We start from the raw sequence: 71,642 nt of genomic DNA, 5'->3' as shown, positions 1-71,642 counted from the left end.
CCTCTTTTCTACCCTTAACCCAATAACATTTTTCAGGTGGGAGATCTTCAAATGGTTCATTCGAGTTTTCACATTCCTCACCACCTAGACCGAGTTCTAAAGAGGCATTTCTTATGTCAAGGTCAACTTCCTCAACACATTCATCTATTAGTGCATCTACAAAGTTACAACTTTTAGAGCGCTCTTGAGGAAATTTCATAGACTCATAAACGTTAAATGTTACCTCTTCGTCCTGCACCCTTAGGACCAATTTACCTCCATAGATGTCTATTAGTGTCCTACCGGTTACAAGAAACGGTCTCCCGAGGAGAATGGGGACGGAGTCATCTTCTTCCATGTCGAGGACCACAAAATCGACCGGGAAGATCAGTTTGTCCACCTTCACCAATACATCTTCAACTATGCCTCTAGGCCATGCGATCGACCTGTCCGCCAGCTGCAGTGTCATGTTTGTCAGTTTAGGTTCTCCGAGTCCCAATTTCCTGAAAATTGATAAAGGCATAAGATTAATACTTGCTCCTAAATCGCATAATGCCCTATCTATGTGCATATTGCCTATCCTACACGGGATGGTAAAGCTCCATTGATCTTTAAGTTTGGGGGGTAATTTATGGGTGATTATGGCCGAGCATTGTTCTGTTAAAGCCACTATCTCATTTTCCCCAAACTTTTTCTTTTTCGACAACATGTCTTTAAGAAATTTTGCATAGTTCGGCATCTCCTCTAGTGCTTCCATTAATGGAATGTTTATTTCTAATCTACTAAGGATTTCCGAAAACCGAGCAAATTTCTTATCTAAGTTGGCCTTTTTCTGCTTCTGAGGGAATGGCAGTTTTGGTGTATAAGGCCTAACTACTTTTTCTACAGCTACTTCAGGAGCTGGAGTTTCAGATGCGGGACCGGGGTTGCTTACCACTTCCGGTTCCCTACTTACCTGAGGTGACGGATACGTTTGCGATGGAGGTGCCACGGGTGTGTCCACTTCCTTGCCGCTCCTTAGGGCGATGGCTTGAATCGCCTCTTCTTGTAAGAGGAACGCCTCGTGGCATTCCCTTTCTTCTTGTCTGATTGTGGCAAGCTGGTTACTCAGGGTCCTGCATGACTCCTCGTTGGCTGCCAATCGGACGGATATCTCTCTTAAGAGGGTCATTATTCCTCCTGAGTACTCTGTTTGCCTGCCATAAAAGTCAGAGTTAGAATGGGGGCATGGAAGGGTATCCACGGGTGCCATGTAGGGCGTCGGTGGATATCGTGTATGCTCCTGATCGTAGTAGTTGTAAGTTGAGGGTTCAGAATTATACCTTTGATGATTACCCAAATAACTCACATTCTCACCTCTAGGTACGTAATAGTTGATGTGGCATACCCTACCGGGGTGATTCTGGCCGCATCTCTCACAAAATGGTGTCCTTGGTTGGCCATTATGGCTGTATGAAGCCACAAGGAAATCCATTTTTGTGTTAAGATCGTTCATGGACGGATTTGACGCTCTGTTTTCCATAGTTGCTGGAAGAACGATTTTGTAAGTACAAATAATGTTAAGTAATCAATAAGTATAGTTACTATAAACAAGTATAAATGATATTAACAAAGGATATATTCACAAAGAATGCCTAAACTAACAAGTCAACCTTTGGTTCGATATTGCAGAGGAAATAAATCCCCGGCAACGGCGCCAAAAACTTGATGCGCCCTCACCTACGTTAGAGATGAGAACTCACTAAGGGATAAGTGTACCCCGTCGTTATCAAGTAATAAATTTCTGGTTTAAGTCCAGGTTATCGTCCACAGGATTTATTTCTGCAAGTACCGAGCTACTCGATCTCGGATGTTATCTAGGCTTAGGGGGTTTTGAGTTGGTTTGTTTTAATTAATCTACTCCTAGGTTGAATTATGCTAATCCTAGCTAAGTTATCTAATTCTAACTAAGTTATCTAATTCTAGCTAAGTTATTCTACGTCTAACTAAGTTACTCTACCCCTAATTGATCTTTCATTAATGAAACTATTCGAAGGAACATGGTATGAACGATAATAATAAAGATAGATTATCAAGTCTATTGAATAAAAACCTAATCTGAGTCACTTGTATTCAAGACGATTAACCCTACTTACCCTCCTGAGGTTCCTAGCGCGTGATTCCCTAAGGCCGAAACTAGGTCTAAGGCTCAGTAAATTGGCGCTTAATCAACTAAGAGGTCGTCAATCTCCTAGGCTCTGACTAGGTCAGATTCAGCTCGTAATATGTGCCTACTAGATTTTGGGGCTTTTGAATGAGTTAAACCAATTGAATAAAGCGTAAGACAGAGATTAGACAAATAATCATAGAACAAAACAAGAGCTAAATTATTATTAAAGGCGAAGATAATTGTCACAAGATACAATAAGTCAAGTTCGGCAACTGTATCAAAGAGTACAAACATGGAAAGATAAAAGGAGATACAAAAATCCCTTTCAGGGAACCTGTTTACTCTGCAGCCGGCGACTTGATCTTAAGGACGGACCTTGATAATTCCTCGAGAAAAAGCTTTGAAGGAGCTTCAATGGAGGTTGAGGAAGATGGAGAAGATGGAGAGGAATTACAAGGGGAAAGCTAAAATAATTTACAAAAACGAAAGATATCCAATTTACAATGGAAAAATCCTATTTATAGACGCGTCTCGGGCCTCGTTTTGACCTATTTTCGTGTCCTTGTTGGTGTAGGAAGACGTGGGGCCGAACGTGGCTTCGTGGGGGCGGAATTGGTCTTTTTGACCAATTCCCGCAGGGCTGCTCGCGCCGAGTAGCCCCCTGCTCGCCGAGCAGGCCACCAGGGGCCTGCTCGGCGAGCAGAAATGGCCCGTGGGGCCCTGTTCGCCGAGCGTTTTCGCCCGAAGCGTGCTCGATTCATGCCGAGTGACTTCTATGCCATTTTTCGTCCGAACTTACACCTGCACACGCATAAAAACTCCAGAAAACATTAGTCCAAAAGCCAAATTGATCCGTCAATCGCCTATTTTGAGCAAACGCTTCGTTTGGTGCGACTTTTGACGGACCAATTAGCTTCAAAAGATAACGGAATTCTACTATGCATGCTATTTCGGCCGTATTTGCCTAAATTGATCACAAAACGAGCCTAAATGACGAAAAGTAAATAGAACGTTTCCAATTCCTAACAAACTCACATAAAAGCATTTAAATGCGAGAATTGCTCTCTTATTAACCAAATAACTCTAAAACCCGTCCTAAAACCGTACCCAAAGATAGGGGTTTTTGACCCCTATCAATAGGGAAGTCACTTGAGTTTCTACTTAGTATGCTCAGCGCTTATATTAAGATCCCCACATCCAGTATGGCAGATGGCCTCTAGGTCTTCAGTGGTCTCAAAGAAAGTACGAGTAATATGCAACAATATTCAGCTATCTTGACTCGTGCTGTTCGGAGTGGTCAATTCTATGCTTCTGCCCCTCAGCCTGGTGATGCTGGCAAAATGAGGGAGAAAGATAAGCAGCCAATTCAAGGAACTTAAAATCTACCTCAGCAGAAGCCTCCTGGCTCAACTTCTGCTAATCCGGGCAACCAAACTCAGTAACAAAGAACAGCCAAGCCCAGCCAGCAGACCAAACCCAAAGCTAACCAAGTTCAAGTCAACATCAAGAAAAAGAACTAGCTATAGTCTTAGCTTGTAACTTTTGTTTCTATATATGGCATGTTTCTTGTTGGACTAAGTATATATATATGAAAGCATCCTTATTCATACTATCTCTTATATATATATATATATATATACATGTGATGCTTTATATGCTGTGTTTATCTATATGCTGACATAACTACTCATTGAACAAATTAAAACTTGTGAACATAAAAATTATACAAGTACTTGGTCACTGAGTAAAACTACTCAGTCCCAATTAATATACTCAGCTCACATTTACTCTGATACCTGAACTTAACTAAGTATTAAAACCGAGTAAATAAAAAATGTTCCAAGTATTGACCTACTTCTGAAGCTGACCTTAGACTCATTTCGATTAAGTCTTAGAAGGTTTAGAATTGAACTAAGTCAGTAGATTCAAGCCTTAGTTTCACTCAATTAGATCTTAGAAGGTTTAGAGTTGAACTAAGTCAGTAGATCCAACCCTTACGGGGGAGTATTTTCAGAAGAATAGAAAAGGTCAACTATCATGGGGGAGCTCAACACTGAGTTCCTTACTAAATACTTTTGCCAACATCAAAATGGGGGAGTTTGTTGAAACACCTTTCCACATGATTTTGATTTGACAAAATTATTTAAGATAATCCCATGATTAAACAATTAAATTTAAGTGCTTTGATTTAATTGTACTAATGTGTTTGTTCAATGTTGAGTAAGTTAAGTAATAAGAACAGGAATTGAACATCTATAAAAAGAAAGCCAAAAGTCAGCAGACGTAAGTCACACAGCAGAAGCTAAGTAAGAATGCAACTCAGCTTCAAGAAAAGAAATGTCTTCTTCAGAAAAGCTTGAAGGCGAAACCGCTACGTCAAGCTGAGTGGTCATCAGGTCAGCGTCAATGATCCGTCAACTTGGAAGACAAGGTCTGAGCAAAATTCAGAAGACTCAGAAGTCTGTCGAAAGGACCTTTTCGAGATACATGGACCATTTGATAAATTACTAAAAGACAAACCTAGGATAAGAAGACAAACATGGCGTTAGAATACAAACCTGGCTCCTGACGAAAACATAAGACATGATTGGCCTGCAGCACTGACTGCTGACCAAGAGATGACGAATGAAGACCATTTTCCCACAACGGTTATGTCGGGATTCAAATCATTGGCACCTCAAAATCACTATAAAAGGCCAATTCATCACTTGGATCAAACGCAAGAACATACAAGACAGACAAGCAAATCTTCATCAAGTCAATTCACTTGCAAAATCCAAAATAGAAGCTGTCTGAAAAGAAAAAGCAAGCTCTTACACCAACTTCCATCCTTGTGTAAAAGTCTAGAGTGATTTTATTCATCTAAAGTGTTCGTCACTAAGTGAGAACAAATCTTGTATCATTTGTAAAAGGTTAGAGAAGCTGAGTACTCGGTTATAATACTCAGTGGTAGAGAGAAACTGAGTACTCGGTTATAGTACTCAGTGGTAGATAGGATTGAGTAGAGGAATAGAAGACGGTACTCTTGCATACTCAGTTGCTATTGTAAAAGGTTTGTGCTCTACCTTTAAATAGCTCAGTAGAGGATTGAAAAAGCTCGGAAGGACTCTGGGGACTGGACGTAGGCGGAGAGGCTGAACCAGGATAAGTCTGCTGAGTAACTTCTAACCTTCTCTCTTGATATATATATGTATGTGTTTCTTGCTTAACATTGCTCAGTAAATTAATTTGTACACGCTGAAGCTGAGTAATCTGAGTGCTGAGTTGGAAACCGACTTAAGTGTTGCTTCCCAACTCACAACTGAAACAGCTCTAGTTAGTAAATTGGTTAAAGCTGTCTCAAAACATACTCAGCGGTACTGACCTAGAAATTGAGTAAAGGTATTAAAATTAAAATTAGTCAGTCTTTAAAGCGAAAAAGTTGAATTAGTTCCTAACCCCCTCTTGGAACTAATACTATCACATTATACGGGACCAAGAAGCCTCATCTGAAAAAGAAAAATTGGAAAAGAAATGAAAGCTAAAAAGTACTTACGTTTAAATCGAATTTCCATAAAGAAGAATAAGAGCAAGAAGCAACAAGAAAGCAAATAAGCAAAAGGTGAAAGAAACTCACAAAACGCTATCTTTCTTTTATACTGTTGGATGAGAAAAAGAAACGACGAGTATCATCATTACTAACAAGTAATGATTAGAGAGCATTAATTGCTCTTGGCATGCCCCCTCAAAGAACGTGAACTGCAACACGTGGCGAGCAGAGACAAACCGTCGTCAACTCAAAAGATGCCCAAAACACAGAAAAACACACCCTGGCACAACTACTATTAAAAGCAGACCAAACTACGGGCAAATCAATCGCTAGGAGCCTGCATAACCTCTTTATTAGTCTCTTATTTCTCAAAAAAATGAAAATTATACCAAGCCCCTCTTTTAATTTCATAGGAATCAACAAGTACAATGCTTCCCGAAGCCAATATTTTCCTGTCTTAAAGAATGATAAATTGGATCCGAAGAGGACATCTAATACCGGTCGAATATAAACTCGCTCACGTGGCACTTACGAAGGCCGAACCATCACACGAGAAAGAGAACATATGGGTCACCATAGTGAAGCTACTCAATATGACCCCATCTTAAAGTCTTAACTCGGGACATCTCTAAAGACCTTATCAGGGATTCACTTGTTATAATAATCACGCATGATCCTGCAAATCACGGATCTAGTGGGCTTGAGGGATATTAGGCTTCGTATACAGGCACACATTCACCTATTGATAGGTGACACGTAGCACATCCCTCTCCTAAACTTATAACTGTCTTCTATAGCTCAATCACAATATAAATAGAGTAAGACACTGCTCAAGGTACACTACTTCATTTAATTCATTAAGATTGCATTACAAATTTGATTTACTATTGTGTTCATCCTCAAGTCTCCCCTCAAAGTCTGACTTAGGCATCATAACGGGTTAGCCAGACTCCGACCTTTCTTTGACCTTATTTCTGTCCAATTGCAAGTTTACAAATGGACCTACAGGATTCAACCACACCACAATGTTTTCTTATGGTGTTGTAAACATGCATTCTCTTCATAGTTTAAAAAACAATACCATAACACACGAGTTCATATCATATGTGCTGAGTGACCCTGAGATGGAAAAAACTGATCTGAACATTTCCCAGTGTAAGACTTATTTCGTAATTAAAATATTATGGTTTACGAAAAATTATCCTTTAAACCTTAATTTATTCTAAAAGTACAATTTGGATGTGACTCTCTTAGAAGGATTCTCTCATGAGTTAAGTGATAATACAGTTTAGAAAGACACCGACTAGATAAGTGAATTCAAATTATGATGAAAGGAATGAAGTTGAAGGCAACAATTATCATTTATATATTTCAAGTCTCTATGTTTCACAGTCCGAACAATTATATTGAGATTTATAATTGTGAATATAGAATACTGAAGAGATCTAAGTAAAGTTACATGCAATGTGATGTGAAATCTGGGATAATGCCATATAAATTTTTTCGATACTTTTACAGTAGTTTGTATATCCTTAACATGTGTATATTACTTTATGATCAAGGCACTATATATCTCTAACAAGTGTATATCAATGATGCTCTCAATGGTAGGCTGGTCGAATGATCTATTTGCGAATATGAAAAAAGAATGGAAGCACAAATTTCTTACGTGCGAGTGGGAGATGTAGGAATTATCAGCTCGTAGGAATTCGAATTCAGATGGATTATGGAATTGAATTTTAGCTAATTATGTTATTATATTATTAGGAACCTTAGTTGAATTAATCCTATCTAATTAAATAATTATTTAATGAGAATACTATTCTAACAAGAAATTTAGAATACTAGTTGACCTAGATAATTAATATTGTCTGATACTTATGAAATAAGTATATGAAGGGTTCAGGTTAAACATAATATAACATAAGAATTAAGAGAACAAATTTTTTTATCTCCCCCTCTCTTTAGAAATCGACGCCCTCTCTCTATACAAGAAGACTTCGTTCTTAGATTGTGGATTAATCGTTCTTCCTCCCGAACAATTTTGGTACAGGAACAACGTGACCAGTAATACAAGTTCGTGGTTCAAGTTCTTGCGCTACCTACTCAACATTAATATGCTTTTTAAGAGGTAATCGATAATTCGTGTTTGAACCGGTATGATTAATTGAGTAGAAATCCTTCAATAACTCTGATGACTAGTGGAGAAATTCCGATCAGCTTCCGCCCCTGTGGGGGTGTCGTTGGGTTCGACGGGGGGAAGCTCCGATGCCAAAGTCAGTAAGGAAGAACAAGAGAGCAAACTGAATTGACAAAAGGTAAGTGAATGTGTACCTTGATAGCCAGAGATGTGGGCTATATATAGTCATGAAGTTGTAACTTCCAGTAACTAGAAAGTCTCCATTAATGCCTCATTAATGGCGGTTACAAGTTACCTTTGGGTTGGCGGTTAGCTAATTGATAGCTCATTAATGGTCTTTATTGCCGGATCGGCCCAGTCGTTCCCATGGCGAATTGAGAGCTTACGGAGATCCGCCTCACAGGTTCTTCCGCGGATCTCTCTTGGCGAGTCCTGGGTGACCCGCCCGTCAGATCTCTTTACTTCGATACGCCGCGGAATTTTCGTATCAGGCGACCACCACGTGGCGTTCTTTAGGCGAATATCCCTTTTGGTCCTTGGGATAATATCACAATGTTATCAGAAGCCCCCCCAAAGTTCTTTTAAAGTCCTTTAGGGCTTTTGAGCTTCTTTGCGCGCCGTCATGATTACCTGCATTAATGATCTCTCTGTTCGATGCCAATCGATGGATGACACGTGTCACAGGCGCGCCGCTCAAGGAAAGAGAAAACGTTTTCTTCATTTCCCATTTTCTCTTTCTTCCTCATTTCACCATTTTCTTTTGCGTTTTCATTTACAAAGCTTTTCTCAGAGTTTCAGAATCCTCGAAGCTTCATTTTCATGTAAGTTCATCCTCTTCATTCTACTTTCTCTGAATGTTTAGGAGCTCTTCTTCATCTTCCGAATCAACTTCTGAATTTTTGACTTCTTCCTCTGAGCCTGTATTTAGTTAGACTACTTCGTCATCGGAAAATTCCTTTTCAATCCGGTCACCGGTACTGCTCCGGCCGTAGGTTTTAGGCGTTTTTCTGGGAGGATGGCCCCTTCTTCTTCCCAACCTAGGAAAAAGAATCCTCGAGCGGAGTCCATTGCGTCTCGTATGAATGCCACGGATCTAGCGGATCTGGCGAGTCGCTTCCCATGGATCAATAACTATGAGACTCAGTTAGCGGCGGCTCATCAACGGCCCTCTTGTCCGCCAAGTGGTTTCCTAACCGTATACTGTAGTCATGTAGAGAGAGGGTTCCGGCTTCCTCTTCCAAAGATGATGGCGGACATCCTTTCTTACTTCGATATCACTGCCAGCCAATTACATCCCAATGGCTGGTTAGATATTGCTTTAGATTGCTATCTAGCCTCGAACTTAGGAGTAGTATTCACTCCCCGTATCTTCAGAGCTTTTCATAAACCGTCAAAGCGAAAGTCTGAGTCTTTCCTTACTTTTGCAAAATTTGGAGTGTATTCGCCGTTTAGTGGCAAAATGTCCAATGTCCATAGTTGGGATGAAAATTTCTTCTACGTAAAGCTAAACGAGGGCGAATCACTAGGTTTTCCAACATTCTGGAATCCCAAACCTTTGCATATGGCGGGCGATATGCGTATATTGACGAATAGCGATGAGGTAGTGGTGGAGCTTATGAAGAGTGTCAAGGCGGATGCCTGGACATATGCGGATGTTTTAGCCTTCATGATGAGCGATATTCCCCTGATTCGCAAGGATGGGGACAAGTTCATTTACTCGAAGATTACACAATTTGACCAAGGTAACTTTGTTTTCTTCTTGAACCTTGATTACTTTATTGTTTTCTTTGGCAGGGGTTTATCTAAGGCCAATCACGCTCTTGCAGAGAAGCGTAGGAAGTTGTTGGAGGATGAGGCTCGCAAGAAAGCTCAGGTGGCGAATCCCCAAAAGGATACTGGGAAACGTCTGGCGGGGACAGTGGCCGATCCGCCTCTAAAAAGGAGGAAACCTACAGCTTCTGGTGGTCCAAAGTTTATGGCGAATGCCATGAGATCTGCCATGCCCGTGGTGGAGATGGAATAAGTAGGTTGTCTTTATCTCTTATCTGTTAGCTATGTTTGGAATCTAAGTTTTGATCCTTACATTTTCGTGCAGACGGCGAAGCCTGACCTAGGCAGATACTGGTCCGCCAAGTATGGTGTCCAGAGATCTTTGGAGAATGAATCTGTTATCAATGACCTAGATGAGGCTCTGGGTCAGCTGGGCAAGGTACAGAGGAATCAGAACCAGATTCCAGGATCAATCCATGCTCAAAGGGGAAAGACGGAGCTTCTTACGGTAGGTCCCCTTGCTAGAATGGATTTCTTTGTTTTTAGAAAAAGTTGTACCTTTGTTCTTTCATTTTGACAAAACTGTTTGTCTTTGACAGATGTATACTCGCATACGTGCTATGGAAGCTGAGCTCCTTCAAGGCGTGGCGGATAAGGCTACCATAGAAAGGTTGGAGAAAGAAATTGCTGACGCTAGGGCGAATATCACATCCGCCACGTCCGCCATGGCCTTTAAGGATGCCGAGATAAAGAAGCTAAAGGAGAAGATTGAGGCTGATGCCAAGGAGCATGAGAATGCTTTAGAAGAAGCAGAGTACATGGCTGGTGAACAAGCTTTCTTTTACGGCGAACTGATCATGGCGTATGTCGCGTTGGCGCATCCTGAGATCGATTTTACAGATCCGCAGTTCGCCGTTCCAGACCCAGAAGATGTTCTCAAATTTAACAAAATCCTGGACATCAAGGACTACCTCCGTGACTATGTTCGGAAATGGATGAAGGGACCCGTCGAGGAAAGCAAACCTTCCACCAACGTCAAGCTAGTGGACCTCGAGGAAGTGCCTCCGAAGTCAGGTGAGGAGCCGATAACCGATGACACCCCTCTTCCTGGGGGAACACCTTCCGTGGAAAAGGAGGTCTCCTTGGTGGGCGTATCTGGGGCTGCCGAGAAGGAAGCTTCTCAAGCAGGTGCTTTTGGCGAGAAGAATGTTGAGGAGAATGCTCCTGTTGTTACTTGATGTTTATTGTTTGTAAAACTTGAATACAATTTTTTAATCCTTATGTTTGCTATTTATTTTACCTTTACGTTTGCGTAAGGAGATATATATAGGCTTTTAGGATTTATTTTGGAGTAGGTGGCCAGCCATACTCCATTGTGCGAACCTTTGTGAAGGTTTGAAGTTGTTTTATTCCTTTAGAGGAAGTAAAGCTGCCTTTAGGGATCAACTTGCTACCTATCTTTGAGGTGAAGTGATTCGCCTGTAGGACTTGTGAACCCTTCGTTTGGGAAGGGAGTAAGAGAGTGTAAAGACCTTGCGTCCAATGAACGTTTTAACTCTATCTCGAATGGGGATCATCTACAGATGGATCCGCCCTCTTTTTGAGACTGGAATATTTATATTGCCGCAAGAAAATACTTAAAAAGAATATGAACAATAGAACAATTGCTTTTTATTGATAGAAGATATGCTTTATTACAGCAAGCGGGTCTTATATGTGAGCCTCGTTAAAACCTTTAACAAGAAAAACCCTTTATTTGATTAAGGATTCCACGTTCACCGCACCAATTGATGACTAGTGGAGAAATTCCGATCAGCTTCCGTCCCTGTGGGGGCGTCGTTGGGTTCGACGGGGGGAAGCTCCGATGCCAAAGTCAGTAAGGAAGAACAAGAGAGCAAACTGAATTGATAAAGGATAAGTGAATGTGTACCTTGATAGCCAGAGATGTGGGCTATATATAGTCATAAAGTAGTAACTTCCAGTAACTAGAAAGTCTCCATTAATGCATCATTAATGGCGGTTACAAGTTACCTTTGGGTTGGCGGTTAGCTAATTGATAGCTCATTAATGGTCTTTATTGCCGGATCGGCCCAGCCGTTCCCATGGCGAATTGAGAGCTTACGGAGATCCGCCTCACAGGTTCTTCCGCGGATCTCTCTTGGCGAGTCTTGGGTGACCCGTCCGTCAGATCTCTTTACTTCGATACGCCACGGAATTCCCGTATCAGGCGACCACCACGTGGCGTTCTTTAGGCGAATATCCCTTTGGTCATTGGGATAATATCACAATGTTATCAAACTCTTTTAATAATACGTAAAACATTTTAGGCAGTTTTTTTCGACTAATTTATATGCGGCAGACTTAAATATTGACATTTTGAAAAATTGTTTGGTTAATATTTAAAATGTGCGATGTAACAATTAAATAATCAGTCCGTTAAGTAAAATTGATTTTGTTTAAAATATAAAATTATAGCATTTCTTAATTAGTTAGGAGTGAATCTGCAATTTACAAAAATAAAGGTAGAAATTTGCAAAAACTATACCTACGGTTTACTCTTAACACAGTGGTTAAAATTCGCAGCATTGATGACATCTCGGCCCTCAATAACTAGTTGCGTTTCGATTTCTTGGTTGGAATTTGACGATCTAGGCCGCGGAGGGGCTGGAAAGGAATACCAAGAAACGAATCTGTTTTCTACTTCAGCTTCATTTAGAGTTAAGTCACCTACCTGCAGAATTCCACACTTGCTTCCCTTTCTGCTGCTACTACTACTCCCTCCATCTCTTCTTTTTCGGCTGTTGGCTTGATTGCTTCTCCTTCACTTCAAATTTATCATCAAAGCCAAAATATGTTGATGCAGCAGTTGCCGCGCTTGACTAACTCTCTAAGAGACCCGTTCGATGTTGATCAAGCTTATCTTCAGCGAAAGATCATCCTCCAGAACTACCTCCAATCTCGCAAGTAATCATGATTATTAGCATATAGTTCTATTGTTGTCATGCGTTTCATTCCCTAGAAAACGAAAGGAAATTAGTGAATCAGTGATTGACGTAATTTGAGTTAATCAACTTGGAAAAGAAACCACTGCGAGACTTTGGTTTCTGTGCTTTAAGCACTCGATGTTTTGCTTATTTGTTCAAATTTTATCTTGTGACTGATGCAGTTTAAGTTCACTTAATGAACCGGAGCTTGCGAAGAAGATAATTGATCGATGGGAAGAAGGTAGTGTAGTATGTAAATATTTATATCACTCGTTTTGTAATTGTTATATTTAACATTGAAGTCAATTGGAACTTGTAAACCAGCTTCGTCAGAAGTGCGGCAAGTCTACAAGCAATTTATTGGGGCGATTGTGGACTTAATAGATAGAGAAGTGCCGTCGGAGGAGTTCCGTGAAGTAGCTTTGACGGTATACCGTTTATTTGGGATACCAGGGCCAGGAGGCGAGGATAATGCTGATCCCAATATTGTCCAGAAGAAGTATGGGTTTGAATTTCCTGCTTTGTCCTTTTGTTTTAATGAATATGATTTCTGTGTTAGCCAGTGAAAAGTTGTCTATGAAAATGTTTTCAGTATGTGGAAACTATTTTTGATGAGATGTGAAGTATGTATAGCATTAATCAAAGCATGCAGATTCTAATACAGGGTTTGGGTTAAAGATAGAATGGAAGCGGGAGCTTAACTCACATACATTGTTTTTTGTGGTTATTTTAAGTTTGTATCATGTCAAATCAGTTTGTAATAACCTTCACTTTCCATACAGACCAACCAAAGTGTTTTTGGAACAAAGCATACACGATCATGCTATTTCTTAAACATGCCTCTTATTGTTGCGTTCTTAATGCATACACTGGGTGCCACTTGTTTTAGATTTTCTTTAATACAAAGATTTAGTTATAAGATTTTAACAAATATTCAGGATGTATGTTTTGAGTGCGGAATGTTAAAAAATGCAGGTCAGAACTGCAGAAACTTGTAGGTCATGCAGTTTCAGATGCTAACCTCCATAGAGTGGAAACTTTAGCACGTAGACTTTTTGATTTGCAACCTAGTGATCATGGGGCTACACTTGTTTCAGAAAGTCATGTAAATGGGAGTGTTGATGATCTAGAGTTTGGCAGTGACCTTGTTTTCCAAGCTCCAACCAGGTTTTTAGTGGATGTTAGTTTGGAGGATGATGTGCTGCTAGATGAGCAGAGTGCCCTACCTTCTTCATTTCATGATGGATGGTTTGGTCAGAGTGATTATAACCGTAACCATTTTGTTGCTGATACTGTAAAATTTAATTTAAGTTGGTTAAGAGATGCATGTAACCAGATAGTCAGAGAAAGTACTTCCCAGCTTTCTCAAGATGATCTGGCAATGGCTATATGTCGTGTACTTGATTCCGATAAGCCTGGTGAGGAGGTACTGGCTATTATTTGATTTTTCTTGAACTTTTCATTTCAATGTTGAGTATGTGCATTGCTTTTCTTACTGCTTTTGCTTCTTTTTGTTTTTTTAGATAGCTAGCGACTTATTGGATCTTGTTGGGGATAGTGCATTTGAAACTGTTCAAGACCTTTTGTCGGTAAGGATATTAGCTATCATTACGATTTCTTCTAATCATTTGACATTAGCTATCAAGTTTGCTCTGCAGGTGATTTTAGTTGAGTACCGTATCCTTGTTTCACTGATACATGATTTGTGATGTAATTTTGACATTCTTGTGTAGAAAGGGTTGTAACTGAAGTGCTGTGACTACTAGATTGCATATATATATATATATCTTAAAACTCTTGCAGATCACAGACATGCAGATGCATTTGGATTCACATTAATTGTTGAATTTCTTACCTTTTAGTGTTTTTTCCCAGCATCGGAAAGAACTTGTTGATGCTATCCATCGTGGGTTATCAGTGCTGAAATCAGAGAAGACAGCTTCAAATAGTCAATCACGTATGCCCAGTTATGGCACCCAGGTATCATCAACGTAGTTCTAATTCTGTTTTCATGCTTTTTTTTTGTAATTAAATTTAGTTCCCAGGATGATAAATTATCTCACATCAAATTACATTCTGGCTTCTGATTTAGGTTACTGTTCAAACTGAATCTGAAAAACAAATTGATAAAATTCGGCGGAAGGAGGAAAAACGTCATAGACGCGGAACAGAACATGGGGTTGAGAATGATTCATCAGCTGCAAGTTTTTCCTCTTTACTTCATGCAAGTGAGAAAAAAAATGTAATAAATGACCTGATTGGGTCTGGCGCAGGACCACCAGTGACTGCCCTTCCTCAAGGTACTCTCAGGAAACACTACAAAGGTTATGAGGAAGTCATTATCCCTCCAACACCAACTGCACAAATGAAGCCTGGAGAAAAGCTGGTAAACTTCTCCGAATAATTACAATCAATCTTATTTTCATTTATATGGATACTTTTCCCCCTAGATGTTGTTATCTTATGTCATGTATCAGCGTAGGAAGAAGTTTAAAGACTAAAATAGATATTTGAAGTATTTCAGTTATTGCTATTTAAATTGTTTTCTGTGTGTTTTGTTTCCTAGCTGAGGTCACCAGTACCTTTATTCCCTTTATTAGCTCACGCCTTTGTACTTTTTTGGTATATCAATGAAGAATTAAGAAAATTACCTTCCTCTTTCCTTCTGCTCTTCTCAACTTTCTCTCTTTTCTTTCTCTCTTCCTATCTTTCTAATTCTAAAATTCCTTATTGTCAGCTAATACCTGACATCGGCCACCCCATGAATGGTTAATCTATCTGCAAAAAGAACACGAACCAGAAAAGCTAAAAACACCATGGAAGCTCTAGAAGCACAACTTAGAGCCTTGGTTACCCAGTTCCATGATCGTTGACGCCACTGCCGAGCAGCTTGACAATATGCATGATGTGCAGAAGGAACAACAAAGGAGATTAGAAGAGATCTACCTAGAGCAATATAGGCTCAAGAAAGAACAAATGGATTCTCATCAATCCATGTAGGATAAGTTTCACAAAGCCTTAAACACCCTCCCCAAACTCATACAAGCCAACTCGAATACCGACACTCATCGCACCCCACCCCTAACCCATAGCTTTGGGGCTGTCCAAACACCCTTCCAGGCACCTCAAGATGCCCCTAACCACAACAAAGGCTTGTTAGGCAGGCCCTCATCAGTTCCTACCTCCTAGAACCACCTCCACCCAAGAGCACTACATTCAACAAAATGCTACCAAAATGTGATCTACCGACTTTTGATGGAACAGAAGTAGAAGGGTGGGTTGGTAAGTGCGATAAATAACTTGGGAACAGTTTGTAGATGAAGTAGGCGGACGATGAAGTCACAAATGTGGTGGAGCAACTCACACAACTGAGGCAACTCACAACAGTAGTGAGATTAAGGTTTCAAACAAGCAACATATCAACCAACATTTATGGAGCCATCAAACAAGCAAAATACCAAGAGAATCACCTAAAGGACCTCCTGGAGATGGTCAAACCCAAAGCCACCTTCAGATCTCTAATGCCACATACCAAACCCCGTTATTACCCCATCCTCAATTACCTCAATAGCAAGAAGCTGCTAGCAATTTCAGTAGAAGAAGAAATAGTGGAGCTGGATAGAGCAAATCATCATGTCCATTAATGCTCTCACTGGGGCACGACTTATACCACCATGAAGGTAAAAGGTACTCTCAAACGTAAACCTATCATGATATTAATTGACAGCGGTAGCACCCACGTTTTTATGGATGAGGGTTTAGCTAAGGAAGCTAAGTTACCATTAATAAAGGTTAAACTAACTGTGGCTGATGGGAGGCAGTTGTTTGTTACTTCTAAGTGCAATAATTGCAACTGGTCTATGCAACATACTAAGTTCTGTTTTGATTTGCGAGCATTGGAATTAGGAGATTATGATGTGATTTTGGGGTCAGACTGGATGCGTAGCCATACCCTATAACCTTTGATTTTGCCAACAATTTACTTCTAGTCCATAATGAAGGGAGGCAGACAGCTCTTAAGGGAATGAGGGATAAAATGACCCTTAAGATGATGTCACTTACTAAGTTAATAGGCTGGTGTCTAAGGGCTGGAAAGGCATCACCTCCATGTTATTAACCGATCAAAACTTTAATACAACCTTTTTTGATCCCGTGGGAGGGGGAGAACCCATATTATACCAGCATCTCTTTTGGTTCTTCGGTTTTAAATGGCCCTTTCAATACACATTACGCTGTATGCTGTTGTGATGGTTACGAAGTCTGAAGAAACTGAATGCACCCTTGTTGCCCCATGAACCTAGTGAGCCCATCTACGACCTTATAGATACTCTCATCAACAAATTAGATAGAAAGGTTAGTGGAGGAGATGTTGTCTTCAGGAGTCATCAGACCCGGTAGTAGTCCTTATGCGTCACTAGTGTTATTAGTAAAGAAAAAGGGCGGAACCTGGAGGTTTTGTGTGGATTTTAGGGAACTAAACAAGGGCATGGTTAAGTTTCCCATTGCGGTTATACGGGAGTTAATTGATGAACTGCAAGGGTCTACTAAGTTCTCAAAGATTGACTTAAGGCTGTGTACACTCAGATAAGGATGAAGGAAGAAGACGTACATAAAACTGCCTTCAGAACCCATTCAAACCACTACGAATTCATGATAATGCCTTTTGGGCTCACTAATGCCCTGCCTCTTTTCAATCTCTAATGAATTCTATATTTCAACCTTATCTTCAAAAGTTTGTGTTGGTATTCTTTGACGACATCTTAATCTATAGCCATACCCTTGAATCCCATGTGCAACACCTACATCTTTTATTTCAATTGTTAACTGAACACCAACTATTTGCAAAAGCCTTCGAGTGTGAGTTTGGTATCAATTCTTGTGGATCAAATCTGCCACAGAAGCATTCCAATTACTCAAAAAGCTCATGACAGAGGCACCTGACACCTGTATTGGCCTTGCCATACCAGATTTCACTCAACCCTCCATTCTGGAGTGTGATGCTAGTGGAACAGGAATTGGGGCAGTCCTAATGCTGAATCAATGCCCAATTTGTTTTCTATCTAAGGCTCTTCGCCCCAGAGATAAAAAATACAGCTTATGAAAGGGAGTTCCTAGCTATTTTACAGGGAGTTACCACTTGGCGACAATATCTAGAGGGCAACAAGTTCATCATAAAAACGGATCAAGAGAGCATTAAATACTTGTTGGATAAAGGTTGCACACATCACTTCAACATAAGGGCATATCTAAGCTTTTGGGTTTAGAGTACTCAATTCAATACAAGAAGGGGGTTGAGAACATGGTGGTCGGTGCCTTGTCTCGAAAATTTGAAGATAGGAGCAAAGCCGACGAGCACATTCTAGCAATCTCAATGGTTGTTCCTACATGGATAGAAGAGGTGCAGGCCTCCTATGCTCAAGATAAGCTAGTAGAGTAGCAACTACACATATCAAGAGGGCATCCTCAAGGATAAGCACATAATTTATGTGGGCAGTACAACTGACCTGAGTAGGAAGTTATTTCAAGAATATCCCAATTCACTCTTGGGAGGACATGCTTGATTTAGGGAAACCTTAGCTAGATTGCATCAGGGGTCCCATTGGCCACAGATGGCTACAGTGGCAATGGGTCGCAGAATGTTACACATGTCAACGTTGTAAGGCTGATTTAGCTCCTTATCCTGGTCTGTTACAGCTTGGAGAGACATTGCGATGGACTTTGTTGAAGGATTGCCTAGTTCTAAAGGTTATGATTCCATCTTGGTGGTGATTGACAGGTTCACCAAAACAGCACATTTCTTACCCTGTACTACAATGGTTGCAATGGCCTTCCTAGATCATATCTTCAAGCTGCATGGGATGCCTCGCACCATAATGAGTGATAGGACATGATTTTTACAGGGATATTCTGGAAGGAATTAATGAAGTTACTGGGCACTAAACTACTTTTACGGAGAGATTGAATCAGTGCCTTGAAGGGTATCTTAGAAGCATGTGTTTTCTTCCACCAAAACACTGGGCTAAGTGGTTGGGGTTGGCTGAATACTGGTATAACTCAAGCTTCCACAGTGCCCTTAAAATGAGCTCATTTCAAGCTCTATATGGAATCCTACCTACCCTTCTTATTCTACCTATTCCCTCTACTGATGTTGCAGCTGTGGATGCACTCCTCCAGGATAGAGAAGGCATGAATGTCTTCCTTAGAGACAATCTACTGCATGAAGCAGTTTGCTGACCAACATAGATCTGACAGAGAATTTAAGGTGGGGGATTGGGTCTACCTCAAACTCCAACCTTACAGGCAATCTAGTATGTCAGCTCGTTCTTCCCAGCCAAATTTTACGGGCCATTCTTAGTCTTAGCTAAGATTGGAAAGATAGCCTACAAACTGCAGTTACCTCCTAACTCGAGGGTGCACCCAGTCTTCCATGTTTCCCTCTTAAAGAAGAAATCGAATCCTAGCACTCCGGCCCTCACTACCCTGCCACCTCTTGAGGAAGCCTTCTTGACATCTTGCCGCTCAAGGTTTTAAATACAAGGAATGCTATCGTGGGAGACCAGTTTGTGCCACAACTCCTAATTCAGTGGGCTGGACTTTCAGCCCTTGATGCTACTTGGGAGGCTCAGGACATGCTCTTCAAGCAGTTTCCAGAATTCATGCATTCTTGGGACAAAATGTGCTCAAGGGGGAGGATTTGTCACGTATCAGCGTAGGAAGAAGTTTAAGGACTAAAATAGATATTTGAAATATTTTAGTTATTTCTGTTATTGCTATTTAAATTGTTTTCTGTGTTTTTGTTTGCTAGCTAAGTTTGTTTGTAAGCAGTTACAGGAATAGACAGCTGTGAGGTTGTACTAGCTGAGGTCAGCAGTACCTTTATTCCCTTTATTAGCTCAGGCCTTTGTACGTTTTTGGTATCAATGAAGAATTAAGAAATTACCTTCCTATCCTTCTAATTCTAAAATTCCAACTTTCTCTCTTTTCTTTCTCTCTTCCTATTCTTCTAATTCTAAAATTCCCTACTGTCAGCTAATACCTGACATCTTATAGACATGAGTATTGATGGGACAATTATAAAACAGTGTCATGAACTCGTCATAAAAAGAAAAAATACAATAGCCTATGTGAGTGGAATATATTATCTTGTGATGCAAGAGTTGTATGTTAAGAAATAAGATAGTTGCAGGTTCCTTGTAGTTAAAAGCTAAGGACACCCAATTAAGTTATTGTTATAAAATATATGAGAGAATCCCATGTTTAAAAATTTGTTTTATTGAGAACAATTAATCCTTTTGGTCAAAATGAATTTTCTGTTGCTTTATCCCGTCTTTATTACTTTGCCAATTGAATAATTCTTTGTTTCAAATGGTTTTTTTTATAAGATATTAATAAAATCTATTTGTAATTTGCCTTCCCCATTAAAAAAAAAATCCAGATAGAAAACTTTAAGGAGGGATGTATAACCTTTGTTCTTGCTCCAATTCTTAAGAATTGTCTAGTTATGTGTAAGAGTAGATCACATGAAGACATTTGGCCTTCGTTAAAATCATTTCATTAATATTTCCATATTTTTCGATGATCATGAAGGAGTGAAATCATAATCTAACTTATTGCTGCAGATAAATGATGTTATGGAAAAAATTACTAGCAAACTCAAATTAAACTGTTGAGTTGGTTGATTGCATTGGGTATTAAAAAAAAGGGCGGCCCGGTCGCACTACGCGTCCCCGCTGAGCGAGGGTCCGGGGAGGGGTCCCACCACAAAGGTGTACTGGGGGCAAGCGTTCCCCCTGGCAATTTATTTGGCAAGAGGCCGCTCCTAAGACTCGAACCCGTGACCTCTTGGTCACACGACAACCCGTGACCTCTTGGTTGATTGCATTGGGTATTAATTCTAAAAAAATGTCATTGTGATCATACCAGCACAACGGTACTTTATGCAAAAAACATATTCAAGTTATAGGCCCAGATTAGCTACAATGTTGAGTTTCTACTCATACATCATTTTCCATCTCGAAAAAATCCTTATGAAATTGCAATGCTGGTGAGGGAAAAAGTTCTAGTACCTATAACATTGTAAGAGTACTTGTACTTGACTGCTGTTTGATAAACTGAATCTTATGAGCTAAAGTAATAGTATTGATTTTATGTGCTGAAATTGGAAATGCTAATTGTTATATGATAAAGTTGTTTGATAAGTATTGAAATTAAAATATTAAATTTGAATATACATAGATACTTTAAAGTTATAAAACTAATTTTTATGAAAAATAATAATATTTATACAAATCATTTTTATATTTATTTAAAACATTATTATTGTTAATATTCGACTTAAAATTCTAAGGTAAATATTTTGACTTATCAAATAAGTAACCCCTTGGCACTTTCTGGCGGGAAATTTTTAGTAATAAAAATTACTCATGGGACAGCAATGCATGTAACAATGTAAGTAATGACCTTTTTAGTGGGGATAGGTTGGTTCAGTATACTGACTTGTTGTGTGATTTTTGTCTTTATCATTCATATGCAAATTGGAAATCTCAGTTTTCTCTGAGATTCTCCTTTTCAGGTTGGTTTTTGGAAGGCCACTGTTACTCATGCTATGTTTCTATTATTCACAATACATTTTGTAGATAGAGATAGCAGAGTTGGATGATTTTGCTCAAGTTGCTTTCCATGGGTACAAATCCCTAAATCGTATCCAGAGCCGGATATTTCAAACTGTTTATTACACTAATGAGAATATACTGGTAAGTCTCATATTCTGTGGTTACAAGGGACATTTCGTCTGTTGCTATTAATTGCATTCAATTATGTATGCCTTTTTCACAAAATCATAGTCTCACCTTTATGAATTATGAGAAGGCCATAATTTACACATAAAATCTCATTGATGCTAATTATGAACTTGGTTGATGAAGATAATTCTTTTTTAGTCTCTATTATGTCTTTAACTCTTTTCTCATCTACTTGTAATCAATAGTTCCATTCATGCCAGTCTTCTTGTAAGTGTTAATTAATTGTACTTTTTTCTATCCAAGAAGAGTATTACAAAAATAGAGCATATGGGAATTTAAACTATATCAACTGAATATGGAAAAGAAAAAAAGAAAACTAGACTTGTGCTACAAAAATAGAGCATATGGGAATTTAAACCATATCAACTGAATATGGAAAAGAAAAAAAGAAATCTAGACTTGTGTCGAAACAAGAACCTGATGAAAAAGTTAGTACCAATTAGAGTTCAAGGGCTTAATTTTACCCATGGCCCCTAAAATTTTGCACTTATACTGATTAGTTGCAAACACTTTAGTGTTTGCTAGTAATTAACAAACCCAAGTCATATGAGAGAGAAATATTTAAACTATATTAACTGAATATGGAACAAAGAAAAAAAGAAAATGAGAGTTGTGTCGAAACAAGAATCTGATGAAAAAGTTGAGTACCAATTAGAGTTCAAGGGCTTAATTTTACCCATGGTCCCTAAAATTTTGCACTTATACTAATTACTTGCAAACACTTCAATGTTTGCTAGTAATTAACAAACCCAAGTCATATGAGAGAGAAATATTTAAATTTCGAAGCTTCAAATATGCTTGCATGAATCTGATGTCTATTTTTCTGTGGACTTTTGGCTCTACTCTCATTGGAGGGACCATTTTCTTTGCCATTTGGATTCCTTCATGGGTTTACATTATAAATTAAAGTTTTGGTATGTTATTATTTCTGGTTTTTATGGGGCCCATGAGTAAAATGAAGCCTAGTTTACAGTGACTAATGGTTTAGTAATTGTGGGAGAAAGATGAAGTATCTGCAAATACAAATATTTGCATCTAAATTTAGATAGGTTGTATATCTAAATAATTTTTAGGACGGAGAGAATTAACCTTGCTGCTAATGACTTTATCTTGATTTGATGTGTATCTGAACTCACAAGTAAAAGGAATGATTTTGGATGTTGGTTTTATGTACTTGCAGGTCTGCGCACCAACAGGAGCTGGAAAAACAAATATAGCAATGATATCTATTCTTCACGAGGTACAGTGTAAATCAACTCAGATATTGTTACTCTGTTCTTATTTCTTATTTAATATGCCTTATCCTATATATAAGATCTTTGATGTGTTTGTTATACACACATACTTGACATAACAGGCAGATTGCATAGCAGTTAGGGTTAATGGATGGGGAACTTAGGCTGGGATAGATGCGTAAATTTCTGCAATTGGTTTGGATAATTATTTCTGTAGCGTTAACTCTCTGATTATAAGTTTTGGAGGCATGCTGGCATGCAACGATAGAGTTTTTCCCTCTGTGATCAGAAGGCGATAGGTTGAGTTGTGGCCAAGTCTCTCTTCAAATAGCAGTTCTTTGATGTATTATTATCTCCTCTTTATGGGGGATTGCCTCATGATTTGGGAACATCCTCTATGATAAGTTTTTGGTTTTTGTATCCCATGGATGGTATTTTTTATATCATTATGATGATATCTATCAACTTTTGTTAACAATATGGTACAATGCGATGTGTCAGTCTTCCTTGTAATTAACCCTCGGAGATTTGGAATTAGAGGTTGTAATGTTTTATGTTATCAGATGTTATTGTGGTCATGGTGTATTAACAATTTTTTGTGGTATTCTGCTTTCCACTCTCTAGATTGGACAGCACTTCAAGGATGGATACCTCCACAAAGATGAATTTAAGATAGTTTATGTTGCTCCTATGAAGGTAAATTTTGTCATCTACTACAATTTCACATTACCTTTATTTTTGGGGTTTGAGTTGCATATGTCCTTTATCTCTTGTGATATTCTTGCTAGGCGTTAGCAGCAGAGGTAACATCGACATTTAGCAAGCGATTATCTCCTCTGAATATGGTTGTGAAAGAACTTACTGGAGACATGCAACTCTCGAAGAATGAACTTGAAGAAACCCAGGTTACATTCTTACCCCATTCCTATCATTTATATCATGTATCAGCAGTAAGCTTTCCAAGGCTAACTGTTTCGTCTTTCAATTTCTGAATCAGATGATAGTGACAACTCCTGAGAAATGGGATGTTATCACTCGTAAAAGCAGTGACATGTCACTTTCAATGCTCGTGAAGCTCTTAATTATTGATGAGGTGCATCTCTTGAATGATGACAGAGGCCCTGTGATAGAGGCACTTGTTGCTAGGACTCTACGTCAGGTAAGGTCTTATTCAATTATTAGCATTATAGTGTAATTGTCAAACTGGGTTGGACCAACCAATGATTCTAGGACATTTATCCCTGACATGGTTTCCATGAACATAACCAGAATTCCTGTTATTATTTGATGCTACATGTTTCTCTACATATGCCTATACTCAATTTACATATAATTATACATGTATAATTTCATTAGGCTCAAGCCAAGTATTTTGATAGGGGGCTGAGTTTTTGCAATTTGACATTACCTGCATAAGTGAGCTGCTGCAAATCTAGGTAACTTCTTTTTGTACTTGATTCTTGTGGAACAGGTGGAGTCAACACAGACAATGATACGAATTGTGGGACTTTCAGCCACTTTACCCAACTATTTAGAGGTTCCTCTTCAATATGAATGACATTTTCCTTCTCTATTTTAACTTAACTTGCTCAAATTGCTCACACATGTAAACTTGAAATTTTCCAGGTTGCTCAATTTCTGAGAGTGAATCCAGAGGCAGGCCTCTACTTCTTTGATTCTAGTTTTCGTCCAGTACCTCTTGCACAACAGTACATTGGAATCAGTGAGCAAAATTTTGTGGCTCGCAATGACTTGTTGAATGATATTTGTTACAAGAAGGTGTCTTTTTCCTTGTGGATTTTTCTTATGCAATATTCAGATTAAATTGGAAATGGGTGTTGATGGTATCCTTTGTACTAGGTTGTTGATTCATTAAGGCAAGGCCATCAGGCAATGGTTTTTGTCCATTCACGGAAGGATACAGCAAAAACAGCTCAGAAACTAGTATGTTCATTTGTGTGCTTGTTAAAATTTAGTCCTAATATTTTTAGTTCTTGTAAATGCCATTGACATGTTGTGACGACTGAAAAATGAAAAACTAATTGCCATGGACAATTAAAGAAGCAGGAATGGACATGCCAGAAAAGAATATATTAAACTATTGACTTGAAAAGAAGACATTGATATTGTCAAGGAACCAATTGAACTAAAAGCTTGAGGTTGTCAGGATTCGAACCCTTGACCACTTGGTCTAAAAGATTCTGATGCCATGGAACCAATTGAACTAAAAACTTCAAATTTAGTCATTGAATGGTTTAACTAAATCAATAATTGTAGAAGTGGCTCATCTATAGAAGGGAGTGTGGACAGCCATTGCCCAATTGAGAATGGGACAAAGGTTGAGTTAATGTCATTATTTTGTACAAAATATATTTTACAAAATGTAACAGTGTGCAAAGAAGTAATAAAATAATTGAAACTATGGTATGAGTTGACATGTGCCTCAGTGTTGTTTCCACCAACTTCAATGCGAGAGGCAAGGGTTTGGACTACATTGGCAATTTGAAAGTTGTTTGCATTTCTTTTTGACAGCCTTGACCACTCAGAACTAGAGGCTCATCCGGATTAAATTTTCTGCTCATTAATGGTCTAGTTAGATTGGGACGTTTGGAACATGAGATCAGTTCTAGTCTATCCCAAAACACTAACTGCGTATTCTCTAGAACTAGTCGAGTTAATGCCGTTCTGCTACTTTTGAGTTACAAACACTGAATGCTTTCTTTATTTGTATAGATTTTCTTGCTCTTTTTATTGTGGAAGGGAGTTTCTTCTAAACAGGCAGTCTTCAATTCTTATTCGATTCTTCAACATCTTATTTGGAAGTGAATGTCTAGGATGACCAAAAGTAAACATCAAACAAGGAATTTTTTATATATCTTTTCCAAGGGAGTAGGAGCTAGAAATCCAACAGAGAGACTTCTGAAATTAATAATGGTCCATCTTGGAAGTTCAGCTGTGTTCTGGCATAAACTAATATAGAAAATGACAACTTGATTTCCTTGTGTTTTAACTTCAAATTAACCTCTTTATAATTCTAGTAAATGGTGTTACCTACAACATTTTGTTTATGCGCAGTAGAAATACAACTGTTCATTTACTTATGTGCACAAACAACCACACATGTATGCACACATCTGGGGAGTGCTTTGTGGGAGTTCATCATATGTTCTTTTTGGGATATTTTACATGTCATCTTATCAGGTTGAGCTTGCTCGGAAGAATGATGATTTGGAACAATTTTCAAATGATGCACACCCACAATTTTCTTTAATTAAGGTAACATAGACTTCCTCTAGGGTAGACCTGATTTTTCTTGACATTGGAATTAATGTTTGTGTTTCAATAATGTCCAAATTTATACATTTCAGAAAGAGGTTATTAAATCTAGAAACAAAGATGTTGTTGAACTTTTTGAATCTGCTGTTGGCATTCATCATGCTGGGATGTTACGTGCCGATAGAGTTTTGACTGAGAAGCTTTTCTCTGAGGGACTCTTGAAGGTAGGACTATCCATCTCACTTTGCAAGCTGGCTCATTTATTTTTCTAAATTTAGGTTATTACTATTCCAGGTACTTGTATGTACAGCAACTTTGGCATGGGGTGTAAATCTGCCAGCTCACACTGTTGTCATTAAGGTCAGTGCACGTTTTTAAATTCATGCATGGTGATTAATTTGATCATTGCAGCAATTGTTCCCATATGTAGCCAAAGTGGAAAGAAACTCAATGCTAGAAGAATTAGAAATGAACTTGTATTACCTTATCCTACAGCTTGTTTTGACATTTTTGAGTAGTCCGTTCTCCTCTTCATACTGCCTGCCTCCCCAATAAGAAAATTAGTCTGTCTTCTCCTGTAACAGTGCAATATAATGCATTTCATTCAGCTTTTTGAAGATTGGCAGTTACGACTTTCAGTTTGATCCAATACTGAATACTGTTTCAGGGTGGCATATGGTAGGCAGATAAGTGTCTTCACATCTCTTATTTGTTCTCTTCTTTAACTGTACTATTTTTAATTTCATACTCCAGGGTACCCAATTATATGATGCAAAGGCTGGTGGCTGGCGAGATATCGGCATGCTTGATGTTATGCAGGTTAGCTACAAGATTCTGTTAATTGAACCTAAAAGAACTTGGTTTATTGTATGATCTTTTGAACTGATCTCATTATATTACTATTCTAGATCTTTGGCAGGGCTGGGAGACCTCAATTTGACAAGAGTGGTGAAGGAATTATAATCACATCTCATGAAAAACTCGCGTACTATCTAAGATTGTTGACTAGTCAACTTCCCATTGAGAGTCAGGTAGTTCTTGTTTGAGTTTGAGTAATATAAACAACAGTATTAGATACAAATGATCCTATAAAGTTGTTAAAAATAGTATTTTCAAATGTATCTTAGAGTTGGATTACAAAGGGACAAGTTCTTCCACTGTCAATTCTAAAGATGTCAATCTGTATCTTGAAGTTTGGATCTTTTCTTGTATCTCAAGGAATCAAAATGGCTTAATACAAATTATGGGCTATGTTTTGCTTCCCTGCTTGTTGTCTTCTCATCATTCCCTGCTATAAAATTACATGTTTGGAATTGTCTGCATGTACTCTTGAAGTTATATCTGATATCCTTGCAGATGTTAGATCATAATAAATTTTTTCTCTTGATCTCTATCGAAATTTCAGTTATTGCCTTGACAGCGTGTTTGGTCCTACCAAAATAGTTGAAGTCAGTTGTACTTTATTTTAAATTTCTTATACTTCTGATCGTTCTGAAACCAGTGGTTTCTCAGAAATGTATTTCTCTCCAAGTCAATTAAAAATTAGATTGAAAAGTGATGTGCAGAATCAAATAAGAGAAAAATCTGAATTGTGGTAGGACCGAATGAGACTTCGATGTTAAGATTAACAGTTTGAGCTAGGGAAAAAATGCCTGTTTTCTAATGTTAGGCATTTGGCTTTAAATGTTATGTGTAGTGATGATAATTTCCTATGTAGTATTGCTGTTATAAGCAGTGTATAATTTGATTGTTCATTAATTCTTTGCATCACCATCTGACTTGTTGCTAATAGAATGCTATGTTCATCTTGCTTCCTAATATATATATTTTTTCCTTTGGCTTTGCAGTTTATTAGTTCCTTAAAGGACAATCTAAATGCGGAGGTGGCATTGGGTACAGTCACCAATGTTAAGGAAGCCTGTGCATGGCTTGGCTATACTTATCTTTTCATCAGGATGAGGCAGAATCCTTTAGCATATGGTATTGGATGGGATGAGGTAAACATTGTTGGTTTGCTGATTTTCTGCACCTTATGTATATATATATATATATATATCTTTGCATAAGTCAAAATATTATTAATTATAAAGGAAAAATCATTTATGCTCTTTGATTGTTTCACAAGCATGTCTGGTAGCATTTTAAACCCTTCTTGCTCCCTTAACTGAAAATATTCTCACTAAACTAAAATGCACTACCTAGGAACTAATCATATATGTTTTACCAGGTTTTTGTGTCATTGTTCTCTTCCTTTGAACATCAACAAAATTTGTCCATCTAACAAGCTGTCTCCACCTCAAAATATCATAGGAAGTTCCTGCAAATGGAGTACTAATACTTTTATGATTTATCCAGTGAACTTAGAATATTTTTTTTGTCCTAAAGGGTGGTCCTCTTTTTTTATAAATTATTTAAGATTGCATCCAATATCCTGGTTCTGCAGGATGTATCATAATATTCTTGAAACAAGTGAGATTTGTCATCTGCAGACAATTTATTTCTTTTGTTGCTAAAATATCTGAGATGTCATTTTTTTTTCATTTACAAGCTCTGGAATATACCATTACTTTTTCCTGAATGATACTAGAACATGATTTTGGGTAGTCCTGATTCTTCAAAGTGGATGCTTATGCTGAAACTCTTGTATATGGCAGGTCATGGCAGATCCTTCTTTAAGTTTGAAGCAAAGAGCTCTTATAGCAGATGCTGCTCGTTCACTTGATTCAGCTAAAATGATGCGGTTTGATGAGAAAAGTGGCAACTTTTATTGTACTGAGCTCGGCCGCATAGCAAGCCACTTTTATATCCAATACTCTAGTGTTGAAACTTACAATGAATTATTAAGACACCACATGAATGATAGTGAGGTCATTATTATGTTCTCGGAATTTAGGATGTGCTTGCATCAGTTTACTTGGTTTTTGTTTATTTAGCCTACATTATAAATTATTTGAGTTTGTCTTGAAAGAGCTAGCCTGCTACCAGAATATTGAGACCTGGTTTGCCAGTACTGAGTGATTTACTAATTATTTTCTAAAGTATGTATTCTATAGGTGCAATCCCTTGTGATATATTTTTCTGCCTCGCCAATTAATCTTTCTTTCTCAAGTGATGCTGCCTCTTTTCAATTATATTGACGAGGCACTGCTGATAATGTAGGTCATTGACATGGTTGCTCGTTCTTCTGAATTTGGAAACATTGTTGTTCGAGAGGAGGAGCAAAATGAGCTTGAGATGTTGTTGCGCATGTCATGTCCTCTAGAAGTTAGGGGTGGTCCTTCAAATAAGCATGGAAAAATTTCAATCCTCATTCAGGTTTTTACTTGCCCTCGATTTTTTTAATACACTTTCTACTATGAAAGGAACAGAGTAGTGATCATGATGCTTATTGTAAATATGCAGTTGTACATCTCACGTGGTTCAATTGATACTTTTTCATTAGTCTCGGATGCTGCCTACATAAGTGCCAGCTTGGCTCGTATAATGCGTGCCCTATTCGAAATTTGTTTGCGCAGAGGCTGGAGTGAAATGTCTTTGTTCATGTTAGAATATTGCAAGGCTGTCGATCGCCAAATTTGGCCTCATCAACATCCCCTTAGGCAATTTGACAAGGATCTCTCATCAGAAGTTTGTCTGCTGTACCTTTTTGTTCTATTGAAGTAAATGAGCTATGTGCATTTTTTAGTTATGTCTTTTAACTGGCCAGATATTGCGGAAGCTTGAAGAACGAGGAGCTGATTTAGATCGTCTACAGGAGATGGAGGAAAAAGATATTGGAGCACTTATCCGTTATCCTCATGGTGGAAAGGTATTATTTATTTGTATGATTTTCTTTTTCTCTCTTGATTGATTTCATGTGGGTTTCATAATCTCTCTTTTTCCTTTTTTTTTTTGGATAAGTTGGTCAAGCAATATTTAGGATATTTCCCATGGATCCAGTTATCAGCAACTATAAGTCCAATCACCAGAACTGTTTTGAAGGTAGTTTTACTAAATTAAGGTTGAAATGTTTGGTTTCCATTTAATTATTTAAAATTCCGACTCAGAGATGTGTTAATGGTGTTCAAATTAATAGGTGGATTTGCTCATAACTCCAGATTTTATATGGAAAGATCGTTTTCATGGTGTTGCACAGCGTTGGTGGATTCTTGTTGAGGTAATGTAAGATGGTGCTTTTGCTTTGAGTGTGAAGGGTGTTATATTTCTTGTGTAGCTTGGTGATAAATTTTAATCCAATAACCGTTGCAATAAAAATTTGCTGAAGCTTTGATGTTATCTTCTAATTTGACTTGAATTGTTAACTAGAACCTTTTATTGCACTTGTATTTGCATTTGAATGCGCACCTGAAATGTAAATCAATTGATTGCAATATTTCAGTAACGTGTCTTTTGTCAAACTATAATATGATTTTTTTTTTCCTTAATACTGATGTTTTAAATTTTAATGTGTACATCGGTGTCAAGCCACGTTCTGATACCCGCGAAAAACAGGGGTCGGTCCGTTGTCATAAGCAAGACAGGACACCACTATATATAATATAAAAAAAGGAAAGAATTACTAATAATAATAAAGAGTTCAGGGCCTCCAACACCTATAAATAGGACACTTCTTTCTCTATTTGGCAAAGCAAAGGGAGATGGATCCAGCTACCGTAGAAAGACTTTCTCAAATCAATCAAGAAATTCTTTTAATCGAGAACGAGAAGGCCGAACGGCTGCAAACCCTGGCTGCCTTTTGGGAGCACCTGCCTCCTATTGATCCAGAGGTGGTGGCCAGAAGGATGCTATTTTTACAGGACCGCGTTCGAGCTCTGGAAGGCAGGAAACAGGCCCTCCTCCTCGAACAGGAGGAGCTGATTGTGCGAGCTGTGGCAGCAGCTCCCCCCTCCAATCCCCCGAGAAATGAGCATTAGCTCTTTTTTTTATATAAAGGGTCCGTCGACTCTTTCTAGAAGATTGATATATATATATATATATATATATATCTTTAGAGATAAGAAAAATTTCTATAAAATGTTAGTATATTTCGCAATTAGTGTTTTATGTGGCAATAACAAGGTTGATGGTTGGAAATGTGAATTTGGGTTTTTTGTTGACTTAATTATGATTGCTGTCCTTGTGTTTAATTACAATACAATTGTTTTTGCAGTGATGGTAATTTTCGGAATTTGAACATTCTATAGGAGTTTTCTTGTTCACGCGAGTCTAGTATAATTTCTTATGGTCATGGGTTGAAACCCGATTTACATATGATGGCTGGTTAAACTGAATCTCGTTAATGATTAGATAGAATTTATTTCATCAATTACTGTATACCTGATATAGAATTAAACAGGACTCTGAGAATGATCATATCTACCACTCGGAGCTTTTCACTTTGACAAAGCGAACAGCACGAGGACAGCCTCAGAAGCTCACATTTACTGTGCCTATTTTTGAACCACATCCACCCCAATACTATATTCGTGCTGTTTCTGATACTTGGCTTCATGCAGAAGCTTTCTACACCATTTCATTCCATAATTTAGCTCTGCCCGAGGTTTGTTCTTTATTTATTTGTTTATTTTGAACATAGTTTGACAAGACTAGTTGTTTATTTTACTCTTCTTCCTACACTATCTACCTTGTTGTCTCTCTTTTCTGGCTCTTTCAAGTTTTAAATTATGGAAATTTGATGATTTCTACAGGCTCGTACTACGCACACTGAACTTTTAGATTTAAAACCCCTCCCTGTAAGCTCACTTGGGAACAATAGTTATGAAGCCTTGTACAGATTTTCTCATTTCAATCCAATACAAACACAGGTATGGTTTGGCTTATGTCATTGGTTTTAAGCTGTATCAAACTACTGCATATTTGTGATATGATGCTTTGTTTTTGGAATTGCAGACTTTTCATGTTCTCTATCACACTGATAACAACGTTCTCTTAGGAGCTCCCACTGGAAGTGGGAAAACTATATCTGCAGAACTTGCTATGCTTCACCTCTTCAATACTCAGCCTGATATGAAGGTCCTCCCTCCCCACTGCTTCTTTCCTTTGTGTACAGTACAAAAGACAATGGGTTTTGAGTTTGTATCAATTAGGTCCAACCTTATACATTTGTTGGATTTTTATATTCTTACTGGATGTTTCCTACCGAACATAGGTTATTTACATAGCACCCTTGAAGGCTATTGTACGAGAAAGAATGAGTGATTGGAGAAAGCGTCTTGTCTCTCAGCTTGGGAAAAAGATGGTAACACAATTTATTCAATTAACATTATGTATACAAGTGCATGTGGGTTTGCTTGTGCATGCGGATATAAAAGTGGGTTTTGTATGTTGCATATTAACATGAGGTTTTTGCCAGGTTGAATATAATGGTTGTGCTTGCATTAAATGAAACGGTGGTGTATTGTGTTGTATAATAGAATATACCACTGGAATTAAGAGATGTTTTTTAACAGGTTGAAATGACTGGAGATTATACTCCAGATTTGATGGCTCTCTTGTCAGCAGATATCATAATATCGACCCCTGAGAAATGGGATGGTATCAGCCGTAATTGGCATAGTAGAAGCTATGTAACGAAGGTAAGTTTTTAAATGTTTGTGCATTATTCAATAAGATTGTCATTTTTCTTATTTATGTTGTTACCATGTGCCAATATTTCATTGTTTAATTCTAAGCAAGTCTTTTGATCAATAGGTTGGGCTTATGATTTTGGATGAGATTCACTTACTGGGGGCTGATCGTGGTCCCATCCTTGAGGTATTATATTTTCGACTGTATTGTATATTCTGATTTATAAACAAGGGATCTCAGACTCTATCTGTCTAGTTGTCTCGTATAGTAAATAGTGTAGACCATGTAAATTTGGAATCCAACTAACTGTCAAGTGAATTCTTCTGTATCTGTGCTCACTTTATTTGGAGAATTGCTATATCTTATTTATCTGGAGCTGTAAAATAGTTCTGTTTGTGTTGACAATGCGGTAAGCATTTCAACACAATATGTCTCTTTGACTGTTGATTTAAGTAGACGGGATGGTTATTGAGGGCTGGTCTGTATCTGGCCTGTGAACCAGACAACCTGATGAATGTTTGTTGTTGTTATCTGGTTTTTTGTTTGTCCATATGGTTTGGAGAAAGTTATTATTTTTCTCTTTTAAGTATTTTTGTGCACAAATATCCATGAGTTTACAGTTATGTAGTTGCAATTTACCAGAGAGAATAATAAAAGCTATTCTTGAGCTTTAACTATTAGCTTAGGCTTTCTGTTCAAATGGTTTCATGACATGGTATCAGAGCCTCTTAGACCAAGTGGTTGAGGGTTCGAATCCTGGCAACCTCATTTTGTTGATTAAATTTCAACACATGGTAAGATGGGCTTGTGTTGTACACGCTTCAAGCCCAAGGGGCATTCTCGTGAGAGGGTATGTCAGAGATAATAATAAAATTCTTGAGCCTTAACTCTTAGATTAAGCTTTTAGTTCAAATGGTTTCATGACAAGATTCAAGTTAGCAAGTGGAATGGCTTTCGTTCTGGATTGCCTTTCTACTTAAAAATCACTATAAACATGGCGTTCTTATTGCCGTTACCCGCTGGAATGATGTCGAAATTTATGTGGTATACAATACTTTTAATGCTGAATGTGCTTATATGTAAATGGTTATTTGATGTCACATCCTTTTTGTTCCCGAGAGCAATAAGTGGCACATCTTCTTTCCTTGAAGCACAAATTTGCAATAAGTGATGCTTCTTCTTTCCTAGAACCACGATTGTGTTGTTGATTCGCTGACGATATAAACCGGACAGGTTATTGTTTCAAGGATGAGATACATATCCTCCCAAACGGATCGTGCAGTACGTTTCGTAGGTCTTTCTACAGCTTTGGCAAATGCTGGGTATGTTTATATGGATCATAATACAGGGCGCTGATATAATGCTGTTTTATTATGATAAATTATGTTCATTATCCAATTACTCAAGCCTTCACGTATGATCATATCTTCAGTCTGTAAAAGCTTCTTTCTCTCTCTCTTTTAAGTGGAACATGTTGCAAGTATATCAGTCAAAATCGGACTAATTAAGTAAATAAATTTTGCTCTATATAACAATTGCTTTATGACTAAAACTTTATTTGGATGAAAAATCTACATTTCATGTGAAGCCCGATTTTGTTGTGTTCATTTATGTATTATTACATATATCAGATGTTTGGTCCTGCATCTAATTTAGGCTTAATGATGTTAAATATAAAAAAAAAAATTCATGTTTTTTCATTTTTCTTTTCATTTTTTTTTCCCCAATTGTTGGATTTTAGGAATTTTATTTAGATACCATTAGTTTGTTGCAATTTTATCCAACCACTAGAGCCGATTCAGTTTTTAAAAGTTAATTTTAAGAATTTTATCCAATCACAAATGCCCATTAAACCAAGTGACAGTTTCGAAGTTAGCCTGCCACCAGACGAAGATCAGTAAGTTGAGGGCTAAATTTCATTGTTTCCTATCACTTAAATAAATAGCTGTAAACTAAAGATAATCGTGCTATAATTGGCCAACTTGCATGTTTTGTGGTTTAACAGTGTTCATTTTGCTAGTTAAGAACTCACGTGGTGCATTGGCCCCTGCTAACTTGCTGACTTCTTGTTTAATTTTTTTTTTTTTTTTTTTTTTTTTTTCGCTAGTGATTTGGCTGATTGGTTGGGGGTCGGAGAAATTGGCCTGTTCAACTTTAAGCCAAGTGTGAGGCCTGTTCCCCTGGAAGTCCATATTCAGGCAAGTATTCATGCTGTGTATTTCATTTGGACTATATTGTCGTGGAATGTGGATTTTCTCGTATAATATTTAAATGTGGCATTTGTTTCTCCCTTTTTGGTATTATGGATTTGTGAATCGCAGCTGTATCTCCTTTTCTCCTTTTTATTGTTCGTTGTTGTTCAGGCAAAGGCTGATAAACGTAGTCCCAAATTATGTTTGCACCAACTTGTAACATGTTTATCTTTGTATTTGTATTCTTGAATGTAACATCAAGGCCCCAAATAATACATTGAATTAATTGACTTGTAATTTCAAAAAGATGTACATCTTCACAGATGGCCATTAATTTTGTAAAAGAAAAAAAAAAGAAAAAAATATGTACACCTTTTTTTTTTATAGCAAAATGGTATGCCATGATTACCTTGGTACAATTTATTTTTGCAACTTCAGTCATAAGGTCCCCTCAATTTTGGACTTCGGCTTTATATGGTTTAGCACATTTGAGTACGCTGTTCTCTGGCTGCTTGAGATGAACAGATCAGTGGTCTCTCTCCATTAGATTAGAACCACATTCCTGTTGTGCTTGAACAAATGCTTGTGCCAATTTGTTGAAGAGGAGCAGGGGAGTGGAAGGCGCAATATAATTGTGTGAAGAATGGTTGCTTTATGTTGGACCTTGATCAGATTTAGCCATAAATTTGCTTTTCCTATCTTTGTTGGTTTCCTTCTTCCTAGCTCTTTGTATAATCCTAGTTGATACCAATCCGTATTCAAGTCTTTTATTCCTCACAAGAAAATTGACATTGTTTTCCATTTGAATCCCATGATGTTGATTTTTATGGTTTGCTAAATTGACATTCAAAAATAGGCTTAATACATACGCAGCCCCTTGAACTTGTCCTTTTTTTTTTTCGTTTTACCCCCTAAACTTAAGGGACAACCTATTGACCCCCTAAACTTCCAAAAAGCCACCTAATTTACCCCTCCTCTCCGACGTGGCACTTGGATTATTGCAGTTTTGTATTTTGCCAGGTCAGCGCCACGTCGGATAGGAGGGGTAAATTGGGTGGTTTTTTGGAGGTTTAGGGGGTCAATAGGTTGTCCCTTAAGTTTGGGGGGTAAAATGAAAAAAAGGACAAGTTCAGGGGGCTGCGTATGTATTAAGCCTTAAAAATATGGTCGATAAAGTTCTGGAAACTTTCCTGTTGTGCTTCAACAAATTTGTGAGGTGCCAATCTGCTGAAGAGAATAAGGAGGGGCCGTGGAAGGTGCATTGTGTGAAAGAATGGCTGCTTTATGTTGGGCCTTGAGCAGTCGAGGAGTTTTATTTATGCATCAGATTTAGGCATAAATTTGCTTTTTCATATTTTCGCTGGTTTCCTTCTCCTTAGCTTAGTGTATAATCTTATCGTAGTTGATTCCAATTTGTTTTCAAGTCTTTTTCTCCTCTCATACAAGAAAGTTGGTATTGTTTCCATTTTAATTTTATCCTGTTGTTAATTTTAAGGATTTGGTAAATCGACATACAAAGCTGTGATCCATAATGCTCCCGAAAGTATAGGAATTTCATTCGAACTCCAGAGGATTAGAAAGTAATTTTCTACGCATGTAGATATGCAGCAGTTGCTGCTATGGAATTGATATGCTTACGTGTCTTCAGAAAAATATCGCTTGGTGATTGCACATTCTATCACTACTATGACAATATAATTTGTTTCATTGGTGATGTTACATGTATAACCATTACGTAGCTTTGAACTTTTGTCTGTTTTGCTAGTGTATAATTAACAATTACTACTTCAAAAAAGAGTGTTTCTTGTTCTGGTTCATACACATTACCTCTAGCTTTTGCATTATAGTGTTATCTGTCTCTGTCTGTACATGGTCAGTGATACATTTTCTGGTTTATTTACTTTTTCAAATGAAGTAGAGAGATATTATTGCCTTCTATTTTGAATTATACAATTGGGATTATAAACAGGGGTATCCTGGGAAATACTACTGTCCAAGGATGAATAGTATGAACAAGCCAGCATATGCTGCAATATCGACCCATTCACCTACAAAGCCAGTTCTCATATTTGTATCATCCCGGCGGCAGACAAGACTTACTGCACTTGATCTTATCCAGGTGAGGTGCAATGTTATGTTGAGAATATTGCTTTTCCATGCCTGATAACTTTTTAATTTAATCATTCTGTTATTATGTCTGCTTAGTTTGCAGCTGCTGATGAGCATCCTAGGCAGTTTCTAAGTATGACCGAAGAAGCATTGCAAATGGTTCTTTCTCAAGTCACTGACCAGAACCTGAGGCAGACCTTGCAATTTGGCATCGGGTTACATCATGCAGGTTTAAATGACAAAGATAGATCTCTGGTTGAGGAACTTTTTGCAAACAACAAGATACAGGCAGTTTTCTTACCTAAATGCTTTATTTTTCTTTGGTCATTTTGAAGGAAATATTTGAGCATAAAATTGATCTATTTTTTCAAACTGTAGGTGTTGGTATGTACAAGCACACTTGCTTGGGGGGTTAATCTTCCTGCTCATTTGGTTATTATCAAGGTAAGGCAGAATCCTAATAGGCCATTCTTTGTATTTCTAGGAGAAAAAACAGAAACGTACCACGTGGTATGTGTACAGAGGCTTTCCTTTTTCTCTCTCTATACATTGGTACTACGTGCATTGTGGTGTCGATACTTCGAGTGTCTAATCTACTAGCACCATTATATTCTGCATGTGGTATGTAATGCATGGTAAAGTTTTTTTTATTAGAAGAACCAATCCTTAGTCCAACTAGTTGGCTTTTCCTTAGTTCCTTGTAAGATCGTCTGAAACATAATCAAAGGTCATTTTCGATAACCTTCATCCAAGTTAATCCCGGTCCTTCTCTACCCTTCTTAGCTATTTTGAGTTTTATTTCTCATGTTTACACATGGGAGCATCTATAGGCTGCTGTTGAATATGTCCAAACAATCAAATCTTATGGTAAAAAAATTTATGAAATGCTTTTTCCTGCTGTTGCATCTCTGTTTGTATCTTTCCATTGGATTTCCTTGTTCATGTTATTTCAGCAAAACATTTATGATATATCTCTGTTGCAGGGAACAGAATATTATGATGGAAAGACAAAGAGGTATGTTGATTTTCCCATCACAGATATCTTGCAAATGATGGGTCGTGCAGGACGACCACAATATGATCAGCACGGGAAAGCGGTCATTCTTGTTCATGAACCAAAAAAGAGCTTCTACAAAAAGGTTAGTTGTAATGGGACTTTTTTGGGATTCTTCCTTTAGCAGTTTTACGTTTGGAAGAATGGAAAGTAAAACTTGCAGTTTTTTTCCCTTCTCTCTCTTTTTTTTGGCAGTTTCTATATGAACCGTTTCCAGTTGAAAGTAGTCTGAAGGAGCAGTTGCATGAGCACATCAATGCAGAGATAGTAACTGGAACTATTAGCCATAAAGAGGATGCAATGCATTATCTTACATGGACATACTTATTCCGTAGACTGGTATTAATTCCGATAATTACCTTGACAAAAGACTAAACTAAATATTTAAGTCTTATTTTATTTTTATTATCATTTTTTGTTTTGGTAAAGAAAAGACATAGTTAACCTTTTGGAGTTTGAAGCTGCACTCTTGGCTAACAAGGTCTACATTATAAGATTGTAATAGGTTATTCCTTAGATAATCAATGCCTCACAATTGCTAATGATAATGGGGGAAACTTTTCCTTGTGTGGAAGCTCAAAACACTTAGATGCTGCATAAAGCAGTACATGGAAATCTTTAAGCTTTATAAGAATGCTGTCAAGCTGATTTTTTTTTTTTTTCTAAATCCTGGATTATTAGTCTTACACATACTGCTGTCATATGATATCAATCCAACTTCTTGACCTCCAAATAAAATCCATTTTAGTTGTAAGTATGCAAAACCATGGTGATATATGTGTTATTTTGGATGTTAAATGCGGTGATGTAATAGTCATGGGTCTGTGGTCTTAAACCGGCAAAGGTGGCTGTAGAAAGTAAATAACCAAAATATATAAAAAAAGGAAACAACAAGAAGAATTGATCAGAATGATTTGCTTGTAGATGCCATGTGAGCACTCTGGTAGTTGAGTGTAGTTTTTCTATGTATAGGCATTGTTTCTACATGTGTACAAACAATATTAATTAGTCCTCTTTTATGGCCTAGCAGTCTTATGACTCCTGCCAAAATGCACGAAGCTACTTCAATTTATCGACAAACTTGTTTGGACGGTCCGATATGACAGTCAAATAATTGTCAAACCTGTTCAAATTTTCCCTTAGATAGGGGTAAATTTGATCTTGCTTTTAAACATTAGGGGTAAATCTGCGCTTCCCTAAAAACTTTAGGGGCAAATTTGGACCTTATCCATAGATTATAGACTCATTTAATCCTTTTAATTGTTTTAGGGATCAAACAAAAAAGAGTGTATTTCTTATACCGTTAGGTTTTGGTCAAATATCTTAGCACTTCTAATAGTCATACGACCGTGTTGAGGTTAGTACTCTTTTCTTATCACCACCAGGTTCTGAACTAATATTTGACACTTCTTGTGACTAAGTTGATACGGAAAATGAAATTTAGGATTTGATTTGAACTAGTTACAAGTCTCAAACAAGTCTCAATCATTTTGTCATAATAGGTTTTTAATTGATGTAAAACAAGTCTCAATCATTTTGTCAAACAAGTCTCAATCATTTTGTCATAATAGGTTTTTAATTGATGTTACCTCTACAGCAATAGTGAAATAGTTAAAAGGTAATATTCGGCCAGATTTGAACTCATTTTGTCATAATAGGTTTTTAATTGATGTAAAGACACGGACGGAGAATAGAATTCTCGTGTTTATTATCATGAGAAAGTACACCTATATATACAATACAGTGTGCTGTACATGGTAAGAGAATTTACATTTACACTAATTTCTTTAACTAAGGAGCTAATCAAAGAGCTGATTATGGAGTAACAGCTTGATATATTTTTTAACACTCCCTCAAGCTAGAGCATAAATATTGGTCGAAAACTAGAGGAAGTGATTGTTAAAGAATAAACCACTGAATTATTTATATTAGCCCAAGACAACAGTGAGGATGACCTTCCAAAACTAGAAAAATATGCTATTGAAGTACAGTAAAATCTCTATAAATTAATAATGTTGGGACCATGAAATTTTATTAATTTATAGAGGTTATTAATTTATCAAGTATAAAATTAGTGATCTAGCCCAAGTCGGGACCAGAAGAAATTATTATTTTAAAGAGGTTATTAATTTATCGAGTATTAATTTATGATCCCGGCATGCCTAATAGATTGAAGGGAAAATTCTACCGGACGGCAATTAGACCAGCATTGTTATATGGTACGGAGTGTTGGGCAGTGAAACACTGCCACATCCATAAGATGTCGGTGGCGGAGATGCGTATGTTGAGATGGATGTGTGGTCACACGAGAAAGGACCGGGTGCGTAATGAAATAATTAGGACAAAAGTAGGGGTTACATCTATTGAGAATAAAATGAGAGAAAACCGACTAAGGTGGTTTGGCCATGTGAGACGTAGAGCGCTTGATGCGCCGGTTAGGAGAACCGAAGAGTGGCAAAGGGATGTAGTGGTGAGGGGTAGGGGAAGACCTAAGCAAACTTGGAGGAGGGTGATCGAGAGTGATATGAGTTTATTGGGAATTGAGGAAAATATGGTAGTGGATAGGACGGAGTGGAGGGAGCGAATCTGTGTCGCTGACACGACTTGATTTTCACGGTTTTATATGATGGTTCATGTTAGCCGACCCCGAATCATTTCGGGACTAAGGCTTTGTTGTTGTTGTTGTTGTTGTTGTTGTATTAATTTATGAAGGTTTGACTGTAGTAGCAATAAAATCCAGAAATAAACTTTATCCACAAAGTTCTTCTTAAGGTAACAATTGAAAATAAATGGATGCTTTTTCTAATAGTAAAGAAATAAGATATGATTGTATTTTCTTCACTGTTAGATTCATTTTCTTTTGATTTTTCAAGTAAAGGTTATTACGACCCTTTTAAATATATTGTTATTTACCTGCAAAGTTGATATGAATAGCATTTGTTGCAGATGGTTAATCCAGCATACTATGGTCTAGATAATGCAGAACCAGAACTTCTAAATTCTTATTTATCCAGGTAATAAGGTGTGGCTGGTTGATTATTTTGTTTGACTTCATAAAAATAGATTTAACCAATTTTTACTCTAAAATTCTGCTTCGTGTTATCCTTTTTCGACAATATACTTGTTTTCCCTCTAGATGCTAAGAGAATTGTTGTATATACTTAATTTAATGTATTTAAACCAAAATGTTAAAAAAAAAAAACTCATGGTAGCACCAAACAATTTTGATATGGTTGGAACTGTAACTCTGGATCTTTTTGGCAGTTAAATAATAATTTATCTTTGGCAGATTAGTACAGAACACATTTGAGGATCTTGAAGATAGTGGCTGTGTCAAGATTAATGAAGACAATGTGGAGTCCACGATGTTGGGCATGATAGCATCACAGTATTACCTTAGTTATATGACAGTATCAATGTTTGGATCAAATATAGGGCCAGATACTTCTCTTGAAGTAAGTTCATCTAGAAGTTTTGTTTGAATATCATAATAATTTGGTTTCCTTGTATCATTATGTTTAGAATTGTCTTTATCACAGGTGTTTTTGCATATTCTAGCTGGTGCTTCTGAATATAATGAACTCCCTGTACGACATAATGAGGTATTTTCCTTGTCCAAATATCGCTTTCTGGTTTTGGTTGAGGACAAATGCAGAAATACGTTTGGTTATAATGAAAGTTATACTGCTATTATTATCTCTAGATTATGATGCAAGTAAGGTTGTCGTGTGACCAAGAGGTCACGGGTTCGAGTCTTAGGAGCGGCCTCTTGCCAAATAAATTGGCAGGGGAAGGCTTGCCCCCAGTACACCCTTGTGGTGGGACCCCTCCCCGGACCCTCGCTCAGCGGGGACGCGTAGTGCGACCGGGCCGCCCTTTATGCAAGTAAGAAATAATTAGGTGGAATAATCTGCTAATTGAAGGAAATTTATACAATTGTTGAATTCTATATAAGGTAGGACAACCATACAATAAAACTAAATAGGAATAACTACAGCTCATATACAAGAATGTATTCCTATAAAGTGGACTCTCCCCCTCAAGTTGGTGCATAGATGTACACATGCCCAACTTGGATGATGATTCATTAAATCTGCAAGTTGATTTTGAACTCTTGTTGTATGGAATTTCATTTGTACCAGAATCCAAATTGTCTTTAATGCAGTTCCTGTCAAGTTCATCATGCTTAGTTCTGTCATAATTGGATTATTTGCAATCTCAATAACAACCATATTGTCACAGAAGAAAACCATAGGTTTCTTCGGCCCATATCCAAGTTCTCTTAAAAGAATTTTCACCAAGTAAGCTCAGTTATCCCATGATGCGTTGCACGATACTCGGCTTCAGCAGTTGACAATGCTACAATATTTTGTTTCTTGCTTCTCAAAGTTACTAAGTTTTCCCACAAATGATAAGTAGCCTGAAGTACATTTTCTATTTGTTTTGGAACCAACAAAATCATCTGTATAGCCCACAATGTCTAGGTGCCCATTTCTTAGTGAACATGACACCTCTTCCTAGAGAAGACTTGAGATAGGCTAAAATGCGATTTACTGCATTCATATTACAATCACTCGGATTATGCATATATGCATAAACTGAATTACAACACCAATTGCATATGTCAAATCAGGTCTAGTGTGAGTCAGATAAATCAGTTTCCCCACAATTCTCAGGTATCTTCCTTTGTTGGTTGGAACTTTATCTGGATAGATAGACAACCTGTGATCTATTGGCTCGCATGCAGATACTTGTATGCTTTAGAAGTATTATAGAGCTCCTAGATCCTTCATTTCAAACTGCTATGTTTGAGAGTTCATGTTTTGCCTTGTTTAATCTTTCGATATATGTTAACTGCTTGTTAGATAGAACCTTTGATCTCTTAAACTAATTTTCTAGAAAATACTTGCTTGATTTTTGTTTCATTTATGTTTTGAACTTGAGACAATATGAGAGAATAATGTCTTGTGCTTCGATTGATGAATACACCGACTATATGACTATATATACAGTTAGAGGGTCTAACTAAGGAAATAGGTTAAATTACAAAATCCCTATAATTTCTCCTATATATATATTGGTTCGGATGAGCAAAACACATTAATTGTGGTGTTTCTTCACTCTGAATTCAATGGTGGCATTTTATTCTTTATTTGTGATGATATATTTTAGGCCTGGAAAATCTCCCACTACTAGAATGTAATATAAAATATAAGTGATTGTGCATATTGTTAAAAACATTGATCCAGAACAAGATATAATTAATCAAGTTTACCTTAGGATGAAACATAGTTGAAACAGGAAGAAGGAAACTTGTGCTATGTTTCAGAAATGCAAATGTTTGTTTATTAAGCAGGAATGCATGTTCAATAGTTAATACTGTTATATTTTACACTTTGTTAGATCTCTCACATGTTTGTTGCTGTGTTTCTTCACTTCGAATGCAGTGGCTTTTATACTCTGTTTGTGAAATTATGTCCAGCCATGGGCTTAAGTCATATATATACTATTAGAGTTTGTTTTTATAAAACATAATGGTCTTGCTAATTATTATCTTGAAAATTGCAATCCTTTATGACAGGAAAATTATAATGAAGCATTGTCTAGTAGAGTTCGATACATGGTGGACAAGAACCGGTTAGATGATCCACATGTCAAAGCAAATCTGCTATTTCAGGTCGAGATATTTAAGAAATTCTTTTCTAGCTTAGTTTGATGCTTCAAGTATTTATCAGATTTTATTTATTTTTATTGGTGTGTTCTGTGATTTCAGGCACATTTTTCCCAGTTAGAGTTACCAATCAGTGACTATGTAACAGATTTGAAATCTGTGTTGGATCAAAGCATACGCATTATGCAGGCCATGATAGATATTTGTGCTAATAGCGGATGGCTTTTAAGCACAATTACTTGCATGCGTCTATTGCAAATGGTCATGCAGGTATTTCTCTCTGTATTGCAGTTTTAACCTTTTAAGAGCAGGTCTTCTTGTGTTTCCAATAAGTTGTTTAATAGTTGGGAATTCAGTTTTTCCTATTGGCATTCGTCCATGTGATCTGTTTTTTTTTTACCCTGGGTGTACTTTCTTGTTTAGCTGAATGCTTACTTTCCTTCTCTAGAACTCTCATAAGAGGAGCTTGCTGACCATCAATTGTGCCTGTGATATTGTTTTATAAATTATCCTGCATATAATAATTGTATTAAGATGTTAGAATTCCAAACGCACATGCCTACACTGAAGGATGGAATATGTTGCTGCGAATTTTAGCACAGCACTAGGGTCAAATCTCATTGATATTCGTACATGAAAAAAGAGAACCATTCTTGAGCTTCATTAATCCTACAACCTTAATTTTTTAACCTTAGATAAACCTCTTTTTGTTGTTATAGGTGAGCCAATGTGGAAGATGGGTTCCTTTCCATGTTTCCTATAATCTCAAATATCCTTTTTTTTTGAAGTTATTATTTATTTATAATCAATGTTGTCTGACATTTTTTTTCTTAGAAATTACCAAATACCAAGTCTAGTTAAATGTAAAATATTCTACCTCCGGTCTCTTTTACTTTTGATTTTGGGAACCATGATCTTAACAATTTCTCTTCAACTCTTGCTCTTTATCTTGGGATTGATAATGGTAACAACTCTATTACATAAATAATCTAGCATGTTAGTGATTGAAATGAAGGTTGGAAACGAGGACAAAGATAAATATTGAAAAAACAAGGGAACTTACAAAATATTATCCTATCCCAGTTGCAATTCTAATTCTAATGCGTGGATGCTGCACATGGTCAGTTAAGCTTACATTCAATAATGACAAGGTTGTCGTAAGTGTTCTTAAACAAGTTATTTTTGTTATAGTAAATCCCATAATATTAAGTTCTTCTTCAAACTGAAAGTCTGAAATTTTAAATATTTCCAATGGTTGAAAGCATAAAAGTGTCCACATTAGGGTTAAAAGAATATGATATATCTCTACCTTAATTCATTTGTTAAATTGATTATATGCTTTGTCTCTTAATCCCTGTCTTTTGTCAGGGTTTATGGTGTGATAAAGACTCTGACCTGTGGATGTTGCCATGCATGGATACCGATTTGGTGTCATCATTAAGTAAGAAAGGAATCTCTACTCTGCAACATCTATTAGACCTTTCCAAGACCACTCTGCAGGCAATGGTTGGAAGTCTACTTGGTTCAAGACTATACCAGGTGATTTGTCCTTGGATTTTGCTGATTTTGGTACATGTTTTGTGCAGCATACAATTTTTTCTTTTGCTATGTTGTGTTGGGAGAAGGAGAAAGAGAGACAAGAATATAGAAAACTGCCTACGCGTTCCTTGAAAAGAAAGATCCGTGTATTGAATCTTTTATTTAAAGCGATCAGTAATGGTTTTAGAAGTACAATGATGAGAATTGATCATCAATCATATGCAAAACAATAGAGGCAAAAAATGAGAACCAATTAACAGAACTATCTCTAAGTAGTTTATGATAGAAGAATCTATATGAGAATCAAGAACATTATTATTGGGATTGAACAAATGTTGTGTATTTTATATTTTGATATACATGGTAGATGATAAATACTCTTACTACACCGGCTTTCTTATCATATACATTTCACCTACTCCCTTACCTACATGTCGAAGTTGAAAAAATACAGCTCACCCATAACACTCCCTTCTTAATTCGGACCATGGATGTTTGTTCTTTCTTGAAAACAAAATCAATTTACAAGTGATGTGCCTTATCACAATATTCAGTTGCTGCTTACATTTTAGGAAATAAGGTTGCCTTCAATAATGATAATACTCTTATATGGAGGTCGTTTATCTGTAGGAGCACTTTTAGTTTCAACATCCGATAGTTCTTTAACCCTGCAATGACCATGAATTCTGTAGAGATACTTCAAAGTGTAATTAGCAACATCCATTGTGAGGTTCTAGGAGATAATATTAATGGATTGACCACTCACTCGCTAGCAATGAATGAATGGACTGGTTATAGTGAGAAAGTTTAGTTTGACAACTATCATTTTGTATTGTTTTAGATCAATGAATATACTTTATCTTCAGCTCCAAATTTCACATTTAGTACAATTGGGACATCACCTCTTTTTCTTTAAAGGGACAGTTGAACTTGTTCTGATGTCCATTGGTGGATGCAAAAATATTACAGAGTCATTATAGCATAGGCCCATCCGAGTTGGAAGAAAGTTGATTGCGCATGTTAAAAAATGTCTGTGTTGAATCTTATTGATGGTAGCATATTGTTGCAAGTGCAACAAAATTAAGGCTGTCATGTGATTAATGTAATAGTTAAAATTTTCTTTGTATTTAACTCTTATGTTTTGGTTATCAGGATCTGCAACATTTTCCCTGCATTACAATGAAGTTAAAAATTCAGAAAAAGGACACTGGTGGTGCAAAGTCTCGTGTTCTAAACATCAAATTGGAGAAGACCAATTCAAGGCAAAGCACCTCAAGGGCATTTGTTCCTCGATTCCCTAAGGTAGACATGCGCCTCTTTTCTACTGCCTGCTGGAAAACAATCTAAGTTGATTTTCTTTTACAGGTGAAAGATGAAGCATGGTGGCTAGTTCTTGGTAACACATCCACCTCTGAACTATATGCTCTGAAGAGAGTTTCCTTCTCTGATCGCTTGGTTACTCACATGGACTTACCATCATCCTTAACTACTTTCCAGGTCAAAATATCTTCTCATCTTCACAACCATTCCTATTTTCTATGATGCTGTACATCTCATTTCTTACTGAGCACGAAATGGTTCATTTTTTATCCATGTCCAGCCTCCGCAAATAAAGAACATATACTTTCTTGTTCATTTTTATGAAGAAAAAAGTGAAGTTTCTAAAAAAACCAGAAACTTTTAGATGATATCTTGCGATAGTTGGTATAGATATCTGGTAGATCACCATTCCCAGGGTCCCGGTTGTGCATATAAACCCTGTGATCGTAATGGTGAGACTGTAAGGATGGAGATATCGTGGTATTCGACTGAAATGTTTGGAACCCGCTCCTATCCTTATTTCACAAGACAATGAAAAGCATAATTAATTTGTTTGTCATAATGTTAATTTATTTATTTTATTTTTTCCTGTTGCTGAAACTCCTGTGTTTGGCAGGGGACAAAGTTGATGTTAGTTTCAGATTGTTACCTTGGCTTTGAACAAGAACATTGCATTCAAGAACTAGCCAACTCTCAAGAAATGGAAAGAGGAATGTGAATTGAAGATCCAAGTTCATAATAATCAGAATAGTTCCAATGATTTATGGAGTAACAGCGTTAATCCGTAACCAAATATGATAAATTTTGTTGTACAAATTAATATAATATCTTGTGTTACAGACGGTAATGATCTATTTTGTATGCTTACTCTCGAGTTAATTAATTAATATTATATTTATGTCTAGGATGGAAAACAAAGATTTTGAGAGTTTATATACTGTATTTTACTTTTGTTTTCATATGAAACTTTTATTTTGGGAAAAGAAGTCTAATTGGTAAAGAAGATGAGTACAACTTTACTAAGATTTGATCTTATTTGACGTAAAGAAAAGATTCTGATGAAGTATAAACTCTGCTCTACGCAAGTGTGTATCAATTATGAGTCGACATCTACATTTTTCTGTCAACTAAAGAGAATATTTACATTTGACATCTGTTAAAATTCTATAACTTGTCATTAATTAAAAATTGGGGGTAAAGGATTTATTTGTTTCCTATGGCTTTCTCTGCAGTATCCTGTGCGTTAAATCAATCTAAGTCTGTGCGTTAAATCAATCTCAGTCTGCATCGAAGAACCCAGCATCCTTCATCTCAGAGTAGTAAGCATTATCTAACAGAAAATCTTCCTCCTACGCAAGACAAATTAAATGTCATGAAGCCATGAGTGAATCATCCAAACCTAGATCTATGCGATTGACTAAAAATAGGGATAAAGGTCCAAATTTACTTTAACATCCGTAAAATTTATTCTTAAAGTTTTAATTTGAAGCAATTTTAGACCAAGATAACCGTACATTAAACAATTATGCATCCAGGTAACAAAATCCATAAAACGAGATTTTTTAACTGAACCCAACGATGGAGGCATGGGAGCAAAAAGAGTGATGATGCACAACTGACCATCTGGAACTATCCCTCCATCTCTATCTTTGGGGATGCTGATTGCACCCCAGCAGATGAGCCGATGAAGGGCTATGCATCTTTTTCTTTTTTCCGCTCCAACTACGACCAAAACATGATCGTTTTAGACTAAGTACGAGCAAAGAAAAGCAAAAAAAAAACCAAATCATATGGGTTGAGTTTATTTTTTGCACTCCAAACATTCAAAGGCTGACTCCATCCCTGCCTAGTTGTCAAATTGCTCCATTTTGGAAATGTTTATGATAAATTTTACCATTTTTTTAACGTTAAAAGTAAATATGTACTTCCCTAAGAACGTTTGGTATAAATTTGGAAATTATCCCTTAAAAATAAACTGAACGCACCTGGAAAAAATCAGCTAGAATTGTTACATGGAGAAAGGGAAGGTACAGTGAGTGATAGCAGACAACCATAAACTTGTACAACCTGCAGCAGATGAAAGAGGAAACTTTATTCAACTGCTATCACAAATTGAAAAGCATATTAATTTGTAAAGATGAATTTGGTATTTGAATTACCAAATGCCAAAGCTTGCTCCAAATAAAGCAGACCCACATGCAAGTAATAGCACAGCATTAGTGACAAACATAGCAGTTATGTAGTTGTAGAATGCTGGTCTAGCTGCATAATACAAGAAAAAGAATTCTCATTTGCGTCAAGTAAAAATTAATGAGCGTAACCAAATTTGGAAATATACTAACGAGGTAACTTTTCTCTCCATTTTGAGTAATGCACAAACAATATGTAGCCGTATACTATAGTAAACAATAATTTGTAAATGATCCACATCCCCCACTTCATTCTTTGTGTACTCTCATCACCGTCACTGAATACTGGTACCCCAAATCCAAAGACATATATTCCCTGAAAAACATTACACAATGCAATGAGGTGTTTATTCAATATGGTTGATATTTTTCAATACAGTGCATGAATCCAGAAACGACTCGCAATCATTATATTAGTAACACTAGTATTAAAATAACCAGTACATAGGTGCCATCTCCTAAAACATATCAAGTCAAATTAGTTATATGGAATTGACAACCAAATACTTGATGTAAAATTTTAATTCTACATAAGAAAAACAAAAACAACAAATTCAAAACATCTCTTGGTCTTTAAGAAATAGGATCCTCAACATGGTATCGAGAGACAAATTACATTCATATTGAAGAAATTTTATAGGCGGAAAATCACCATTGATAGTACATATGACTACATATAGTTTCCTCTTTAATCTTCTGTAAAACTAATCCTATCCTAAATACTGAGACTTTGCCTCGCATCTTCCTAAGCATATAATTATTGAATTGAAACACAAAAATTATAATGAATTGATTAATGATCATAATTTGCTATTCCCTTCTGGACACTTCCATCGCCTGGTTCAGATTGTAAAGTTGTATGTTTCAGAAGTAAATGATGTTATGGAATTATACTGCAACTTGTTATAAATTGATCAAGCCACATTCACCTCATCATTTTCAGTCTAGCAATTAACAACCAATAAATTGTTCAATCAAGAACTGAAAACTTGGCTTCTAAATTTACATTGTATCCAACGGGGGAAAAGGTTAAAAGCATGAAGCACCTTGAAAAGTATATCCACAGCAACAATGACTCCTGAGACAGCAAAAGTACGGGTTAATGTTTCCAACCCACTGGCATAACTCTCCTGGAGCAGGAAAGCAATTAAGCTAACTTCCAAGCACAGCATTGCAGATCCTGTGAACAACGATAGAAAATTCCAAGCAACTACCTTCCCAGGATAACATTGCCAAGCCTGTTCTTCAAGGTGTAATCCAGGTAGTGAATAAAGCAAAAATAAGTTCAATCAACGACCGTGATAAAAAAAAAAAGAAAGGAGGAAACATAAGTATTTTTTTAAATCCAAAAACATTATTTAATCCTAAAATGTTCATGAAGAAACACCATATATCTATCAGTTGCTCTTAGGGGAAGTTACAGAGTAAAACGTATTGAAAAATGGCCAATAAAATGCTGCAACCTCCGTGTTAGCTTCAAATCAACTACCTCTACATCAGCTGCCTACTGCAATTTGTAATCAGAAATAATAGAACTCAAAGGAAAACAAATAGTATCAATCTCACTTGAGCAATAGCATTTAATTACTGGTTTTACAAGTTCAAATCTACAATTGAAAAGTTCATTCACGTTCAACACACCCGAACTCCCTACTTTCCAATTTCCACCAAGTCCTAGACAATGCCGCATTTCCACTAAACTCAGATTTTGCTTTTCACGCGATCAATGGAATGTCTCCACAATATAAGTATTTTAACGTGTACTCTTATAATGGAAAGTACAGCTGAGATAGAAAATGAGAACGAACTATAATAACAAACAAGAAAATTACAACCTAACCTGAAGAGAGCACCAGGCGAGATTCAGAGCAGCAGCAAGCCAGAGAAGGACATAGTAGGAAATCAGGACAAAGGATTTCCTACACCAAAGCCTCCTCACATTCTTCTTCGCGTTGATCCCCAAGTACGACAAGAATAAAACAGCAGGCACCACTAGAACGGCAGCATACCAGAACCCATAGCATTCCTGGCCGTCGTTAACAAGGGCAGGCAACGTGAGAAAGCCTTGGTTAGCAATTTCCGCGGGAAATCCAGGGCCCTTGGGCGCGAGAGAAGGCGAAGTATCATTGGCAATTGCTTGAAGATTCATTGGATCATTGAATATAATGGCAATTCAAAGGATTTCCGGCGGCGATCACATTTTGGATGAGACGATCGATGGCCAAAGGGAAAAAACACAAAGGAGCACAGAGGAAGGAAAGAGCGATGAGTTAAGATTTTGGATTCACAGATCAATTATATGGCTATAAGATCCAAATTCTTTTGTTCTGAAGGAATTTTTTCTTCAACTTCATTACTGATGACTCCGCTCCATTCACCCAAATAAAAATGTTACAATTACACGCACCAGAAACAAAATCAAAATAACAAGTAAAGTCGCTCTTCAAAAAACAGGCTAAATTTCAAATAAAACCAATGTAGTTTTACTAATTTTCAGATAAATGATTGTGGTTTACTTTTTTGTCAAAACGATGAGTTTCACACTTGAACTAATGTTATTAAAATCATTTTTAATGACCTGAAAATGAAAATTTTTAAGAATTAAAGTTGTTCAATATCATATTTTATATGGAACTACATTTTCGATTTTCGAAAATAATCTTTTTTGGAACTTTCTCTTTCTAAACATTAACTTTCTCTCTCTTTACCAAACTTCATCAAAATAATCTCAAAATAAAAAAGTTGAAGAATTAAAGTTGCTTAGAATATTAGTAGTTCTTAAAATATGTTATTTTTGAAGTCGTCAATAGTGATTTTAATAGTATCAATCGAAAAAGTCCTTATTTTGCTAAAGTTGAAAACCTCAATCCTCGTTTTGACAAAAAGTAAACCACAATCCTTTATCTGAAAATTAGTGAAACCACATGGGTTTTATTTGAAATTTACCCAAAAAGAAAACAACTAAAGTCAACTATACTTTAGTATAATCAACATTTCAATTAAAAGCTAATTAGTTAAATAAAGCAATATTTTTGGGATCATATAAACTAATAAAGCAGCTAGTAATTATTTCGAGTAATAGAGCAGTTAATTTAGTGTTAATTAAGAAAAATAAAATAAAATTATTAATTAAGATTGATTTTGTAGTTAATGGCATCAAAGCATTAAATTACAGATTTCAGGTATTATCCATGTAATCATTTGTAGGCTAATTTTAACCTTATGATTCACAGATCATTTTATTTTATTTATTTTTACCTTTAGCAATTTAAAACTTCATAATTTTGATGCTGGAGGCTATAAAATTAACGCTAACTTTTCTTTTTAAAGTATAACATTTAGACCTTTTATTTTAAATTTTAAATCTCTTATAATTTTTATAAATTAAAAATTTAAGTTTTCTAATAATATCTTTGGAAAGTACATTTCTTAAGAAAAAAAAAAGTATATATATATAATAAAATATTAATGTATCATTTCATTGGATAGAAAATTAATATTACATCCTAAAAATTAGGAGAAATAAAATCTCGCAAATGTACAGCTAAAATCAATATAAGATCCATAAAGTGTAAAAAAAAAACTAAAAAAAGCAATAAAAATATATCTATATACATTTATTGATGTTTATGAAATTTGCATTTAAAATATCTGTGGGTCAATTTTTTTTGTGAAATAATACTTATAATTTAATTAATTTGTAAAGTCAGTTCTTATATATGACGTAATTAATATATAAAATCAGTATTTTTAATTATTCAAAATCGCTCAATTTTAGGATAAATAGGCACTATAATATATTTTTGACAAAATGTTTAACTTTGAAAAATACACAAACCACGTACATCTATTTGCATACTTTTAAATTATAGGACTGTCTTTGAATATCGCTCAAACCATAAAATTTATTTTTAAACATTTTCCTTTTCCTATATAAATTATAGTAGGAACTATCGACTCGTACTAATTCGGATTCATGTGGATTACAAATTAGAGTTTTATCTAATTGTGTTATTAGATAATTAAAAAGCTTTGTGTCTTTTTTTTCCCTCATGCCTCGCGGATTCCGGAATCCCTGATCTTTGACACAAGGAATCCTAATCGCATTAATCATATCTAATTTAGTAATTATTTAATGAAAATACTAGTTTAACAAGAAAGTTAAAATACTAGTTGATTTATGATTAATATTGTCTAATTCTTATAGAACAAGAAAGTCTTAACCTATATAAAGGGGCATAGGTTAGACATAAAACATAACATTAGAATCCAAAACAATTTTTCTCTCCCTCTCCATCTACTTGGATACTCCGTTCTTATATCATGGATTAATCATTCTTCCTCCTGAATAACTTTGGCGTGGGAACAACATGGCCTGTAATACAAGTTCATACTTCGAGTTGCCTACTCAACATCTGCACTTCAAGAGGTAACCCAGTTAACTCTATTTGAATCTATATGATTAATTGAGTAGAAATTCTTCATTGATATCAGAGTCGTAGGATTTGTATTATGTCTAACTAATCCATGATTATTATTCGAATTGATGATTTTACCCCTATTTATATAGTAACCTATGTATTAGGGTCAATTTAAATATGCTTAGAATGTGTTTAACGAACTCAAAATTATAATTGCATTATTGATTTATGAAGTTGTACCTGTTTTTCTGTTTCGTAAAACTATTTCAATCTCAGTGTAAGTATGCTAAATGCAAACTTAATTTTCTGCTTATCATTTCAAAAAAACAAATTAACCAACTTGACAGGAGATCCCCAAAAACCCTAGGATTATATATCAGTGCATAATATTGATGCATTAATACTATTTTAAGGGGTTTAGTGAGCTTTTTGCCTATATTTCAAGGAGTTCCTATCAGAATCAATTGTTCGTAGCTCATACTCCTATTTCGAGGGATTTTTTAGAAATTTTCTTTGTTAGTCTGATTTTAACACCTTTTAAGTATAAAAAATCGATTTTAGATATCAAAATGTGAACATGATAAAGTACGGATATCAAAAATATATTATATGTTCAGGGATGATTTAGTTTACATGATAAAGTACGGGTATCAAAAATATATTATACGTTCAGGGATGATTTGACCATAGATTAATTTGACTCTCTTCACGCCAACTTTAAAGACTGAATTTGACTCTTTACCAAAGATTGATTTGAACTAAATTAACCATTCATACCTCTTTGAACTAAATTAACCATTCATACCAAATCTGTGAAGAAGAAAAAAAAGGTTAAAATTTTCAAAACCATAAAAGTGCAAAGATTTTAGCCAAATCTCAAACTCCAATATGTAGCTCTGAAACAATTTGATATATATTTTCTTGATTCCCATCCAGATAAAAAGTTTCATAAAGTGGTCTATTTTTATAGCATGTCTCTTTAAAGTGAAAATTGAATTCATCCTTTGTTTTTTCCTTTCCATTCACTTGGATCTCTTCCGTTTCGTCGATTTTGTCCGGATCCTCCTTTTCTTCCGAAAAAAGGGAAGAAGAAGGATCTTCTTCGGTGGATCCCTCTTGTTCCTGTTTAGCCCCCCCCTTCGTTTCGGAAGTTGTTTCTACATCTGTTTCTTCCTCGCTTTCTTCCGTTTCTGAGGTTTCTTTCAGTTTCTTAGTAAAAATGGGTGACGGTGTTCTGCCTAAAGAGTAGAGACAGGTAATAAATAAGAGAATAAAAGTACTTTTAAAAATATACAGTTTTTTTAATCTAACTTTAACAATTCAGCAGCCCTGCAGTGGTTTAAAATTAATTAATAAACCATATAAAGGAGCTAATTAAGAATTTTTTGTACTATTCGTTTCAAAAAAAAAGAATTTTTTGTACTATAAATGATCAAATTTTAGACTAAGGAATGACAAGGGCCGCGCGAACGCAGGCCCTCACTACCACAAATTATGACACAGGCTCTCCCTCTAGGGGAGACCTTAGAACAGCACCCTTCCATAGTGCAATGGAAGTCACTGATCTAGGCCATAGGCCTCTTTGATCACCCATTGACCCTGTCCAGGTAAGTATGGATCAAAGTTGCTTATGCCTTCATATTTAAAGCACTTCTCTTTGTTTCTCTTGTTCCATATAAACGATGTGGGATTCATTGCATAGAATCAGTTTAACACCCTCCGCTTTTTCTACCTTTCCAACCTTCATTCTTGCTTAGCTAGAAGTTTATATTCAAACTGCAAATGAAATTTTCCATTGAAGGATCATACTTTTTTGCATTAAGAATAACAAGGCTGTGACAAAAACTATATCTATTTCGATAATAACAAGTTATTTTGGCATCTAAAACTCACAAATTTTCACTGTCAATTTGCAGGTTCATTGAGTTTGGTAACAAAAGATGAGACTTCAGCACTGGGAGGTAAATAAATGTATAACCCTATATACATAGGGTCAAAACCAGTCCACATGTTCGGTTGAAGTCTTCGGTTGCTTCTTCGGCTTCTGAAACCGATTGTTCTCGAACCTCGCTTTAACTATAAGTGAATAAAGCAAGTCTGCCTCAGCTGAGCAATCATATGGTACATCCAATATACTGCAACGTCAAGTTAATTGTCATTAGTAAGCTATGAATCACATGATACCCTTCAACTGTAAAGGCATTAGATAGGCTCAGAATGTAGTTTCACCAAGAACTACCACAGCTACTAACATAGTTCTATCATGGCAAGCAAAGCGCGAAACAACATTTAAATTGTAGTTTTCAACATGTCAGCAGAGAAAGAAGAACGGCTCATAACGAAATTTCTCTGGGGAAAGGAGTAGAATGTAACTACCTGTCGAGCAATTCCTCGAGAATTATTCTCTGTGAAGGTGTCACATAATGAATACAACTTCTTGGGCACTGACCAACCGCAAGCTGAACCTGGTAATCTTCATCATGCCCTAATCAAACAAATGGGGATTTCAAAATTTTAAAATTGTTATCAGAATACTCTTTATAACAACTAACTCGTGTTGAATCAGATAGCGATAATTGCCTTGGCATCTCAAGCACTAACTTGTAAGTTTTAACTAAGGTAATAAAATTTTGATACTTGTTATCATGCAGCATGATTTTATCCTGCTGCTGCTTTCAAATGCAAGCTCATATAGGTAAAAGAACATTTAAGAACCCAGTGGTGAAAATTGACCAACCTTGAGATGTAGCCCTTGCGGTTCCAGTTGAAGGATCATATGCAAAGGCATGAGGAGCTCTTTGTACACATGAATAAGGGCACCCTGCAAATATTTTTTAAAAGATGAGTTAAAATTCAAGCAGAAATCATATTATGTTAGCTTGTTTGTGTCGTCCAATAGGCCCATCTTCCGGTGTGGTGACATGACATAGCCAATTGCATTTTGAATCTTAAAACGCAATGCAACAATACTATACAACAATGAACACTCCGTCATCTAAGGAAGCTACAGGGATTCTAAGCTCTTTTACACCCAAGTCGAAACTTTCAAACTTAGCCTTGCTGATCTCACTACTATCATCCAACTGATCAAATGAAAGAACATGTAACTGATTTCTAAAAGAAAAGTAGATTTTAAATCCCAAATTTATTTGGTGACATTCACATATGAGTTCATTGGCCATTTGTGTAAGAACTTTTCAGCCACCAACAGGACAGGACACACATAATTCCATTATATTCATGAAATGCAGCACAAAGTTTAAGGTTCCAATCTTCAACTTCCTATCTATGTTGCAAGGAAACTACTCTTTAGTAGCGTTTCCACATTTCGTGTCCGTTTCGGAAACGGAAACTCCCGGAAACCAGTACGACACGTTCCAGGAGCGTTTTCCTAAATATTGAAAATAGGAAACTTGTCTCTGGTTTAGAAAACCATTTCCGCCGGCAAACATAATGCAATTCTAACTCCAACTATGGTTATAACTAATTGAAACTTTTTCTTTAGCTAGAACTTCTTAATTGATGATAATTTCTAGGGTAAATTTTAAATAAAACCTCTGTAGTTTTACTAATTTTCAGATAAATGACTGTAATTTACTTTTAAAGTAAGGACTGAAGTTTTCAACTTTAGCAAAATAAGAATTTTTTCGATTGATACTATTAAAATCTAAAATCACCCGTGACGACTTCAAAAATGACATATTTTAAAAACTATTAATATTCTAAGCAACTTTAATTCTTCAACTTTTTTATTTAAAATTTACCCTAGAAATTATCATCAATTAAGAAGTTCATGTTTAGAGAGAGAAAGTTCCAAAAAAGATGATTTTCGAAAATCGAAAATGTAGTTCCATAGAAAATATGACATTGAACAACTTTAATTCTTGAAAATTTTCATTTTCAGGTCGTTAAAGATAGTTTTAATAGCATTAATCCAAAAGGTCCTTGTTTTATTAACAGTGCGAAACCTCGATTTCGTTTTGACAAAAAGTAAACCACAGTCTTTTATCTGAAAATTAGTGAAACCACGTGGGTTTTATTTGAAATTTACCCTAAATTCTATTCCACAACTTTTAATATTTCTATTTTCAGCTCACTGTTGTAATCATGGTCGGCATAGTATAAATACAAATTTTTTATTATTGTACTTTTAATATTTATAAATGTGTCCTTATATTTTTAATATTTACATGTTTCCTCCATATTTCCGTTTCCTATGTTTTTTTAAAAATAACGTTTCCAGTTTCCTTCCCATGGCTGTGTCCATTTCTGTGCAACATTGGTTCCTATCTATAAGTAAGATTTCAATATTATCGGGTGCAAAATGAGAAAGAAAGATGGTTTATACCTGTGCCAACACAGAGAACTTGGTCAACAAAGATGTCAAATGCTTCACATTCTGGCTCATCAAAAGGATCCAAACATTCCCTATACAAAATCAGTAATCAATAGAGACCAAAGAGATAAGAATTGATAATTAACGAATTAAGGGTCAAAATGCCCCTAAAGTAAAGTTGATATGCAAGACCAATTTCACCCAAATCAAATTTTAGATATCAATCCACTCCCTAAATTGGCAAATTTTTACAAATTAACACAAATACAATCTTGGCTAATTTGCCAACTTGGGTTGAGTTGATACTTGGGTTATATTGATTGGGTCATTTTGACCCTTAATTGGATAATTAACGAGGAAAATTATGAATTTCAAAAGCATATGAACCCAAATTCACCTTTCAATGATCTCTGGTCTACTGCAATTAGATAATATCTGGAAAAAGAAAAAGTGACAGACAAACCCTTTTTCAATTGAGTCTCTCTTTCTAATAAAAATCAGAAATAAGGCAGAAAACATAACTCATATGCTTGAATTATGCGGCGAATCACAGTATTAGAATCACTCCCATCTCTATTAACATCAGGATGGAACTGCTTCACCTTCATAAACACAGTGGAAATTAGAACAGTCAAACACTAAAATGGACAAAAGGAAACAAAAAGGCCAGATTCTTATGTACTTTGGCTCGGAAAGCAGCTTTGAGCTCGGCGGCTGAGCAATCTGGATCAACGCCCAGTACAGTGTAAGCAGAGGAAGTGGAAAGAGGAACTTTCTCTCCTATTCTCTCTGTGCAGTTAACTGTGAAATTAGGGATTGAATGAGAAGTAAAACGAAGTGGGTTTGTTGAATTGAAGTTGTGAAAGTTTTGAAATGAAAGAAGTGGAGGGATGGAACTGTGTAAACACAAGGCTTCCATTCCTGTTCCTCTTGAGGAAGAAGCTCCTTGCAGCAGAGTAACTTGTTTAACCAACTCATCCATCCCGGAAGCCTAAAAAAAAAGCTTATGGCATAAAGCTGATTTGACCCCAAGACTATGGACTAAAAATCAATTGAATACTAAAATTACTAAAATCTCCAATCAACCCTCATTCTATTCAGTAATCAACAATTTACTCACTATCACCATTTCTTATCTAACCACGATAAAAATAGACTTTGATTGATGATTGTTGAAACCTGACTCTCTTGTTCTACAACTACTGAAGTTCATGGCGAAATCTCTGACATTGCTGTCACAGTTACAAAAAATGTGTAAAAACCTTCCACATATAAGAATGTGCAAATTGCGAAGAGCGAGAATTAGTCGGTAAAGCTCATCATTTTCTATGTAAGGAAATGTATCTCTTCCATTTTCCATTTGATGTAAATAAACAGAAGTAATCAACTATATATATATCTATAGAGAGAAAATTCCATGAAGAAAAAGCTGAAAATACATTATTAATAAAAAGGTACTGGGTAGTAATTATTCTTAATAGAATAACATTTCAGAAAATTAAAGACATGCTTTGTAAGTCTTTTCTCCCTTCTCTTTTGCTCTTATGAACTATATATGCTACTTCACTACACTAGGGTTACATTGGGGTGAATTGTTGATTTTGAATAGATTAAAGGCTTCGATTAATGATTGGGAAAATTACAAAACTGGGTCAAATTGGAGGTTCATTTATATATTTAACCCATTTACTCAACCTACTACATATCTAAACTGTTTTTGTGTGACTTTCTCATAATACCCTCAATATTTACGCGCGTCTCGCCTCCTCCCATCTGACTTCGCAGATTCCATATTATGCGAAGGCTGCAAAGCTAATGTTTGGGTTTATATGTGAAGCCTGCGAAGCTAATGTTTGGTTTACTTGATAAATTTAGTTCGCATATGCGAAGCCTGCGAAGCTAAAATTTGGTTTACTCGATGAATTTAGTTCGCATACGCGAAGCTTGGATATGTTTTGAAGCTAATTCGCGAAGTGGTATATAACAAAAAAAAATGGCAAACAACAACGGATTCTAACAATAAAATCATAACATTATCAAAATTTACAACAAGATTGCCACGATAACAACATAAAATCACAACAACAACATTTACAACAAGATTGCCACAATAAACTCCTAACAAAGCACTTCAAAGTGAACCTAACTAATCTGGTACCAATTTTGAAGCGGATGAGTAATCTTGGTGTGCACCGTAGGACACATCCATCCCAAAAGGTCTGGACTTCCATTTCTCATCCCAAAAATGGCAGTCCATACCTTTTGGGATGGACGTGTCTCACGGTGCACACCAAGATTACTCATCCGATTCAAAATTGGTACCAGATTAGTTAGGTTCACTTTGAAGATTGGTACCATGGGATGGACGTGTCCCATGGTGCACCGAAAGATTGACACAATCTCTCCTAACTAACCATTTCAGGAGTGAATGTGTCAATCTTCGGGAAGTTCATCCCTATACAGGAAGGAAAATCATCTCCCCTGCAGCTCAAAGGCTTCCTAGCCAGGAGAAAGTACAGTTCAGTCTACAGAGCCCGACAAGTTCTATCGAAGTCGATCTTGCTAATCGCGAACCCCTCGAGAAAGGGATGTTACATATTCAACCACCTACAGAAAAAATTAATCGTGTTAGGTAGCGATAAAGATGATTTTAGCTTCGCGAAATGAGGATTAGCGAAGCATGCGAATGTAAATGTGCAGGGAAAGAGGTGATTTTACTTTGCTAATCGATGTTTTCGCGAGGTATGCGAGATCTGAAACGTGACAATCTACGTCGCATATCGATGCTTTCGTGAAGTCTGCGAGGACTGAAACGTGAGGATCTATTCGTAGACTTCGCGAACTAATCGATTCACGAGGTAGATCCAAACGTTTCAGACTCTTTCTCTTCGCAGATCTTCGCGAAATCATCGATTCACGAAGTAGATCGTCACTTTCTAGGCTCTTTCTCTTCGCAAAGCTTCGTGAAACCATCGATTACGAAGTGTATTCATGAAAAAACACAGAAAAAACAACAGATACTTACATTTTTCGCCCCTTTCACCCCCCAAAAGCAACAATAACAATATGATAACATGGAAAAAATGAAGAAAATAACGTAGAATAACCATTTCTAACATGGTAACAAGAAGAAAGAAACCAAGTAACGAATAGGAAGATGAAGAACCATGGCTTCGTTTTCTAGGGTTAGGAAGTTGCAGGATCAAGAGATGAAGAGAGAAAAAAGAGAAATTCATTGTGATTTTGACGAAATGGTGCAGATTTCGTGCAATTTAAAGGAAGAAAGGAAGATCAAAAGTCTTCAAATCATTAATGCAGGAGCAACTTTTCGCGTAACCAAGGAGATAGGGGAAGCGAGCGGTCGTTCGCGATGTGGTGGGAAGTGGGAAGGTTAGGGGTATTATGGGAAAGTCACACAAAAACAGTCTAGATATGTAGTAGGTTGAGTAAATTGGTTAAATATGTAAATGGGCCTCCAATTTGACCCAGTTTTGTAATTTTCCCTTAATGATTTTAATAGTTTAAGGATCTAATTGGTTTTGGATCTATAGTTTGGGGGCTTAATTGGACTTAATGTCTAGTTCATAAGAGCAAAAGAAAATGGAGAAAAGATTTACAAAGCATGCCTTTAATTTGCTGAAATGCTAAAATAAAATTGTAGAGAGGCTATTCTATTAAGAATAATTACTATCTAGTATCTCTTTATTAATAATGTATTTTCAGTTTTTCCTTTGTGGAATTTTATCTCTATTTTTTTTTTTTTTTTTTTTGGTAGAAAAAGAAAAGAAAAATGAATAACAACAAACTACCCAGGAATTAGCCTAGGGAAACTAACCCCAATCCTATCTTCTAAGAGAAGATGAGAGATGAAACTAGGGGAAACAGGAAGGGTAGTAACGCCTAACGTCCCTTCATGGCCCGCCGCCGCCAAGCGATCAGCAACACGATTCTGCTCTCTAAAAATGTGTCTGAACTCTACGAACTCAAAGGAGGAGCAAAGCCTTATAATAACTTTGATGAGGTTGCGACTGTTAAGACCCATAGAATGATTCTCAGAAATCATTTTGATTGCTTCCAAATTATCAGACTCCACAGAGAGCCTCTTAACACCCAGCCTTTTAGCAAGATTGATTCCAGTAAGAATAGCCCAGAGCTCCGCAGAAAAGGAAGAACCCAACCCTAAATTCTGGGAGAACCCAGAAAGCCAGACGCCCCCTACATCTCTAAGCACACCTCCAGCCGCAATCTTACCGTTACTGAGGCAGGAACCATCAGTATTCAGCTTCACAACCCCCTCTCTTGGCCTGCTCCATCCCACGAGATGGACATCACAACACTGAGAGGCTCTGGCAAGGGACTCTCCTTTGAAACTATCGATAATAGAGAAAAGTTTTTTCGAGAAGAAATCAGCTAAGTTTGTCATAAAAACAGTTTTATCTCCAAAAATCTCCTCGTTTCTCCATTTCCAAACTTGGTGACAGATAATAGCAAAAAAAATGTCACCATGCTCCATGTATGGAAGCAACTTTCCTCTAACATCATCAGAGAACCAGTCGACCTCAGAATGTGCCATGAAGGAAGAGAAAATATGGTGTGGGAGAATTTTCCTCCAAACCTCTTTACTATTAGAGCAATCTCTAAGAGCATGGCACAAAGTCTCAACATGGCCTCTGCATCTACTGCAAGCTCCAGAATCAGCCAAGTGCCTTCTGTGCCTATCCGAATTAGTAAGAAGCCTGTCCTTAACGCCCAGCCACAGGAAACTCCTAATACGGAAAGGAACTTTAAGGGTCCAAATCGACTTCCACACATCCGAGGGAGGATCAGATCTAAAGAGAGAGAAAGCTTCAAAGGCCGATTTGCAAGAATAAACTCCATTGTTAGTCAGCGCCCAACAGTGCCTATCCAAGTCTTCCTCTTGATTACTCACCTTCACTCCCCGCATTCTAAGGAGAGTCTCAAGGCTAAAGAAAGTATCAAACTTTGACCAGATCCAGTCCCCTTCCGAGTCAACCACATCGGCAATCCTCCAGTTGCGTATATCACTATGCGGGGGGGAAGAACACACCTCAATTAACGGTTTATCCCCAATCCAGTTATCAAACCAGAAACTAATGGACTTACCATTCCCCACCTCCAGGCCAACTCCCGAGCAGAACTCATCAAACACAGCACTAAGTCCTTTCCAGAGGAAGGAACAATTAGCAACTCTCTCTTTCGGGCCCCCGAAGATTTTGTCTTTCCGATACTTACCACAAAGGAGGCGAACCCAAAGAGAGGAGGGGTTTTGCCACATACGCCAAAGGAGTTTCATTAATAAAACTTTATTATTGTCCTTTGCTTTCCTAATACCCAGACCCCCAGAATCTTTAGGCTGGCAAACCTCACTCCAAGGCACAAGATGGATCTTCCTGCCCTCCGCAGCTTCCCCCCACAGGAACCTACGGTTAATCTTGTCAAGATCATTAAGCACAGGATCCGGAAGCTTACAAGCCTGCATGATGTGATTGGGAGCAGCACAATTAACAGATTGAATTAACGTGAGGCGGCCAGCGAGAGACAGAGTCTTGGCTTTCCAAGTGGCACACTTCGAATTAGCTTTATCCAAAGTCTCTTTGAAGGAGCCTTTAGACACACGCTCACTATGGAGGGGAACGCCCAGATACTTCCCAAGAGAATCAGTAAGAGGAATACCTGAGAGATCACTTAATCTCTTACAGACTCTCTGATTCATATTCTTAGAGCACATCATCCTAGATTTCTGGATATTAAGCTTCTGCCCAGAGGCCGAACAAAAACAATCCAGAATATCCATAATGACTCTCAACTGCTCCTCATTACCCTCAAGAAAGATAAGGACATCATCTGCAAAGAATAAGTGAGTCACCTGGGGACAGAAGCTGTTGATCGCCACAGGGTGGAAACTCCCATTATCAATCGCATCCTGAATCAGGTGAGAGAGCCTCTCCATAGCAATAACAAAAAGGAAAGGGCTCATAGGATCCCCCTGACGGATTCCTCTGCCCGGGGAAAATTCCTCCGACATATCCCCATTGACCATAACTTGAAACACAGGAGAAGAAATACATACCTTAATTAAACTTCTCCAGCTGTCCGGGATTCTAGCTCTCTCAAGGCTCTCCATCAAGAAATCCCAATTAATTCGATCATAGGCCTTCTCTAAATCCAGCTTCAGAGCCACAATGCCTTTCCTCCCCTTCCTAATCTTCATCGTGTGGACCATCTCTTGGGCGATCACCACATTATCCATCATTTGTCTACCAGGCACAAAGCTACCCTGATTCTGACAAATGATCGCAGGAAGAATGCCACGGATTCTATTAGCCACAATCTTTGTAACAGTTTTGTAAAGAACATTACAAAGACTGATAGGTCTCATATGCAAAAAGGAAGAAGGCTTATCAATCTTAGGAATCAGAACCAGGAGGGTTCTATTAACCAGCTCAATATCCTTCGAACCACTGAACACCCCCAAGACAAAATTATAGATGCCTTCCTTCACTACATCCCAATGCTTATGGTAAAAGCCCGCCGGAAGACCATCAATCCCAGGAGCTTTAGAAGCCCCAATGCTGAAGATAGCTTGGTCAATCTCTTTTTGGGAAATAGGTTGAAAGGCCTCCTGACTACAATCCTCACTGATTAAAGGAAATGTAGCAATAGAGTGAGCCCTCTCCAAAAGAACAGGTTCCTCTTTGAACAACTCTCTATAGAAATCCAGGGCTAAGTTTCGAATAACCTCATCTTCATAAACCCAATCACCATTAGAATCCTTAATGGCCTCAATTCTATTTCTCTGCCTTCTAATCAGGGTAGAGAGATGGAAGTATTTGGTATTACGATCGCCATCTCTAATCCAGGACTTCCGAGACTTCTGGAACCAAAGGAACTCCTCCTGCCTAAGCACAGCCTCCAGCTCCTTCTGAAGGGTTCTGAGGAGGCCCTCAAGGCTATGATCAAACCTCCCCTCCAACCTACGTTGAATGCCCTCCATCCTCTTTAATAACTTGTTCTTCCTTCTGATAATATGCCCAAACACATTCCTATTCCACCCCTGCACCTTATTCCTGAACCCTTCAGCAGCTTGCAGTACATACGAATGAGGTCTCTAACTCTCATGAACGAACTCTTTAAACTTAGGATGGGACTCCCAAGCCAACTGATACCGGAACGGTCTCTTACCCCTAGGATGCTTACCTCTCAAAAGTCTAAACAAAATAGGACAATGATCCGAATGACGGAATGGGAGGTTCAACACAGAGCACTCGGGGAAGGAAGTTAGAGCTAAAACATTAGCGTAGACTTTGTCCAATCGAACAAAAGTATTATTACGCTTCCAAGTGAATTTATGACCAGAAGCCCCCAGATCGGAAAGCCCACATAAATCCATACTATTCTTGTGATGCAGACAGCGATTAACATAATGATTGGATCCCCCTCTCTAATCACTCATAAAGGCGATATCATTGAAGTCACCCGCCACAAACCAGGGCTCCGAAATGCTGACACTCATAGAATAGAGAACCTCCCAGAGCCGTTTTCGATTAGACAAGATAGGGTCAGCATACACAAGGGTAATAAAAAAGGGAGTATTGCCGGAAATACTCACTTTACAATGAATGAACTGCTTATCCATGCTAAGAATATCAAAATGAATCCGATCTGGCCTCCAAAAAAGCCAAATCCCCCCAGCCCGGCCAGTTGCCTCCGATCTAACACAGTGCCAGTTCTTAAACTTCTTAACCACCTCATCTGCTTTCTCACCACTAATCTTAGTTTCCAAAAGAGCAAAACAAGATGGATTAAACTGCTTAATAAGATCATTAATATGGATACGGGTAGCCTTGCTAGCCGCACCCCTAACATTCCAAAATAACAAATCCATAGAAAGGAGGACAACTGACCACACCCCTACCCTAAGCTAGGTATTTACTAGGGGCTCCTGAGAGCCTTACCGAGGTACCCCCGGGCCCCCTCTTATCTGGAAACGCCAAAGTGTTAAGGCCACTTTTTTGTTTTCCTTTAAGCTTTTTCATATTAGTTTTGTTAACTCCCATAAATTTCCCAATCCCAGGATCAATACCAGGAACAGGAATACTAACCTCATTTGAATTCTTCATCCTTCTAGCTGCAAGGGTCAGGGTCCCCCCCCCGGGCTTCATCCTTAGAGACAAAAAGCGGGTTCACAGATTCAACCACCTTCTCGACTGGATCTACAGACTCTAATCCTGGAATACTCTCATCCATATGATTCTCATCTTGGTCTGACTCTTGAACTTCCTCAATCATCAGGGCCCCAAATCTAGACCCAGGCAAGGCTACTGAAGAAACCCCAGCCTCCTTTCTAGCTTTGAGGACAGGCTTCTCCTTGACATTTGGAATAACAGTAGCTTTAGGAGAAAGGGACTTAGAATTTGTGTTGATATCAGGAGGACGATTGTAAACCACTGCAGGTTGATTCCTACGTCTAGCGGGCCTCTTTGCCACCATCCAGGGACCAAAGTTCCCTTCATACCCCTGGTTCCCTCCAGTAATCCGCACACTACTCTCAACCCTCTCTATAACAACCCTCTCCCTTTTAGGGCAACCCTCCTGAGAATGACCATACATGCCACAATCATAACAGATGTTATGTAAACCTTCATACTCAATAAAGAACACTTTATCCTGAACACAGAACTTAGAAAGTAAAGGTTTAGCCAGATCAACATCTATACATACCCTAGCAAACTTACCCCTAATGGCCCCAATTGTAGTCTTGTCCACATGGTGGACCTTACCAACCAAACCTCCTATTTTACTCAGAAAGTTTTCACTGTAGTACTCAATGGGAAGGCCCGGGAATCTTACCCAAGTCAAGATCCTGTTAACCGAACAGTCGTGAGGATTAAAATTAGGAACCCAAGGCCTTAAGGCCAAAACATGATTGGAAATGATATATGGGCCTCCCTTGATAACCGAATTATAATCCTCAACCCTAGTAAATTTAATGACATAGTAGTCATTTTCCAGGTCAGTAATACTGACTTTACCTTTCCTTGCCCACTGCGCTTGTATTCTTTGGGCAAAATAGTTAAAACTAATTCGCTTACCCAGGACAGTAACAATCAAAGACACCTTCCACTTCTCTCTAAGCTCACGCTTCTCTACAGCGGAAAGTCTAATGACCGGACAGAGAGGATCCTCCTGGCCATTATCTTCCTCATCAGAATCCGAGAACATATCATCAGAATCTCCCACCATTAAAACTTCCTCTAAAACCGGCTCTTCCTCAGCCACCCCCATGACCGTGTCCTTCCAAGAGTTTTTACCGATCTCGCTCATCTGAACCCTAGGTCTGGGGGAGACCGTCTTCCCATGAGCTACTCCTACAACACCCACCCTTCCCGAATTATTAGAAACATCCAGACCCGAGGCAGCCTGCCTCCCCGTCGTAGCCCCTGCCTGCCCCTCACAGCCTGGAGGAGAGGATCCCGCGCAAGGCACTGCGCCGACAGCCCCAGCCCACTGCCCGACCGAGGAGCCGGCAGCGCCTGGGCAGTGCCCAACACTATCGGCGCATAGCCCTGCGCCAGGCACCCCCGGCCCCACTTCTCCCCTCGAGATTGGGGAAGCCTTACCCCCGGCATCAGAAAACCCAGCCGCCCGTATCTCCCATTGATCCGCACCCAGCCGTGACAACCTTGTCGAATCTGCCGCCTGTGGATCGCAAAGATCCGTCCCCAGCCGCACGGGCGGCGCCCGTGAGAACCCTGCCGATGCACCATCCATGCCCACGAGATCCCTACCGACGCCCCTGGATTCCCCTGCCTCCACCCCGCCAAGCGCCCCGCCCCGATCTACACTAGGTGCACGCTCGCCGCCAACAAAACTTGCCTCACCCTTCTCGCCCCAAACCACCAGGCCACCGCCCCCTTCCTTGCCGCAAATCCCCTCCAGATCCGACCCCCCCTCGCCGGCCACAGCCCCCCTCTCCCTAGATCTATCCCTAACACGCTTTACCATGAACCCTAGCCGAGAGAGAGAGAGAGAGAGAGAGAGAGAGAGGAGATAGATCTAAAAGAGAGAAAAAGATATAAAAGAGAGAAATAGATCTGAGAGAGAGAGGATAGATCTAAAAGAGAGAAAAAAGATCTAAAAGAGAGAAATAGATCTGAGAGAGAGAAGATAGATCTCAAAATTGGAATATATAACCAAGTACTTCTGTTTATTTACATGAAATGGAAAATGGAAGAGATACATTTCCTTATATGGAAAATGATGAACTTTACCAGTTCAGAGACTAATTCTCGCTCTTCACAATTTGCACCTTCTCATATGTGGAAGGTTTTTACACATTTTTTAAATGTGACACCAAGATTCAGAGACTCCAACATGAACTTTAGTAGTTATAGGACAATAGAGTCAGGTTGCAACAATCATCAATCAAAGTCTATTTTTAACTCGGTTAGATAAGAAATGGTGATAGAGAGTAAATTGTTGATTACTGAATAGAATGAGGGTTTGATTGGAGATTTTAGTAATTTGGAGATTCAATTGATTTTGAGTCCATAGTTTAGGGGCTCAAATGAGCTTTATGCCTATGAACTATATATGCTGCTTCACTACACTAGGGTTACATTGGGATGAATTGTTGATTTTTTAATAGATTAAGGGGCTTGATTAATGATTTTAATAGTTTAAGGATCTAATTGGTTTTAGATTTGTAATTTAGGGGCTTAATTGGATTAAATGCCTTATTATTTTTTATGGAGAGTTTACTTTAATGCCCTTCAATTGTTAGTGTTTTGGCCTCCATTATTAGTATTTTGCTTAATCCAGTAATGTAATTTTTCTGTTTTGTTTGATTAATTATTTGCTTGCGATTAATTATATATATATATATATTATATATATATATATATATAATTTATAAAACTGATTAAAAATTAATATATACACATTTAATATATATAAATTTTATTTATTTATTTGTTACATAATTTGGTCTAATTAATTCAAATTATTTGGTTGAATCAAATCACCTCTAACCTAACTATAAGTGCAGTTTTGATAACATTGGTTACAAATAAGAATAGTGGGTTACTAAACCCAGCCACTAATTTATACTTCTAGCCCCGGGAATAGACCGAACTACCCTTTGCACTAAATTTGAAAAAACCCAAAACCTCTCAAGAACCCTATACGATTTTTGCTCAAATCCGGAAAAATTAGTGAACCGAATCATGGATGGTGACAGAAACCGTAAAGGAAAAGCTAAAATGGTAAGATTTACCGCTTTATTTCGTTGATTTTTAGATCGAATTGAATCTGTTGGTGGTTTGAAACAAATCGCCGGAATCGCAGTCGGGCGTATGAGAATCACGCCCGATCTGCGGTTCGGGCGTATGAGTATCACGCCCGACCAGTGGTGCGGGCGTGATAGCCACTTGCCCGCACCAGTGGTAGGGCGTGATACTCATACGCCCGAACCACTGATATGGCGTGATGTTCATACGCCCGCCCAGTGGTTTGGGCGTGATTCCCTTACGCCCCACGTTGTTTTTTTATAAAAAATTATATTATTTAACATTTTAATTATTTAGTGTAATTTTATAATTTTAGTTTAATTTTAGTATAAATTTAGTATAGTATTAGCATGATTTTTACAATTTTATTAATTTAGGGTAATTTTATAAATTTAGTATAATTTAGTATAAATTGAGTATAACTTATTATAATTTTATTAATTTAGTGTAATTTATTATTATCAATTGTATTAATTTAGTAGTATTTTAGCATAATTTTATAATTTTAGTATAATTTAGTATAAATTGTGTATAACTTTAGTATAATTTATTATTATCAATTGTATTAATTTAGTAGTATTTTAGCATAATTTTATAAATTTAGTATAATTTACATTATTTACAATTTTATTAATTTAGTGTATTTTTTTTTTTTTTGTAGACGGAGCGGCCTACTAGGGGTGGGAAATCCATCCCGTCATCTGCTCGTCATCTAGATATGGACGACGAGAATAATACACCACGGCATACGCGATTGCGTGGTATTGATGGATCTACTCGTATGCTGAGAGGGGCTGCGACGGAACAGGTGAGGAGGGGGCCGATTGTGGATCAGCCCGATATTCATGGATCAGAGGGGCGACTGATTTTGATGACAGAGAGCCAGATAGCGATTCTTTTTAGGACTACCTGGATGTGGCAGCCCGGGCAGTGCGACAATCTGCAGTTGCACATGATCGCGAGGTTGAGGAGAGCGATGAGCAGTCGACCCCGGGGAGACAGCCGACCCAGTGCGTAGGAGGTCGTTTTGCGAGTACATGTATTTTTTTTATAATTTTAGTATAATTTTAGTATATTTTAGTATATTTATAATTTTAGTATAACTTTAGTATATTTTAATATAATGTTAGTATATTTTAGTATAATTTAGTATAATGTTAGTATATTTTAGGGTAAAGTTCAAATAAAACCCCTGTGGTTTCACTAATTTTCAGATAAAGGACTGTGGTTTACTTTTTGTCAAAACGAGGATTGGGGTTTTCAACTTTAGCAAAATAAGAACTTTTTCGATTGATACTATTAAAATCACCCTTAACAACTTCAAAAATGACATATTTTAAGAACTACTAATATTCTAAGCAACTTTAATTCTTCAACTTTTTTATTTCGAGATTATTTAGATGATGTTTGGTAAAGAGAGAGAAAGTTAATGTTTAGAGAGAGAAAGTTCCAAAAAAGATGATTTTCTAAAATCGAAAATGTAGTTCCATAGAAAATATGACATTGAACAACTTTAATTCTTGAAAATTTTCATTTTCAGGTCGTTAAAGATAGTTTTAATAGCATTATTAAAAGTGCGAAACCTCAGTCCTCGTTTTGACAAAAAGTAAACCACATGCCTTTATCTGAAAATTAGTGAAACCACATGGGTTTTATTTGAACTTTCCCCTATATTTTAATATATTTTAGTATAATTTTAGTATAATTTTAGTATTTTTTAGTATAATTTAGTATAATTTTAGTATAATTTGGTATATTTTAGTATAATTTTAGTATTTTTTAGTATAATTTAGTATTTTTTAGGATATTTTAATATAATTTTATAATTTTCAGGGACAAGCAAACGTCCTAAAGCTAGTGAGGACAAGAGCTGGGTAGTTACTGCACCGGTTGATGGTGGTCCCGTTGATGGTTTCGTGATTCCTAGTTTTCTAAGACATGTTGCCTCACGAATGTTGGGAGGAGAGATTCGGTCGTTTCTGACATGCTACAACAGATCAACAGCATGCCGAGATTTGTGTCAGTGGTTTTCTGGTGCGTCACCCGAGGTAAGCATAATATAGTGTGTCAACATTTATTGTAATTTGTATTTTTAGCTATAAACATAAAAAAACATTCAGTAATTGTGTAAATGGTATATGTGTCATTTTACAGCTGAGAGAGATGATCGAGAGGACTGGTTTGTCTCGCCTTCCATATGCCATGTTCAAGAACCTCGACACTCCGCTGTTGACTGCGTTCGTGGAGCGGTGGCAGCCCGATACGAACTCCTTCCACATGCCATTCGGGGAGATGACTATCCAGCTGCATGATGTGTTGCAGATTCTTCGGATCCCGATCGACGGTCCGATGGTGTCCGAGTCTCCCCCTACTGACGGGCTTCATGCCATGTGCATGATGATGTTTGGGGTGAGTCAGGTTGATCTTCTGTTGCCGACCCGACATTTATGGGGTGGTGGAGGTGTATTTGTTAGGGCTGTACAGGGGCTTCTGACCGAAGGCAGGGATGACGCTACTCGGGCCACAGCGTGGATGTGGCTTATGCTTGGATCCACTCTATTTGTTGACAAGAGTGGAGATAGGATTAGGCCGGCCCATCTTGCTAAGGTTTACAGCGGTGTCAGCGGGGCAGCTGGACTAACATGGGGGTCTGCTACACTAGCCATGTTGTACCGGCAGCTGGGGATAGCGAGCAGAGGAGACTGTTCAGGTATATGCAGATGTTTGACCCTACTGCAGGCATGGATATACGAGTATTTTTCGGTGTTCCGGTCGCATAGAGGAGCTCACTTGATCCCAGCTGACCATGCCCGTGCACTGAGATGGGAGGTCGGGGTACCAGGCAAGACGACCGCCCGACTAGATACCTTTCGCGGGCAGCTGGACCGTATGACGGCGGCAGAGGTATTTTATAAAATTTTAGAATTAATTTAAGTATTATTTAGTATATTATTTTTTTTAATTGAGTATTACTTTTTTCCAGGTGACGTGGTTGCCTTATGGTCCTGTCCCCATGATGATCGGCTTCGAGTGTAATGACCCTAACCTGAATAATATATGTGTATTTGATTT

At 37.3% G+C, this 71,642-nt stretch overlaps 3 protein-coding genes and 1 non-coding gene across 7 annotated transcripts; 1 reads left to right on the top strand and 3 right to left on the bottom strand.

Moving 5' to 3' along the window:
* The first annotated feature begins 12,166 nt into the window (after positions 1–12,166).
* LOC136233031 (DExH-box ATP-dependent RNA helicase DExH14) lies at positions 12,167–47,222 on the top strand. 2 transcript variants are annotated; one of them, XM_066022565.1, is made up of 49 exons: positions 12,167–12,531; positions 12,734–12,792; positions 12,876–13,050; positions 13,527–13,977; positions 14,075–14,140; positions 14,427–14,531; positions 14,644–14,937; positions 21,188–21,304; positions 22,533–22,592; positions 23,212–23,283; positions 23,376–23,492; positions 23,585–23,746; positions 24,059–24,124; positions 24,214–24,366; positions 24,448–24,531; positions 25,789–25,863; positions 25,956–26,087; positions 26,158–26,223; positions 26,617–26,682; positions 26,772–26,894; positions 27,711–27,860; positions 28,518–28,730; positions 29,023–29,178; positions 29,266–29,490; positions 29,570–29,671; positions 29,764–29,844; positions 29,939–30,019; positions 31,199–31,402; positions 31,551–31,667; positions 31,753–31,875; positions 32,012–32,101; positions 32,313–32,438; positions 32,554–32,616; positions 33,664–33,752; positions 34,538–34,628; positions 36,592–36,741; positions 36,828–37,019; positions 37,110–37,175; positions 37,715–37,870; positions 37,981–38,124; positions 40,732–40,799; positions 41,075–41,240; positions 41,325–41,387; positions 43,367–43,462; positions 43,559–43,726; positions 44,825–44,995; positions 46,148–46,297; positions 46,361–46,492; positions 46,932–47,222. In XM_066022565.1, exons 1-49 carry the CDS (start codon positions 12,419–12,421, stop codon positions 47,031–47,033), a joined length of 6,291 nt encoding a protein of 2,096 aa, XP_065878637.1. In that variant the 5' UTR covers positions 12,167–12,418; the 3' UTR covers positions 47,034–47,222. The 2 variants fall into 2 exon arrangements, with proteins under 2 accessions (XP_065878637.1, XP_065878645.1); XM_066022573.1 differs by lacking the exons at positions 12,167–12,531; positions 12,734–12,792; positions 12,876–13,050 and having other exon boundaries at positions 13,780–13,969.
* A 152-nt stretch (positions 47,223–47,374) lies between these two features.
* Positions 47,375–50,856, bottom strand: LOC136233044 (protein CANDIDATE G-PROTEIN COUPLED RECEPTOR 2-like). Of its 2 annotated transcripts, XR_010690669.1 has the most exons (7): positions 50,345–50,856; positions 49,551–49,742; positions 48,658–48,820; positions 48,475–48,577; positions 48,301–48,382; positions 47,936–48,037; positions 47,375–47,664 (listed from the first exon to the last, which is right to left on the bottom strand). XR_010690669.1 is itself a non-coding variant. In XM_066022588.1 (6 exons), the coding sequence occupies exons 1-6, from the start codon at positions 50,651–50,653 to the stop codon at positions 47,593–47,595; spliced, it is 921 nt and encodes a 306-aa protein (XP_065878660.1). In that variant the 5' UTR covers positions 50,654–50,852; the 3' UTR covers positions 47,375–47,592. The 2 variants fall into 2 exon arrangements, 1 of the variants encoding a protein (XP_065878660.1); XM_066022588.1 differs by lacking the exon at positions 47,936–48,037 and having other exon boundaries at positions 50,345–50,852.
* A 3,434-nt stretch (positions 50,857–54,290) lies between these two features.
* On the bottom strand, positions 54,291–58,613 carry LOC136233020 (uncharacterized). Of its 2 annotated transcripts, XR_010690665.1 has the most exons (8): positions 57,944–58,613; positions 57,785–57,863; positions 57,659–57,698; positions 57,274–57,353; positions 55,663–55,746; positions 55,302–55,410; positions 54,819–55,060; positions 54,291–54,701 (listed from the first exon to the last, which is right to left on the bottom strand). XR_010690665.1 is itself a non-coding variant. In XM_066022551.1 (7 exons), exons 1-7 carry the CDS (start codon positions 58,241–58,243, stop codon positions 54,919–54,921), a joined length of 834 nt encoding a protein of 277 aa, XP_065878623.1. In that variant the 5' UTR covers positions 58,244–58,612; the 3' UTR covers positions 54,762–54,918. The 2 variants fall into 2 exon arrangements, 1 of the variants encoding a protein (XP_065878623.1); XM_066022551.1 differs by lacking the exon at positions 54,291–54,701 and having other exon boundaries at positions 54,762–55,060; positions 57,944–58,612.
* Positions 54,381–54,540, bottom strand: LOC136215804 (U1 spliceosomal RNA). Its single transcript, XR_010682812.1, has one exon. It is a non-coding gene; the product is annotated as a U1 spliceosomal RNA (small nuclear RNA).
* Positions 58,614–71,642: the final 13,029 nt, after the last annotated feature.

This window comes from Euphorbia lathyris, chromosome 1 (genome assembly GCF_963576675.1).
Source record: "Euphorbia lathyris chromosome 1, ddEupLath1.1, whole genome shotgun sequence".
Classification (NCBI taxonomy): domain Eukaryota; kingdom Viridiplantae; phylum Streptophyta; class Magnoliopsida; order Malpighiales; family Euphorbiaceae; genus Euphorbia; species Euphorbia lathyris.
This window is presented reverse-complemented; position numbering and strand designations above follow the sequence as displayed.

Excerpts from the sequence above, each read along its gene's own strand:
- LOC136233031 (XM_066022565.1), top strand. The coding sequence starts at position 12,419 with ATGTTGATGCAGCAGTTGCCGCGCTTGACTAACTCTCTAAGAGACCCG. Across the intron at positions 28,731-29,022 it reads ACCACATGAATGATAGTGAG|GTCATTGACATGGTTGCTCG; the intron begins GTCATTATTATG and ends CTGATAATGTAG. Across the intron at positions 32,617-33,663 it reads ATCGTGGTCCCATCCTTGAG|GTTATTGTTTCAAGGATGAG; the intron begins GTATTATATTTT and ends TAAACCGGACAG.
- LOC136233044 (XM_066022588.1), bottom strand. The coding sequence starts at position 50,653 with ATGAATCTTCAAGCAATTGCCAATGATACTTCGCCTTCTCTCGCGCCC. Across the intron at positions 48,821-49,550 it reads CTGTGGATATACTTTTCAAG|GGAATATATGTCTTTGGATT; the intron begins GTGCTTCATGCT and ends AATGTTTTTCAG. Across the intron at positions 48,578-48,657 it reads ATGGAGAGAAAAGTTACCTC|CTAGACCAGCATTCTACAAC; the intron begins GTTAGTATATTT and ends TGTATTATGCAG.
- LOC136233020 (XM_066022551.1), bottom strand. The coding sequence starts at position 58,243 with ATGGATGAGTTGGTTAAACAAGTTACTCTGCTGCAAGGAGCTTCTTCC. Across the intron at positions 57,699-57,784 it reads CCGCATAATTCAAGCATATG|AGATATTATCTAATTGCAGT; the intron begins AGTTATGTTTTC and ends TTTTCTTTTTCC. Across the intron at positions 55,061-55,301 it reads CTCGAGGAATTGCTCGACAG|TATATTGGATGTACCATATG; the intron begins GTAGTTACATTC and ends TTGACGTTGCAG.